This window comes from Lagenorhynchus albirostris, chromosome 12 (genome assembly GCF_949774975.1).
Source record: "Lagenorhynchus albirostris chromosome 12, mLagAlb1.1, whole genome shotgun sequence".
Taxonomy (NCBI): domain Eukaryota; kingdom Metazoa; phylum Chordata; class Mammalia; order Artiodactyla; family Delphinidae; genus Lagenorhynchus; species Lagenorhynchus albirostris.
Window position 1 is genome coordinate 60400909 of NC_083106.1, and position 72089 is coordinate 60472997.

General features: G+C 36.8%; 1 protein-coding gene across 2 annotated transcripts; it reads right to left on the minus strand.

The window, feature by feature from the left end:
* Positions 1-5767: 5767 nt before the first annotated feature.
* UFL1 (UFM1 specific ligase 1) lies at positions 5768-57944 on the minus strand. 2 transcript variants are annotated; one of them, XM_060167772.1, is made up of 19 exons: positions 57833-57944; positions 56535-56680; positions 55222-55250; positions 43038-43135; positions 42396-42510; positions 40173-40303; positions 26384-26442; positions 24157-24303; positions 22648-22823; positions 21835-22014; positions 19970-20090; positions 17784-17900; positions 14644-14761; positions 13340-13503; positions 13126-13256; positions 11025-11105; positions 10620-10705; positions 9923-10103; positions 5768-7907 (listed from the first exon to the last, which is right to left on the minus strand). In XM_060167772.1, the coding sequence occupies exons 1-19, from the start codon at positions 57907-57909 to the stop codon at positions 7689-7691; spliced, it is 2376 nt and encodes a 791-aa protein (XP_060023755.1). In that variant the 5' UTR covers positions 57910-57944; the 3' UTR covers positions 5768-7688. The 2 variants fall into 2 exon arrangements, with proteins under 2 accessions (XP_060023755.1, XP_060023756.1); XM_060167773.1 differs by lacking the exons at positions 42396-42510; positions 43038-43135; positions 55222-55250; positions 56535-56680; positions 57833-57944 and adding an exon at positions 41891-41992.
* Between the last annotated feature and the right edge of the window lie 14145 nt (positions 57945-72089).

The window sequence follows — 72089 nt, forward strand, 5'->3', positions numbered from 1 at the left end:
AGTGAATCAGCTATATGTATACATACATCCCCATATCCCCTCCCTCGTGTCTTCCTCCCACCCTCCCTAACCCACGCCTCTAGGTGGTCACAAAGCACTGAGCTGATCTCCCTGGGCTATGCAGCTGCTTCCCACTAGCTATCTGTTTTACATTTGGTAGTGTATATATGTCAGTGCCACTCTCTCACTTCGTCCCAGCTTACCTTTCCCCCTCCCCGTGTTCTCAAGTCCATTCTCTATCTACATCTGTGTCTTTATTCCTGTCCTGCCCCTAGGTTCTTCAGAACCTTTTTTTTTTTTAATTCCATATATATGTGTTAGCATATGGTATTTGGTTTTCTTTTTCTGACTTACTTCACTCTGTATGACAGACTCTAGGTCCATCCACCTCACTACAAATAACTCAATTTCATTTCTTTTTATGGCTGAGTAATATTCCATTGTATATATGTGCCACATCTTTATCCATTCATCTGTTGATGGACATTTAGGTTGGTTCTATGTCCTGACTATTGTAAATAGTGCTGCAGTGAACACTGTGGTACATGTCTCTTTTTGAATTATGTTTTTTTCAGGGTATATGCCCAGTAGTGGGATTGCTGGGTCATATGGTAGTTCTATTTTTAGTTTTGTAAGGAGCCTCCATACTGTTCTCCATAGTGGCTGTATCAATTTACATTCCCACCAACAGTGCAAGAGGGTTCCCTTTTCTCCACACCCTCTCCAGCATTTATTGTTTGTAGATTTTTTGATGATGCCATTCTGACTGGTGTGAGGTGATACCTCATTATAGTTTTGATTTGCAATTACTCTACTACCCAAAGCAATCTACAGATTCAATGCAATCTCTATCAAACTACCAATGGCATTTTTCACAGAACCAGAATAAAAAATTTCACAATTTGTATAGAAACACAAAAGACCCCGAATAGCCAGAGCAATCCTGAGAAAGAAAAATGGAGCTGGAGGAATCAGGCTCCCTGATTTCAGACTATACAACAAAGCTACAGTAATCAAGACAGTATGGTACTGGCACAAAAACAGAAATATAGATCAATGGAACAGGATAGAAAACCCAGAGATATACCCACACACATGTGGTCACCTTATCTTTGATAAAGGAGGCAAGAATATACAATGGGGAAAAGACAGCCTCTTCAATAAGTGGTGCTGGGAAAACTGGGCAGCTACATGTAAAAGAATGAAATTAGGACACTTCCTAACACCATACACAAAAATAAACTCAAAATGGATTAAAGACCTAAATGTAAGCCCAGACACTATAAAACTCTTAGAGGAAAACACAGGTAGAACACTCTATGACATACGTCACAGCAAGATGCTTTTTGACCGACCTCCTAGAGAAATGGAAATAAAAATAAACAAATGGGACCTAATGAAACTTAAAAGCTTTTGCATAGCAAAGGAAACCATAAACAAGACGAAAAGACAACCCTCAGAATGGGAGAAAATATTTGCAAACGAAGCAACTGACAAAGGATTAATCTCAAAAATATAAAAGCAGCTCATGCAGTTCAATATCAAAAAAACAAACAACCCAATCCAAAAATGGGCAGAAGACCTAAATAGACATTTCTCCGAAGAAGATATACAGATTGCCAACAAACGTGAAAGGATGCTCAACATCACTAATCATTAGAGAAATGCAAAACAAATAATGTATACATTTTAAAGGATTTTGGTAAATTGTCAAACTGCCTTTCAGAATGGATGATCTTTCTAGAAGACAAATCTAATCACCTCACGTCCCTGGTTAATCTTTAAAAGCAACCTCTTGTTTTTCGGAGGATGGCTAAACTTTTCCGTTTAGCATGTAAGGCATTTTGTGATCCCCCTCTGACCTCTCCAGCTTCATCTTACACTACTTCCCCAAACCATTTTTCTTATTTTCATACTTTAGGGATTCTCAAATGTCTCATTTCATATTATCTTAGTACTCCAGAATCTCCTTTTCTCTGCCCAGAAATGCCCATACCAGGCTAGCCCGACTCTTCTTTCAGGACTCAGTTCAGGGGGTCACCCCCAGCCTGTTCAGCTTCCCTCCCTGCAGTGCAAGACAGTTTGACTTTCTTCTCCCATAACATCCTCTGCTTGCTTCTCTCAAAACACTGTATGGAACTACAATTGTTGATTCTTGCCATCTCCTTGAAAGCAAGGCACATTTTTAAGATTTTCATTCATATTCTTTGTACTTAGCTGTCTTACAGGATACAGGAGATTACTGAGCCAAGGATTTAAATTCACCATGTCCTCCTTTTTTTCCATCACACCCCAATGCAATCCCTTCCTGCTCTTCAAACACACATCCAGGTTAGGTCTTACTACTAATCACTGAAGAGGCATAGAGGTGCAAATAGAGACAAGCCTGGTAAAACAGATAAAACACAACACTGGGAACTTATAAAAATTTAATAACCTGTTCAAAGTAGTTGTTCCTTCTTTTTTTGTGTGTGATGTAAATGGAATAAACACTGTTTCTGAAGGCCCAAAAGTCAGGCTTGCTTTCTTAGGTGGTTTGGAAGAGGTCTGTCCTGTGTTCTATTTTTCTAAATTAATTAGTTTTATAGTTGATTTACCAAGTCAAGGTAAATCAACTATAAAATTATATATATATATATAAATTACATATATATATATAATACTTTTTTTGGATTCTTTTCTATTATAGGTTATTACAAGATATTGAATATAGTTCCCTGTGCTATATGGTAGGTCCTTGTTGTTTATCTATTTTATGCATAGTAGTGTGTATATGTTTATCCCAAACTAACTTATCTCCCCGCTACCCCCTGCTATCCCCTCTGGTAGTAATCATAAGTTTGTTTTCTATGTGTGTGAGTCTATTTCTGTTTTGTAAATAAGTTCATTTATATCATTTTTTAGATTTTTTTAAGATTCCACATAAGTGATAATTATATGTCTCTCTGATTGTATGACAATCTCTAGGTCCATCCATGTTGCTGCAAATGGTATTTCATTCTTTTTAATGGCTGAGTAGTGTGTGCACATATATACCACATTTTTTTAATCCATTTATCTGTTGATGGACATTTAGGTTTCTTCTATGTTTCGGTTATTATAAGCAGTGCTGCTATGAACACTGGGATGCATGTATCCTTTTGAATTAGTTTTCATCTTTTCAGGATATGTGCCCAGGAGTTGGATTGCTGGATCATATGGCAACTCTATTTTCAGTTTTTTTTTTTTTTTTTTTTTTTTTTTTTTGCGGTAGGCGGGCCTCTCACTGTTGTGGCCTCTCCCGTTGCAGAGCACAGGCTCCAGACGCGCGGGCCCAGCGGCCATGGCTCACAGGCCCAGCCGCTCCGCGGCATGTGGGATCCTCCCAGACCGGGGCACGAACCCGCGTCCCCTGCATCGGCAGGCGGACTCTCAACCACTGCGCCACCAGGGAAGCCCTATTTTCAGTTTTTAAAGAAACCTCCATACTGTTCTCCATACTGGCTGCACCGATTTACATTCCCACCAACAGGGTAGGAGGGTTCCCTTTTCTCCACACCCTCTCCAGCATTTATTATTTGTAGACTTTGACGCTGGCCACTCTGACCAGTGTGAGGTGATAACTCATTGTAGTTTTGATTTGCATTTCTCTAATAGTGATGTTGAACGTCTTTTCATGTACCTGTTGGCTATCTGTATGTCTTCTTAGGAGAAATGCCTATTTAGATCTTCTGCTCATTTTTTTTATTGGGTTTTTTTTTTGATATTGAGCTGTATAAACTGTATATTTTGGAAATTAATCCCTTGTTGGTAGCATTGTTTGCAAATATTTTCTTCCATTCAGTAGGCTGTCTTTTCATTTTGTTTATGGTTTCCTTTGCTGTGCAAAAGCTTTTAATTAGGTCCCATTTTTAAATTTTTGCCTTTGTTTCCATTACTCTAGGAGACAGATCCAAAAAAATATTGTTGCAATTTATGTCAGAGTGTTCTGCCTATGTTTTCCTCTAGAAGTTTTACAGTATCCAGTCTTATGTTTAGGTCTTTAATCCATTTGGAGTCTTATTTTTGTGTTTGCTGTTAGAGAACATTCTAATTTCATTCTTTCCCATGTAGCTGTCCAGTTTTCCCAGCACCACTTATTGAAGAGACTGTCTTCTCTTTGTTGTATAATTTTGCCTCCTTTGTTGTAGATTAATTGACCATAAACATGTGGGTTTATTTCTGGGCTCTGTATCCTGTTCTGTTGATCTATGTGTCTGTTTTTGTGCCAATACCATACTTTTCTGATTACTGTAGCTTTATAGTATAGTCTGAAGTTGGGGAGCATGATTCCTCCAGCTCTGTTCTTCTTTCCCAAGATTATTTTGGCTATTTGAGGTCTTTTGTGTTTCGGTACAAATTAAAACTTTTTTTGTTCCAGTTCTGTGAAAAATGCCATTGGTAATTTGATGGGGATTACACTGAATCTGTAAAATGCCTTGGGTAGTAGTATGGTCATTTTAACAGTATTGATTCTTCTAATCCAAGAACATGGTATCTCTTTCCATCTGTTTGTGTTGGCTTCGGTTTCTTTCATCAGTGTCTTACAATTTTCAGAGCACAGGTCTTTTGCAGTTAAGTTTATTCCTAGGTATGTTATTCTTTTCAATGCAATGGTAAATGGGATTGTTTCCTTAATTTCTTTCTGATATTTCATTGTTAGAAATGTAATGGATCTCTGCATATTAGTTTTGTATCCTGCAACTTTACTGAATTCATTGATGAGTTCTAGTAGTTTTCTGGTAGCATCTTTAGGATTTTCTATGTATAATATCATGTCACCTGCAAACAGTGACAGTTTTACTTCTTCCTTTCCAATTTGGATTCTTTTTCTTCTCTGATTGCTGTAGAGTCCTGGGTTCTGTTTATTCTCCAGTTGGCTTGGTGTGGCCTTCAAAGTGGAGCAACTTGAGTGAGTCTGTAGATCATTTTAACAGCCACTTTAATATTGCTCCTAGGTTCTGTGGAAAATGTACATCTCAGAGCTTATAAATGTGTTTTTCTTTCATCTCCCATGTACACTGGGTCAAAGACTTCATTGGTATTAGTCAAAGAAAGCAAACCTTCCATCGTCCCCACCCCCTATCCAACTCACATAAATTAGCTCTTGATAGAAAAAAAATCCCATTTGGCCATGGGTCAAGTGGCATTTCTGAGGAAGGAATGAACCGTTTCTTCACACACTCTTCTTCAGCTCACTGTTGCACTTTGACCTCGTCCTTGGTGCTTCATGGTCTGACTAAAGTATCAATACATTCTCCAAAAAGTTCAAGATGGTTCTACATTCAGGTTAAGCAATTTCTACATTTATTGTTCTAAGTTAGCATTAAGGTCTTTTTGGAAAATATACTAATTTTGGTAAGATATACCACTCTTCACTGAATCTTTCTGATGGTCAGAAGTGAGTTTCCTTTGACTATTCAAAAACACATGGTCTGGAGATGGAACACATGAATATGAATACCTGAGCACATTATTCAAATATCTCTACCATTATCTGCAACAGTAGAAAGTAGCAGATGAGAGTTTAGCTATACATTTGCTGAAAACTAGCTAACTGAAAATGATTTACTGAGGTGAAATGGTTCATGAAATGGCAAACTTTCAAGGAATGAAAGGACTAGAATTATTTTTGTGTAAGAAAAGTATAACAAAATCCTTTAAAAATGTTCAGAATAGAATTTTAAAATGTAAATACATATATGTATCAATTAATCCTAGTAATTAAAATAACAAGCTTCAGAGTACATAAAATTTAACAGAAACAACAGACAACTTTATTTTAAATAACATTCTTAAATCTGCCCATTAAGATCATAGTAGATAAACATGGAACAACTTTTATTAATGAAATTAGATTTTTAATATGAAATCAGCTAAATAATTTTATTTACAAAAAAATAAAAACTGCTGTTATTTACTGTGGAAAAATAACCATTTTGATGAAACAAATTTCATGCAAACAAAATAATATTTTATTTGCTTCATTGTCTCTTCTATTTTTATTTGCACAAATTAACAGTCATAATGCTTTTATTTGCTTCATTGTCTATGATCTAGTTTGACTCAAATGTGGATTACTTTGATATCTCTTGAAGCATAAATGGTAAGGTCCTTAAAGACTGAATGAAAAATCAGGTTGGGTGTTCAGTATTTTGGAAGCTGAATCAACATACTAATTGGAATTTGTGTTCACAGAGGATTTGTCATTTTTCTTCCTTTGCCCTTATGAAAATATATTAATAGAAAATTAGCAATGGAAAATATTTTTTAGTTTGTTACATTCCTATCAACTTTGCTTAGCAAATTATATTTCTTTCAATATTAATACTTTGTCTAGAATTAGTGTAGAGGTAGACCAATCTTTGTATTCAAACATTTTCAAAAATAGTTTTAAATGCCATGTAAGGTATTATATAAAACAGTATTTAAAAAAAAATTTGAGATTTAATTTACTATTTTAAATAAGTTCCTCTTTTATATACAATAAATTGTTGCTTGAAACTCATCTGATTGAAATGATTACTCCAAGGAACTATTTTAGTCTTTTAACTACTACTAATCTTTACAGAACAAGAACACCTATTTTTTTTTTGCGGTACGCGGGCCTCTCACTGTTGTGGCCTCTCGCATTGCAGAACACAGGCTCTGGACGTGCAGGCTCAGCGGCCATGGCTCATGGGCCTAGCCGCTCTGCGGCATGTGGGATCTTCCCGGACCGGGGCACTAACCCATGTCCCCTGCATCAGCAGGTGGACTCTCAACCACTGCGCCACCAGGGAAGCCCAAAAACACCTATTTTTTAATAAGCGTTCTATTTTGAAAAAAAATTCTAATGATTTAAATGCACTTATAGATCCCCTACAACAAAGTATTAGGTGATGGTGACTATTAATATAAAAAATGAAATTCAGAAATGCAAACTGGGTTAAAAAAACTATATTAAATTTTTAGTTATTACAATGTTAAAATGTGACTTACACCTATCAGTAGTAAATTATATTTTTTCTCTCACTCTTGTTAGCATTGTACTTTAGAATAGAGCACAGCAGTGCATGGGCTCCTCGGGTGTTCTTCTGTACCTGTAAACACATCCCTGAACCTCCCAGCCACATAAAAGTTCACTCTTGTGGGGGAGATGAGATGCCATCTATCTGCCAGAAATAAGAGTGAGGGCTTAGTAATAAAAAAATATTTTGCAAGTTTCTGTATTTTAGGTTTGAACCATTCTCTATTAATTTTAAAGTAAAAACACTATTTTCAACACCAAAAAAAAACATGACCGCATTTTAAGTTTCTGCTTAATATGTGTAAATTTACACGTGTCACTTGAAATCCAATAACACAACAAATGAGTCCTTTCCTAGAGATAAAAGCAGAAGATTTATTCTTCATTCAGCATCTAGAAAGAAAATAAACCTGAAATGTATAATTTTTAGAATAATGTGAAAAAGAAATCTTCCATGGAGAACCCAATTTACAAAAATTCACATCTTTGTAAGATTTACAATGAATACAACACTACTGTTTTAACTGAACTGTGAGTGTGGGAAGTGCTATTGGGTGGGGGATTCTGGACTGTGAAATGCGTATTTCTTTTTGTAACCACTCACCTTTAACTTTGGGGAAAAAACGTTTACTGTATGACAACATTAAGTAAATTAAAATCATTACTCTTCTGTCACTGATGATTTCCTGGATTTGACAACAAGGTCTTTAATGGATGAGGAAAGTTCTTGAAGCTCTTTACGAGTCATACTGATGATATCTTCTTGTTCTTTGTCTAATTCATCACTCAAGGGATCTTCTCCCTGCCCAGTCTTCTTACTTTGACTGACTAAATGCTTTATAACCAAACCTTGATACTTTACTAAAAGAGTATGTTGAACCTGTGAAAAGAGGAGAAAAGTTAACAAACATGATTTAATTTTCTGTAGAACAAAGTATTGGGTTGGCCAAAAGGTTCCTTCAGTTTTTAAAGTAAATTCATTTTCACCAGGAACTTTATTGAACAACATATTGTTTTGTTCCACTGCTTTCTGCCATTTTTCAGGCAGCTTCATAATTCCACCTTCCCCCAAATTTTCTTTTTGAACACAAATGTTCCAGGTGCCTTTTACAGTCTTCCAGGGAACTGAAGTTTTTTCCATTAAGAGAATTTTGTGAAGACTGAAATAAATGGAAATCTGAAGGTGTGATATCTGGTGAATACAGCGGATGAATCAGAACTTCCCAGCCAAGCTGTAATAGCTTTTGCCTGGTCATCAAAGAAACATGCAGTCTTGCCTTATCCTGATGGAAGGTTATGTGATTTCCCTTAACTAATTCTGGGTGCTTTTCGTCTAGTGCTGCTTTCAGTTGGTCTCTTTGGGAGTACTTGTTGGAATTAGTCTTTTGGTTTTCTGGAAAAAGCTCATGATAGAGGACTCCCTTCCCACCATACACACATCACCTTTGGATGAAGACCTGCCTTTGGTGTGGTTGATGGTGGTTCATTTCGCTTGCTCCATGATCTCTTCTGTTCCACACCACTTTTCATGCTCATCATAATTTGTTTTAAAAATGGAACATTTTCGGTAGAGAATCACATGCGGAAATACTGTCAAGGTTTTTTTCGCTTAACTTACGTGGAACCCAAACATCAAAGCGATGAACATAACCAAGCTGGTGCAAATGATGAAAAACGCTTGATTTGGATATTGTATGTCGGCTATCTCCTGCATGGTGTAATGTTGATTGTTCTCAATTAATGTCTCAGTTTGACTGCTAACAACTTCGACTGGTCTACCGACTGTGGAGCACTGTCCAGCGAGAAATCCCCAGCACAAAACTTCACAAACCACTTTTGACACGTTCAATCAGTCACAGCACCTTCTCCATACACTGTACAAATCTTTTTGTGTGTTTTGGTTGTGTTTTTACTTTTTTTTTTTTTTTTTTGCGGTACACGGGCCTCTCACTGTTGTGGCCTCTCCCGCTGCGGAGCTCAGGCTCCGGACGTGCAGGCTCAGCAGCCATGGCTCACGGGCCTAGCCCTCCACGGCATGTGGGATCTTCCCGGACCGGAGCACGAACCCGCGTCCCCTGCATCGGCAGGCGGACTCTCAACCACTGCGCCACCAGGGAAGCCCGTTTTTACCTTTCTTGAAATAATAAAGCATAATATGCCGAAAATGTTGCTTTTTTTTTTCCATCTTCAATATTAAAATGGCTATACAAAAATTCACCAATTTTGATGTTTTCTTTTTAACAGCACACTGATATGACAGCTGTCTTAATACAATCTAACAATATTGTTTCAAATAAAGTTAAAGACAACTGACCGCTACTGGAGCCATCTTATGGAAAAAACCAAAGGAACTTTTTGGCCAACCCAATACATTGACAGTCTTCATCTTTACAAATTACTGGCCATAGAATTAGAAAGCTGAATCTAGCAAGGTCTTTGCTCTCAAGGAATTTACAGTTTGGGGGAAATAAAACATGAACAGATCATTTTAATGTAAGTTGACTGAGCTAGCTTCTGTCACCAAAGATACTGTCAAAATGATATGGAAGTTCAAAGAAGCCAATTTACCTTTAGCTGAAGAGTTTCTCAGATGAATTTGTGCAGGATAAGAATTTTTGAGCTGGTCCTTAAAGGACAGGTTAAACCTGCATAAACTGAAATGGAAGACTGAACATTATTATTTCTCTTCCAAAAGCTTAATTTCCAGATTCAGAATATTCCTTACCATGGATCTTACAGGATCCTGAAAGATTCCTGAGCTATGCTGAGTTTTAAAAATCAAGATGATGTTAATATGTTTTGTGTCTTAGTGTTCACAATGATTCACATCTATCCATTCAAAATAGTCAGAATCTAAAAGCTATAAAAGTTTCAAGTGTACTGAAAATGTAATACCTCTGGAATTTTACTATTCAGAAAAGCAATGATCTGTGGGACACATCTTCCAGGTGCATGGAGCATGCTGTGGGTTGAGAACTGAAACAACAGAACCGATGTGAGATGCAGAATAAGAGCAGGGTCTTCTGTGACTTTTAGCTGTTCAGCCAGTGCTTGTCGATGCTGGAACAGTATCTGCCTAAACAAAAATAAAATAATACATTATCATATTTTAACAAGTTCTCACCAACTTCAATTCTTCTATTCTGTTTTCATTTTTAGCATCTCTAGTTTAATTAATCTAGTTCCATGACAATTTTAAAGGACTTTTTAGGGGATACAGACACACATAATCCTAAATAGCATGGACAAACTAATATGCTAGAAAATGACAGAAAAAAATATATATAATATATATATATATGGAGCAGGGATACTCAAAGTATGCTTTTTATTTTGAATTGTTGGGGATCAAACAGATGTGCATTAGATTAAATAAGTGTTCCTATAAAGGTCTTAAAGCTAAATAAGTTCCCAGCCTTGATCAACGATGGCATTAGCAACTCTGCTACCGTATTCTATTGGGTCAGAGAGAGGATATGAAGACTAACTATGACTGAAGGTCTACAGCCATTTAGACACAACAGTTCTCTATGCAAGATTCAGACAGACTCCAATTTCAGATACGAAATTTCAGACATTAATTCAATGTTACCTTTCCCTTTTTTTGTCTCCCCTTTTCACCATAATATCACAAGCTTCTGCTGCAGAATCCAGACACGAAAGAAAGTCTTCTATGCTCTGAAAAGGTATTTAATACCATGATTTACTTTTATAAAACAGGTTGCCTAAAGAAAAGCAGTCATTTAATACCATTTTATAATTTTATAACCTGGATACAATTTTTAAAAAGGTCATTTTGTCATGAAGTTTGAAGCTGTGATTTAGGACTAGAGGGTAAAATGCCCCCAGCTTGGTCTCTTCCTTCACCTGCCAAAGAGGTGTCTGAGTGCAGGATAATAGGTTTAGATTTAGTTTTCAGTTATTCTGATAAAAATCTATCTATTCAAAGATCACAAATTCTAGCCCAAATATCTAAATAGAATAAAACTTCACTTACCTTTTCATTCAGAGAGCTATGGAGTTTTGTGAGAGCTACTTTAGTTTCTTCTGATAATTTACTTAGAATTTTTTTTCTTACCTATAGGGCAAAAGAAATTCCTTTGGAATTGTGCCTTTGACATGTACTGGATGTAAGTTTAAACAAAGCAAAACAAAAAATGAGTATTTACTATTGTAACAGAATGCTGAGTGAAATTTATCTTTGTTCTTATATTTTAGACCACAAACTAGGGATAAAAATATGCTAAAACACTCTAAAATCAGAATGCTAGTCAACAGTCAGTCAAAGACGCTAGATGCAGCCGCTACTCCTCCCATCTGCTCCAGCAGTATAAGAAGAAGATGATGAACAGAGAACGCATGAGTGAATGAGCATATACGCACCATTCATCGTGCAAGAAAAATAATTTGGGGTAAGAGGCTGCTCCTGCTTTTTTCTATTGTGGTGGGAAGAGTGTTTTTCTCTAAGACCAAGTGAGGGAGCCCCACTCATAAAGATCCAGAAGGCCATAAAGATCCAGGATGCCTATAAGCGAGGGGACCTGAACCACAGAAGGATGGCTGCTTGTTATACTGTCTGGTGTGTGGAACCTTTTCAGCACCCCTCTCCACAGAGCTGTGCTTTGTGAAGTTTGGTGGCATTCTTGACCAGAGTCTTAGGGCTCCTTCTAGTGCAAAATTTCTGGAGGAGGCCTTATTGGAATGGCTTGGCCAGCAGGCCCTGAAAATTACAGTATGTCTTAGAAGATTGGACCAACCTATTGACTCCTACCCCATGCTACAGCAATCCTCCTGTGGCCCTTAAAGGGCATGGGAAGGACCCCAGGTACTTCCCACAGCAGAGGCTGGCATGCAGGCAGGTACATGGAACTATCCAAGCAGTTGAGAATCACTGCTCAACGCAAAGAATGGGAGGGAAACAGTATCTTGCTGGGGTAGGAAAGATAAATGGACCTTTATCTGGAGGTTTAGGGGGAGTCCTCACTATGAGGAGTCACATGATACTAAAAACATCCCCACAAAACAACCTATCCCACCTATGCAACAAAGGCCACATCATGAGAAGCCACAAGCATTAGACTGATTTGGTTTGACCTAGATCAAGGCCAGTGATAGCAGTCAGTCTTATGAAGGCACTGCTGTCTATTTCATTCAACCTTAAGTAGATCTAGGGTGAGGAAGAAGAGGAGGAGGAGTCCTAGGGATAGGCCATACCTTTCCTCCTGTAGGCAACTGGGAGCCATAGCTCCACCTTACATTGCAAGAAGGGAAGAGATGAGCTTTGAATTTGAGATTAGAATTTAAGAAAATGAACTGGAATTAGTCTAAATAAATGAGATGGTGTCACGAAATGAAAATGACTGCAAAGTCAAAACACTGATAAGGGACTTGCAACTCAGCAGGAAAAAGGGATGTGATGTAACAATAATCAGGAAAAAATAAAATAGCTGATTCCAAAGTAACTAAGCATCATTACCCTTTTTTTTTCTTCCTTGTTCTGGGTGCTTCCTGGGATTCTAAACTGTGATGCTAGCCTAGACCTTTAAGAATCTGTTAAAATTTCAGCTGCTTTACTTCCAGCTTCTATGATGGACACCTCTTCTCCCTGAAGATCTGCCTAAATTAAGCCAGTTCATTTGTCCCGTCTCTCTTTCCTACCCCTCTTTGAATAGTGACCCTCACTCTTTGCAAGGCTACCTGGTGAAATTAAATCCAATCTGAGTCATCTGATGAGCTTAAAAAAAGATTTTGTAGGCTACTCAGCTTATTTACTTTTTTTCAGAGATAATACAACGTTTTCCTATTGCTTTCTGTACAATAATAGGAAGTAGAAGGCCAAGCACACATGCTATATTTATTACAGGCATTCCCAGACACAATGACTAGTATTTCCTTACTTTTATTATTACTGTTAATAGACTGGTTATATTACCAATCCTAGTAGCAACTGTATATATATTGTACTAAACTTGAACTAAAAATCTGACAGATTTCTTCCTAAAAACTCCTTTTATTTTCCTTTTAGATGTGAGAAAATAAAACATGCTTGGATTTCAAAGCAAAACACATCGAGAGTGGCAAGAAAATCACTAACTTACTTCACTTGTAATGGTTGCAGGGTTGTCTACTGCCATCATTAAGTCCGAAGCTAAGAAGTTGAAAATGAGATTAGTGACATCAGTACACACTGTCTTCAGCAAGTGCTTCGTAAGAGCAGCCTGGGTATCATCTGGAAAATAAAAGTGCTTCATTAAAATGAATGTCCAAGGACAATTATGAGAATCAACGAAAAAACAGTGTTAAGTATAATACCTGTAAAGAACTTCATCCCTTTTTCAAATAATCGAATATTATTATAAAGGTTTGAAACCTCTTCTTGCAAGTCCTTGATCGTGTGCTTCCTGCCAGTTCCAGAGGCAGAAGTTGAAGACATGAATACTGAACGTACCACTTCGAGATAAGTTTTATTTAGAGGTCTGTGCATGAGATAAATATATTTAGTTTATTAAAATGTACTGGGTTTATGTAGATAAGAAATTTTGCTTCTATGCAAATAAGGCTTTAAAAAAGATCCCTGTTAAACAAAAAGATTAATTTGGAGAATAGTTAATAAGAATTTTCCCTCAAATTCCAGAAATTCTAACTTCAATGAATTATTTTTCTCTGTTTTAAAGTACTAAAAGTTATTGCATGAAAGACAATAAGAAAAACAGTAACAAAAGCTTCAGTTCAAATTCAATTCAGAGCAGCTTTTTAAAGTTAACTTGGAGAACAGTAGCCTATACATTTGTTTCCCATCCTCAGGAATGATAACAAATTCTCAATTTCTAACGTACTATAAAAGATATGTATTTTTAAAAAATCTTTTCATGCCCACCTGAGAATAGATTATTTTAAAAAGTTATGGCAAATGATTAATAGTAACTATTTCATCTTTTTATATACGAAAAATGTAATTATGTAATGTATTCACGCACAAGAATGTTCACTTAAGTTTTTAAAAAATCTCACTTACAAAAGCTGTTCTTCTAATTCAAAAATTTAGATGCACTAGGCTCCTGGATTGCATTTAGAGAAGCTTACACATAGAGACTAACTTGGGGGAAAACCATGTTAGCTAGCAGTAGTCAAGTTATACAATTTCTTTTATTTCTGTATAAAGATAAATTTAGCCTGGTTCACTTATAAGGTAGTGCTATTTTATTCTCTTTGAGGGCAGTGTGTTACTTTATTTTCTCCCTAAAAGTGCACTGTTTAATCTCTGTCAAATAGAAAATACTCTTTTCTTCATTTTAGATGTATTTTCATGCAGTGTTAGAGACCAGCCAGTGATCAGTGCTGGTGTTTTTCTCCCAATTAGAACTTAAGATGAGTGAAGGAGACCACCTCCACACTCCTGCCCTGTATTTCCGACGAAACTGCCTTGCTCAAAGCACTTAAATGTTTGTTGAACTGTTTCTGTAAGCAAACAAATCTGGAATTTGGTGACTAGGTTAAATTTTAAGGTTTGAAAAGAAAACACCTAAATTATGTTTTCTATGACCTTGGTAAAAATTTTAAGTAATAACTCACTAAATTTCTATTATAAAACAGAAAACATATGTTCTTATACTTGCTTTATTAAGTACTCAGCAAGTTCAGAAATAAACTCCTCAGGGGCATCTTGTAAATGTTTTTGTAAAAAATCTTCAATCTCATCCTGGAACATAAAAGTGATCTCTGGCTTCTTCTTTCCTGTAATAAAAATGAGCCATAGGAAAAAACAAAAATAAGCAACCTACAAGCAAATAAGTTCCATTAATATATATAATAAGATGGTAATTCATTTATTGCCTACCATAAAGTCTCCATTGTTAGTTTGTCACCAAAATCGCCAATGTCCAATAGCAATAACCAATGAAAACACTGTTAAAATAGGATATATAGTGGCATTTCTTTTGAGTAATAATTTTCTAACTTGTTTTCTACAAGTCAATCAAAAAATAGACAATTTTTTCCTCCCAAACTTGGATGATGCAAATAGTTGGAAATCAAAACTAGTGGATAAAAAAAAAATCTTTTAGGAAAGGATAATTTTTCTGTTGAACAATGGATACTGCGCAGAATGTCCTTCTTTATAAAAATATTTAATAAAAATCCAATCATCCTTATAATTTACACAAGCTTTTCAGGAAAGGTCTTTATAATCAAGTGAACCACAACTCCAGTATAATTAAGCTAAAAATTGTCTATTTTGGAAAGGCATGGAAGAAAAAACAACTTAAAATTTTACACCCATAATTTATTTTTGCTCTCACAAAAATAATTCTATACCAAGGAAAATTTGTATGTAATGGAAATAATTGTTAACTGTGGAAATGTCATGCCTACTCACTTACTTGGGAAAGTATGAGTTGCAAAGAAAGCTAACAATATTTCCATTACTAATTGTAAAACTATAAAAAAGTGATTATTCCCAGCTAAATTAGGTTATTGACTCTATAAGTAAAACCTTAGAAATAAAAATAGAATAGCTCAAAAATCAATTTTCACTATGCATCAAGATCTAAGTACAACTACTTATTATAGCTTTAGAATAGATGGAAAAGTACTATCCTTTTTTTCTGAGATCTGCTATTCATTCCTGATCTCTCACAACAAATAGTATCTGATTTCTCCGTCTGCTTCCTGCATGCATTTTACTAGTTATTAAATTGTATTTCCTTCTAGTAATCTTTCACAGAGTTGATTGTATATTTTAGCTGAGAACCTAACTGCATCCTCCATTTCTGAGATGACAACAGAACCCTTTTTCAAAAGTACTGAAATTACCTTTTTTTCAATAGGGAGAATGGTTTTACTCTTTTATAGCTGCTCTCTTATACCATACACAAAAAGAATATCACATGCCTCATTTAACAATTACTTAGGGCTACACATTTTAGAGAAGTATTTTCTTAAATGCTACTTCACTCCCACTCCTTGTTACATCTGGGAAAATAGGAAAATCCATTTATTAATGAAAAAGTAAAACACAGAATAGTCTTAATGCTAATTAAAATAAAGGTAGAGCTCATAGTTTCTAAGATACTTTTCCTTTAATTAATACTGCTTTATGTATGTTAACAGTAGCCATTGTTACCTATCTTAGACTACTTTAGACAGATCTTAAGCAATTTTTCTGTTACAGGTAGCAGCACATTAATATCTGAAGCCTTGACACTTATATCTCCCAAGCCCATACATAATTCTGTGGAATAGGTAAAAGAAAATGTCAAATCATCATCATTTCAAGGTTTTTTTTTTTGGTGGGGAAAAGGAGGACGGGAGGTATCACAGTTTCATTAATTTTTTAAAAACAGAAACATATTAAAATCATAATTTTATTTAGAAAAGCAAAGATGTCTCTTGCTAACTTAACCATACCAAACAATAACAAGTCTAGACAAAGAAAGATGCATATACTTAATTCTCCTGCTTAGACAGAAGCAACCAACCAATTAGGTGTTACCATAAAAATTAAACAGGCATGAAATTAATGTTTTCTACTTAACTTTGTAGAAATTCACTATTCATAAAATATTATAATTTCTTTTGCATGGAAGTTGGGAGACCATAAAAATCTGTGCAAGCTAAAACTGCAAACTTTTCTTAATAAACAATGGGAAAATTTACGATTGTTCTGTAACCTTTTAAAAATGTTTGTGCAAACATTCAAAGCTCTTACTGTTGGTTATAAATGTATAGGGAAATGAAAAAAAGACTAACAGTTCTAGTTTAGTACACTGTAATTTAGCACATCAGAAACATCTACAAGTCAATCAAGAAGAGAAGAGAGGGAGAAAAGATGACATTGCGGTAATTTACTATGTAGTTTTCCTAGAGAATGAAAATGAGAATGAAAATGTTTTATTTCTTTGTAAAACACTCATCAAGAATTGCCTTCTCATCCAGTAACTTAAAATACAGAGGAAGCATCTTTTCTGTGCCTGGGCAAGTTGTCATATTCCTTTTTAAACTCTGAATCAGCTTCCAACATTTTATCCTTTGCCCTTTCAGCGTTGTGAAACATCTCTGAGAATTCCTTTAATATGAAGCTTTTTGCCAACTTCACCTCCTCTAAGACATGTTTATCCTTTTCATCACAACCATTTCCCTTATTTATTTCCGCCTTCACCAAGTTTCTCTGACTGCACAGCTAGTCTCTTGAACAGAGGTAATGCCAACATTCCCATGGTCAGGCATTTCTTTTATAACTCCATTCTTGATTCATATTTTATTTCCAGGGTTATGACTTTTCCTTTGCTGCACATTTATCTTTGTTGGCCCAATTCCCTCTTTTGATTATCCATTTTTGTAAAATGTCATATGGATTTATCACTGGGGGACAAGAAGTCAACACAACTACATGCTGTGTTTTCTATGCATAAAGTGAATAAGAGATGCACAGTGATCTGCCTCTGAAAAACTTGGAAATAAGTGATGTGATTGTGACAGATCATGATGCACATCTGTTATTTACGTGCTGATCTGTAGACTAAGGAGCCAGCAACAAAGTTTGTACTTTATGCAATTACAGTTAACATACCCTGGTAACTGAAATATGAACTGTGTTGTTGGGATTCTGGTGTTATTTAACTAACTGTGAAATCTGTGCTCACTGAAACTCTGCAAAGCAAGGACTTCCTTTAAGCATAGACACCTAAGTGTATGCATCTTAAGAAAATGTTAAAAAAAATCATGCACATACAAAGGAAGAGTGAAATAAGCTACACACCTGTGTGAGATGACTCATCATCACTGTTGTCATCTTTTCTCCCTCTCTTCTTGATTTTTTTAATTCTGTACTCTCTGGCATTGCCGCCACCTCCTCCTCTCACACTTCCACTGCCCTCTGGTGGAAAACGACATTAGTTAGTATTACCTAACTAAATACTGTTTTTAGAAATAATGACAATACATTGTTGTATTTAACTTTACAGTAGAAAAATAAAGCCAAGTTTTGTAAACTCAATCAGTAAAAATTAATAAGATATGAAATCTCTTGAATTTGAGCGACTCACTTAGATAACCTGCCTGCTCTAAATGCAGTCTCTTCCTGTTTCTCTAATGACATCTATTTTCTGCAACTTTGACTGACTTTTTCCTGGCCAAACCCATTCCTTTACCTCCTCTTCTACCTTTTTCAAAAGTGCCCTAATTTGCTTATCTCTGTTACCACAGCCTCATTAACATCCCCAACTACAGTACCTCACAAATTTGGTTTTGTCTTTTTGATTTAAAGATAATTCCCCAGGTTTACAGGAGACATCCTGACTCTCCCGCCGCCCAAAAAGATAACTTCTTGACAGTAGGGAGAACATCTCACTAACGTCTGCATACTTGAGGTTAAGGCAATGCTTGACACATAACAGGGGCTCAATAAATGTTGACCATAAATATTAAATTAAGTAGAAAAATACAGTTATCAATCACCTACTGGCTAAATGACTAAAAAAATACAAACTATGAAACTAAAACACTGTAAATAAAAGTAAAATTGTTACCGAGGTATTTCTCTATTATATATTTACATTTAAAATATCTATTCAACAAAATAGGATACTTTAGTAATGGAACTGTAACACTGAAAAATATTGAAAATACATTTCTCCATAAAAGATTCATTTCTTCAATAAAATGATTTATATAGACAAAGATCTTTTTCTAAACTCTAAGAATTCCATTAGACTTCATCATATTCTATAAGTTCTATTGCTTTCATGATAGAAAAACACAACTTTCAAAAGCACAAGTTTAAAGTGAATGTATCTTTTACATTTGGTAATAAGTTTCTTATGGGAAAGATGTTCTTGTTTGACATTATTCCATGAACTGTAATTAAACTATTATAAAACAACAGCACTATCAGAACAAAACACCAGATGAACCTGAATTTTTAGAAGGATATAAAACAGACTAGTTTTACTGACGTAAGTGCAATCAATTAAGGTGGATTTATAATTATATCTTAAAATAACAAAATATGCATGCTTATGAATATTATTGATTTATTGTGGTAATTTACTATGTAGTTTTCCTAGAACAGAAATTTCAAAATATTATTGAAAGACTTTGTAGAAAAAGGTTTTTGAAGAGGAAGGAATCTCAAAGATATAGTGAATTCCCACAGCAAATGAAGTTTTTATAACGTGTTTAATATAGCTGTATTTAGTAATGAAATATGTTGAATATCTAATTTCTTTAACCCTGATACAGCACTAATAAAATTATTCCTACTATAAAAAGTATGGAAAATACATGTTAATTTCCAAATGCAAGTTACTAGTATGCCAGTGCTACCTAGGATAATTTCCAGTGACTCTAAATTAAAAGAATTTTTAAAAGTCCTTGGGAAATTCATTCACTCAATAAATATTTATGGAGCACTTAAAATATGCCAAGGAGTGCTCTGAGTACTAGGGAAACAATAAATGAGATGGAGCAGACTCCCAAACGATAAAAGACATCACAGTGATAAAAGTGCTGTAAAAAAAACCTGGGAGGATAATCCGATGGAGAGGGACTGTATATACTATTCTGGGTGGTTAGGGAGGCCTCTGTGAGGAACTGACATTTAAAGGTGAGCTCTTAATGACAAGAAGGAAACAGTTACTTGAAGCTTGGGAGGGAACAGCTTGTGCAAAGGCCTTGAGGTGAACACAAACTTGCAAAATTTGAGAATCAAGAAAGAAAAGAAAAGCTACTGGAGCAGGAACATAAAGAATGAGGACAGGATAGCTTATGAAACTAAATAATCACCAATATTTTCATAATTAAAAGTTAATTCACTAGCAAAAGATTTGGTTAATATTAAGTTAAAGGTGAATCAACCAATAAAAGGCCTTTCAAAAGGTCTGATAAGTGCAAAGTTCACTGCAACAAATAAACTCATCTTGAATCTTGTTAATAATAATTTGTTACCTGTTGCTTTCCTCCTTCGTTCATCTTTTTTATCCTTTTTACTTGTATTAACGCTTTCTAAAATGGAGACTTGTTTCAGATCTTCTTCAGTGATTAAATGAACAGGATTATTTTTCATTTCCTGGAATAAAACATGCTTATTTTTTGTAGGCAACAATATATAACATTACAAAAAGCATAAAATAAAAGTTGTTTATACTCACATCCTAACTGTTCTTGTTTGGTTTCATTGCTAAGAACTATAGAGCTTTGTCTCAGCTGCCACTCTGAGATTGTTTCTCCAGGCCCCAAATAAGTCTCCTCCCTTGCTGTTCTTGACTTTTTGTATTTATTACCAGCTAATGAGAAATCTTATCCTATCACTGAACAGCTGATCACACAGCATCAGATGTAATCCTCTTCAACTGTTATTGGCTAATTTTAGCACTGCTTAACGGATGATCCTTGCTACCTCTCTTTTTAAGACTCCCAAGGTCCAGTGCCACTTGGATACCTGAGATTACTAGAAAGATAATGAAATCTCCATCCCCACCCCACCATAATGATCACATATGAGTTGCATACTTAGGCATGTGAACTTTTTTCCCCTCTGGACTCATTCTTCATCTTTGCTTTTTATAAATTTATGTTAGGAACAATGAACTATTTCCAATTTCAGAAACTGATTCTTTATCATGGGAAAGAGTTCTAAATCTGTAGTGACAAACATACATTTTCACATTAAAAATATTTCCTTTTCAGTTTTGCAAAGAAATGTTAAGAATGTTAACAGTTCAAACAAAAAATCAGTTTTTTTTTTCCTGAATTTATTTTTGTGGTTGGAGGGAGGAGCACAAGAAAAAAAAAAAATCAATGATTGTGTAAAATTTTTATTTTAGTAAAGGGTCTCAAATGAAAATAATAATGTAGTCATTTAGTAACTGGTAGCTAACATGTACTAAACATTTTATTTACATTGCTCCTTAATTTATATTTATCCTTGTGAGAGTGGGCATCACCATCCTTTTCTATGAAGATGAGGAAACTGGAAGTCTGTTTGTCAAAGGCAAACAGAGTAAACAAGTTGAAATTAGAACTCAGGTTTACTGATATCAATCCTGTGTACTTTTTACTCCTCTCTGATGCTTTGCAGGCCAAAGGTAGAAAAGTTATATCATTTTTAAGACTATTAAGGAGCTTAAAAGGAATATAGATAAATATAATTTATATATTTAATAAGCCCTCATGAATTTATTAACAGTCTGAGATATAAATGGGCTTTTTCTACCTATTTTGTGAGCAAGCTTTATAATGAGGGTGCTGCTAACCAGAAATATGAATTGAACAGTCATTAAAGCAGACCTGGCATGACCTCTGCTTCTAAACACTTCCATAGCAGTTGCTCTGAGGAACTAATCAATTTTAATAGTAACAATTTCTTTCCTCAATAAGTTATCCCGTTGGTATATCCCAAATAGGTCAAATTATGAGGCTTTGCTAGATTTAGTAAATATAATGTGTACTGATTGATAAATATACTATACATTTATGCATATAATCCACAGGTATCATTTTTATGGATTTTAATGTTGGACCAATACCCTCAGGTGACTTAAGTGTGAAATATATAATTTCATTTGTAAGATTTCAATTTATAAAAGCAGCTTCCTAAGTTCTAACTTCTATGTTCTGATGGGAATGAAGAAGGAGAAAAACAAATCCAGGAGAGGAAATAAAAAGGAATGATGCATTGAAGGAAAATAACGTATGAAACAACACAGTGTTCAGTTTTGGGTATACTGCTTACCTCATTTTTCAAAAGTCATCAGATGATTCTAATGTGAAAGTACTGTTAAAATTAGTAGGTGAAAGGAAATTTGGCATACCTTTTCAGCTTTTTGGTGCATCAGGTCACTGAACAGTTCTGTACAATCATTTATAAATTTTTCACTGACTACAATAGTATCGCTAAAGACTACAGCTAAAGCCTGTTTGCTGAGTGCCCTCATCACATGCTGAAGCAATATTGCAGCATCTTCCACTGATAAGGAACTGGGTAACAGAGGCTAGAATTACAAACAAAATGAAAACAAAGTATAAATGCAATATAATACAGATAAACCATTTGTTATATGTATTCTCTCCCTAAGTCATCTTGTTAATAAGTCCAATGGTTTCAAAACCCTCTATATGCTGACAACCTCCCAAATTGTATTTCTACTTTATCCTCACTCCGAACTCTGAAATCACATATGCTACTGCTTCCCTAACCTCCCCCAACTCATATACCTAACAGGTATCTCATATTTTAACATGTCCTGTTCAAAACAACGTGGTTTGCGCCTCCTGCCCCCAGACTCCCAGCTCCCATCTTCTCTTCCCCATTGCTCCCCCATCTCAATTAATGGAACCACTCTCCGTTCAGTTGATCAGGCCCCAAACCTATAAGTCACACTGAGTTCCTCTCAAAAACTCACAAACATTCCAACTTCAAGTCCTGATAACTTTGCCTCCAAAATACATTTCTTCTTAGCTCTTTCTACTATCTGAAATTAACATTTTCATTAATACCCCTCCTCCCCCCACCAACCATGAAAGTATCCTTCCTGAAAGCTACATCCTAATTCTTAAAATGGCCATATACTAGTGAAGTATCAGTTGTCACTAGTTTAAAGGAAAATTAAGAAGATAAAACATACTGCAATATCAACCCATGTTCCAGAGCTGATGGCTTCCTCTACTGATGCTTCCACCTGATCCACAAGTTCTTGACCAACACAAGCTGCTTTCAAAAATAAGAGTTGTGTAGTCTTATATCTTTTCTTTATGTAGCTCACAGCATCTGGGATTCCAAGTCTGGACAAAGCATCAAATTCTAGAAATACATCACGAGGTTGGAATAGAATCATTATTCACACCTTTTAGAAACCTCAGAAAAAGTTAAGTTCTACCAAAATCTATTCTTTGTGAATGCGCTGTATACTAATAGAGTTTTTTAAGAATAAAACATGGAAGTGTACCATAGCCTATTCCCTGGTTATGTTACCTTCCCAAATTTTTATTACTAAACATATTTGTAGAAAAATTGGTTCAAGTACTTCATTAATTCAGCTTTATCTCTCTCCAATTGAGGGGTCAAAGGGAAACATGAGGACTAAAGAGCAATAAAAGTAGAAATGAGGATAACGGAATGTAATGATTTAAGTAGAGAAACAAAAACTGGAATTTTGATTATAGTTAACTAAAGGAATGGAACTTATTTTTCAAATGTTTCATTAGACAACTGAGGACAAAGCAATCTCTAGTCTAATTTACACTAGTAAAAGATTTAGCATATAAAACAAAAGTAAAAAATTTAAGACTTAAATTTGCAGCCATTAAAGTTATTAAGAGATATCTACCATGCACCCTCTGTCCTCAAATAATAATATTTAAGGAAATTAATTACAACAAAATTCTAATCCAAGTCCTTGGCTGAAGAAACTGAGAAGGCACATTGTAGAAAGTCAAGAAAACATAAGCCAAGCCAGTATTCATTCTAGCACACATTTAAACTGAACACTAATGACTTATTTATAGGTAACTGATCCCTTACATAGTTTGACTTCGGTTATGAAATTGATCAAACTGAGTTTTATATATATATGCTATATATGTTTTTTATATATATATATATATATAAAACATATATATATATATGTTTTAATGATTAAATTCAATTAGTCTACTTTATCCAAATGATGGAACCTCAGAAACAAAATTTAGAATAACTTCTATGTTTCTGAAGTACTGGATAACTAATAAAAATGAACACTGTAAAACTGACAGCAATAAAATATTTCTAAGATTATGTAACTAAAAAACCAAGCAACTTCATAAGTTACAAGATATAATAAATATAATTACTTTTTATGAATTAAAAAGAACCTGAAGTATCACATATAGTATCACATTACTAGAAGGCTGGTAACAATCAATACCGGCTTCTGGCCTTTCTACATTACAACTGTTCAATAACTATGGAATTAAACTCAGTTAACATGACCCACACAAACCTACAGTGTGATGACTACTTTTATACTCAAAAAGAACCATTATAGTCTGCTGGCCAACAGTAAAGTACATGTGTACTCCCAGGGCTAGTACAATCTTTCTAAGAATGTGTTTAATATTAGAAATGATTTTTAGTTAAAAAGAAAAAAAGTTACCCAGATAGCCATTCTGCCTGAGAAAAGAATCCACCCAAGTATTTTGTGTTCTGGAGTAAATGTCAGGGACAAACACTGCTTTATCCTGTCTCCCACCAACCACAGTGCCTCGTAAGCGTCCACTATTAACAAGTTCCTCAAGAACAGCTTAAAAGAAAAGCAAACAAACAGAAAAAAATCAGAGCAGGTAAAAATCTCAAAAAGTAAAACACTAAAATTTCACAATTTAGTTATTCTTACCCTTTAAAAAAGCAATTTAAAATTTAAATTTCATACTAAATAAAGACATTATATTTTAGACAAAACTTTCCTGCCATTTATGAGAATACTCAGGTCATAAATTCAGGAAATTTTGGTAACTAGCTAAAGATGCTGAACTGTAATACAAACTAATTAATATTAATGTTGAATTTTTTAGTCTAATTTTGGGAAAAAAAGCCAATATTTATCTCATGATTAAAAGTAGGCAATTACACACTCTGAGAATAGATAATACACAATCACTAGTGTTACCAAGTTCAATTTCCTCATATTTAGAAAAATCAAGACACCTGGATCCTATTAGAATCAACAGTGTGAAATAAAGCCATGAAAATCTGTATAAATTAATTACTTTTCCACTGTTTAAATTGAAGGAACACATTTTAATCCTACCCATAACAGAAATATAATGCTATGGTTAAGAGGATGGATACGGACCCAGATAGCCTAAGTCCAAACCTCAACTCTGCCACCTACTAGTGCCTGCCATTAACACCAAATTTATGATTTTTATTTAAACCATAACATTCGACTACACACTTTGTTGTTTTAAATATCAAAATCCCCTAAAAAGAGACAAAGCAGATAGAAAGGAGTTATTCCTAAGTGAACCAACAAGAACAGTCAAAAGATGTCTGGCACAAAGAATGATTCAGGAAAGTTAGCTTTTAACAGAAATAAAAATTAGTTTACATATGAATTTCAGAATTCCAATGCTGAGTAAATTAGAGTACATCAGAAAGGTCTAGATTTCACAATTGACTGCAGCACATAATTTTAAATTTTGTGTGATTGTACAACACAAACCCAAGCTAAATTCAGACAAAGTTATCAATTTATCAGTTATTACTTGAAGGACTTTACATTATAATGAAATTTCACCAACTCCGATTATGGAAATTCAGAAATACGTCACATTTTAATTTTAAATTTGTCTTTAAAAATTTAAATTGAACTCCATATTCTGAAAAATATAGTGAACAAAAATTAATTTTTGGTTCTGTATTTAAATTTCTTTTCCATTATTCATTTTAATTTTATATTTGCAGATACCTGAGTTGAAAGATTGTCGCTGCTTTTAAAAATTACTCCAGCCAAGCTTTAAAAAAAACCTTCGAAATCTCATAAGAGTTTCACAAAAACACAAAATAGTCAATGGACCAAAATTATTTTGAAGATATTACTGTACTGTTTGAATGCTAAGAATTTATTTTTAATGTCTATAAGCCTTTTGTAAAAATTTTTTTAGCCAAACACTACTTTCATAAGAAAATGTAGTAAAAATCTGTAAGAAACAAAGTAAAAATTATTCTTAATCCCAAAATTTTAAATCTCTATATGCGTATGCATAACAGAGTATTTTATACATACACAATTTTTTTTTATTCCACGCCCCTTGAGGTACCCAACACTAAATGTTTGGTGGGTATAACAAGACACGTATATGAAAATTGGTATAGAGAAACTTCCCAACCAGAAATATATATTTTTTAATAAATTTATTTAATTATTTTTGGCTGTGTCGGGTCTTTGTTGCTGCACGCGGGGATTCTCTAGTTGCCACGAGTGGGGGCTGTTCTTCATTGTGGTGTGCCGGCTTCTTTCTCATTGCAGTGGCTTCTCTTGTTGCAGAGCCCAGGCCCTAGGCACGCGGGCTTCAGTAGTTGCAACACACGGGCTCAGTAGTTGTGGCTTGCGGGCTCTAGAGCACAAGCTCAGTAGTTTTAGCACACGGGGCTCAGTTACTCTGTGGCACGTGGGATCTTCCCAGACCAGGGATCGAACCCGTGTCCCCTGCATTGGCAGGCAGATTCTCAACCACTGTACCACCAGGGAAGCCCCCTAGAAATATTTTAGTTACATAAGTTTTAAGATTAAAAGAGGCAAAAACATTAAAATTAGTTAAGTTTTACATTTAGTCTATTCAACAGCTAATTAAGTGATATATACTTTAAAGCAAACTCACAGTAAAGAAGCTGCTCCTGAAATCCATATTTTGAAATCAAAGAATTCACTGCTGTAGGCCTTTATGGAAAGGAAAAAAAATTAAAAAAACATTTTACTCATCATAGAGTTACACATACTTATGAATTTAAAAAAAACTAGGATGATTAGTTTATGAAAAACAAATTAATTTAGAAGAAAAAAATGAAGGCAAAAATTGCACCACAGATCAAGATGGCGGGATAGAAGGACGTGGAGCTCACCTCCTCCCATAAATGTATCAAAAATACATCTACATGTGGAATAATTCTCACAGAATACCTACTGAATGTTGGCAGATCTCATACAACCAAAGTTGCAAGAAAGATCACCATTTAACTGGGTAGGAAAAAAAAAAAAGGAATTGGGACAGGATCTACGTCCCTGGGAGGTACCTGTGAAAGAGGGAAGGTTCCCTCACACTGGGAACTGCCTTCACTGACTGGAACATCAGCCAGGCCAGCAAGACAGCTTCAGAGGCTCAGAGGAGAATGCAGCAACCAGCCTGCCACAGGCAGAACAGAGGCTGGCACAGACGGTCCTGACCACCTTGCTGTACTCCCCAGCCAAACGCATGTCTGCTAGTGGGCATGGGGGCTAGGTGCTGAAACTTGGGCTTCAGGGGACAGACCTGGGGAGAGGACTGGGATTCGCTGTGCAGAGACAGCCTGAAGGGGGTGGAGTATGCTTTGGGCTGCAACAGGAGGTGTACACAGGACTGAGCCTGGGTCTGCCATAGAAGCCCCACTGTTAATGGGGTGACCCTCAAGCAAAGGGAGGGGCAAGGCCCCGCCAGAGCAGCCTCAATCTCTGCGTGCTCACAGCAGGTGTGGCTCTGCCTCTATGATCTCTGGGAGCATGCAAGCCCGGGAGTGCTGCCCACACTTGGAGGTGGGGCTGAAATCTGAGCTGTGTCCCAGCAGCTGATCAATCTGCGGATTTATGCCGCTGCTGGTGGCTTTGTAAGCTCAGCACCTGTGGGACATCCAAGCAGATTACTGGCGATCCTGTGGCTGGGGCAAGTCTGGCATTAGCAGCTGCAAGCTTTGTGGGCATGCATACGTGGAGGTGGAGCTGGGGTCTGGGCTGATTCTGTAGCTCCCAGGGCAGGTCCAGGTGTGCGACCATGACAGTTTAGGTGCCTGACTTCAGTGGATCTGCGCTGCTGGTTTTGTGAGCACAGCACCCGAGGGTCACACAGGTCGACTGCCTGCATTCCCATGATTGAGGAGGGGCCAGGGCAGTGCCAACAAGAGCATACTTTGTGAGACTGCACGAGTGACAGGCAACACCACAGATGCCCTCCCGGCAAACAGCTCCTGTGGAGGAACAGGCAGTGGCTTTTCTCCCAGCGGGAGCACTCCAGTCTTGCCTATCTCACACTGCAGTAGCTTAGAAATGTATCTGGGGGCTTCTGCTCCAACAACTGGTGAGCAGACCCTGTCCCCAACAGGGCTGTGACAACCACAGAGCAAAAAGGATGCCCTGCTCAATATCCATTGCAGGCTCTGGTCACCACAACACCAGTCACACCCCCATCAATGGGATAATGGCCAGCACATACTGAGAAAAGACGTGGCAGGGCCCCACACTAAAAACAGCTCTCACACCAAAAATATTAGATTCATGCAGGGTACACGGGGATGCTGCGACATAAAAACAGCCCTCCAAGACCACAGTAGATAACTGTTTCTCCTAAACTCTTACAGTAAGAGAAATATAAGTAAAATGAAGCAGAGGAGCCAAATGCAATGAAAGATCAAGAGAACTCCCCTGAAAGAACAAAAAATGAAACACCTCTCCAGTCTACTAGACCCTGAGTTCAAAAAGGAGGTAATAAAACTACTGAAGGAATTAAGAAAGGCTATCAACAGAAATGCAGATCACTGTAACAAGGAACTAGTTACTAACTATAAAGAGAAACCAAGAAAAATTAGAAAACTCATTTGCTGAGATGAAAGCTGAGCTAAAGGCAATAAATAGCAAACTGAATGATGCAGATGAATAAATGATTAGGAAGAAAGAATAATGGAAATTACCCAATAAGAACAGCAGACAGAAAGAAAAATGAAAAAAAATGAAAGCAATATATAAGACCTATAGGATAATATAAAGTGTGCCAATCTACACATCATAGGGATCCCAGAAGGAGAAGAAAGAGAAAAGGGGATCGAAAATGTACTGGAAGAAATTATGGCTGAAAACTTCCCAAACCTAAGGAAGGAAACAGATATCCAGGTATGGGAAGCAGAGAAGGTCCCAAAAGGATGAACCCAAACAAACCCACAACAGGACATATTATAATTAAAATGACAAAAGTTAAAAGATAAAGAGAGGTTTCTAGGCAGCAAGAGAAAACAAAAGAATTAGTTACAAAGGGAACCTACTTAAGCCTATCAGCTGATTTCTCTACAAAAACGTTTCAGGCCAGAAGGGAGTGACAAGATATATTCGATGTCCTGAAAGGGAAAAACCTACAACTTAGGAAACTCTACCTAGCAAGATTATCATTTAGGAGACAGAAAGAATGTCTCCGACAAGCAAAAACTGAAAGAATACAGCAATACTAAATCTATCCTAAAAGAAATATTGAAAGGTCTTCTCTCAATAGAAAAGAAGCAAGAATCTGTAGGAAAGAAAAAGAATATCACAACTGGAAAGTAAATCACTTAAATAAGCCAGTACACAGATTTTTAAAAAATTATTGTGAAAGCAATATTAACTACAATGAACAGCAAAAGGATAAACATGAAGGTGCAAAAGAGGACATCGAAATCAAAAAATATGGGGGAGAAAAGTAAGAAAATACAGATTTTTTTTTTTTAGAATGTGTTTGAGCCTATATGACTACCAGTTTGTAGCAAGTAGATACAGGAATGGGTTAACATACTTGAAAAACAGCGTAATCACAAATCAAAAACATACAATAGATTCACAAAAAACAAAAAGAAGAGAACAAAAGCATAATACAAAAGAAAACCATCAAACCACAATAGGAAAGACAAAAAGAAAAAGAAGGGAACAAATAAATACAAAATCAACTGGAAAACAAGGTTTAAAATGGCAACAAATACATATCTATCAATAATTACCTTAAATGTCAATAGACTAAATGCTCCAATCAAAAGTCAAAGAGTGGGGCTTCCCTGGTGGCGCAGTGGTTGAGAGTCCGCCTGCCGATGCAGGGGACGCGGGTTCGTGCCCCGGTCCGGGAAGATCCCACATGCCGCGGAGCGGCTGGGCCCGTGAGCCATGGCCGCTGAGCCTGCGCGTCCGGAGCCTGTGCTCCGCAACGGGAGAGGCCACAACAGTGAGAGGCCCGCGTACCGCAAAAAAAAAAAAAAAAAAAAAAAAGTCAAAGAGTGGCAGATTGGATTAAAAAACAAGAGCCTACAACATGCTGTCTACAAAAGACCCACTTTAGGGCAAATGACACACATAGATTGAAAGTGAAGGGATAGAAAAAGATGTATCATGCAAATGGAAGTGACAAGAAGGCGGGGGTAGCAATACTCATATCAGAGAAAACAGACTTTGAAACAAAGACCATAAAAAAAGATAAACAAGGGCACTGAATAATGATAAAAGGATCAATACAAGGAGAAGATATTATACTCTTTAACATATATGCACCCAATATAGGAGCATCTGAATACATAAAACAAATACTAATAGTAGGAGACTTTAACACCAGACTCACATCAATGGATAGATCTTCCAGACAGAAAATCAATAATGCAACAGAGATCCTAAATGACACATTAGAATAGTTAGACTTAATTGATATTTTCAGGGCATTACATCCAATAAAACCAGAATACACACTGTTTTCAAGTGCACATGGAACATTCTCTAGGACTGACCACATACAAGGACACAAAACACACCTCAACAAATTGAAGAGGATAGACATTATTTCAAGTATCTTTTCTGACCACAACAGCATGAAACTAGAAATCAACCACAGAAAGAAAAACAAGAAAAAAAACGATTACATGGAGACTAAACAACTGCTACTAAAAAAACAATGGGTCAAGATGAAATCAAAGAGGAAATTTAAAAATACCTTGAGACAACTGACAATGAAAACACAACCATACAAAATCTATGGCATGCAGCAAAAGCAGTCCTTAGAGGGAAGTTCACAGCAATACAGGCCTTCCTCAAAAAATAAGAAAAATCTCAAATAAACAACCTAACCTACCACCTAAAAGAATTAAAAGAAAAAAACAAAACCTAAAGTCAGAAAAAGAAAGGAAATAATGAAGATCAGAGAGGGAATAAATAAAAGAGATTTAAAAAAATAGACACAAACAACCCAATCAAAAAGCAGGTAGAAGATCTAAACAGATACTTCTCCAAAGACATACAGATGGCCAATACAGATAAAAAAACGCTCAACAATGCCAATTATTAGAAAAATGCAAATCAAAATTACCATGAGGTATCACCTGACACCAGTCAGAATGACCATCATCAAAAACGTCTACCAACAATGCTGAAGAGGGTATGGAGAAAAAGGAACCCTCCTACACTGTTGGTGAGAATGTAAATCTGTACAGGCACTATGGAGAACAATATGGAGGTTCCTTAAAAAAACTAAAACTAGAGCTACCATATGATCCTGTAATCCCACTCCTGGGCATATAACTGGACAAAACTATAATTCAAAAAGATACATGCATCCCAATGTTCACTAGAGCACTATTTACAATACACAAGACATGGAAGCCACCTAAATGTCCATTGATAGATGAATGGATAAAGAAGATGTGACAGATATACATACACACCCACACACGCAATTGGATATTACTCAGCCATAAGAAAAATGAAATAATGCCATTTGCAGCAACATGGATGGAACTAGAGATTATCATACTAAGTGAAATAAGCCAAAAAAGACAAATATCATACGATATTGCTTATATGTAGAATCTAAAAAAAAAAAATGATACAAATAAACTTATTTACAAAACAGAAATAGACCCACAGGCATAGAAAACAAACTTATAGTCACCAAAGGGGAAAGGTAGGAGGGAGGGATAAATGAGGAACTTGGAATTAACATATACATACTACTATACATAAAATATCAATAGATAAACAACAAGGACATACTGTATACCACAGGGAACTATACTCAATATTTTGTAATAATCTATAAGGGAAAAGAATCTGAAAAATATATATACACACACATATACTATACATACATGTAACTGAATCACTTTGCTGTACACCTGAAACACACCACTGTAAATCTATACTGCAATTAAAAAAAAAAGAAATCAATAAAATCAAGAGCTGGTTCTTTCAAAGGGTAAACAAAACCTACAGACCTCTGGCCAGGCTCACCAAGAAGAAAAGAGAGAACTAAATGAAATAAGAAATGAAAGAGAAGAAATAACAACTGATACCACAGAAATACAAAAACTATAAGAGAATACTATGAACAATTATATGCCATCAAATTGGACAACCCAGAAGAAATGGACAAGTTTCTAGAAACATACAGTCCTCCAAAACGGAATTAAGAAACAAATTAATTTGAACAGAATGATCACTAGAAGTGAAACAGAATCTGTAATTAAAAAAACTCCCTGCAAACAGAAGTCCAGGACGGAATGGCTACACGGGGGAATTAATTCTACCAACCATACAAAGAACTTATACCGATCCTTTTCAAACTCTTCCAAAAGACTGAAGAGGAGGGAACACTCCCAAAGACATTCTATGAAGTCACCATCATCCCGATACCAAAACCAAACAAAAATACCACCAAAAAAGAAAATTACCAGTATCTCTGACAAATGTAGATGCAGAAAATCTCAACAAAACATTAGCAAACCAAATCCGGTAACACATAAAAAAGATCATACACCACGACCAATTGGGATTCATCCCAAGTTCACAAGGATAGTTCAACATAGCAAATCAATGGGATACACCACATAAACAAAAGAACAGACAAAAACCACATGATCATCTCGATAGCTGCAGAAAAAGCATTTGACAAAATTCAACATCCACTCAGGATAACAACTCTTACCAAAGTGGGTACAGAGGGAACATATCTCAACATAATAAAAGCTATTTATGACAAACCCACAGCCAACATAATACTCAACGGTGAAAAGCTGAACGCATTCCCGCTGAAATTTACTACAAGGATGCCCACTGTCACCACTTCTGTTCAACACAGTATCAGAAGTCCTAGCCACAGCAATCAGACAATAAAAAGCAATAAAAGGTACACAAATTGGAAGGGAAGAGGTAAAATTATCATTATAAGCAGATGACATAATACCATATATGGAAAATCCTAAAGACGCCACACAAAAACTAGAACTGATAAATGAATTCAGCAAGGTAGCAGGATACAAGATTATCATACAGAAATCTGTTGCATTTCTTTATACTAACAATGAAATATCAGAAAGGCAAAGCAAAAAAAAAATTCCCTTTAAAAACTGCATCAAAAAAAGATATACTTAGGAATAAACCTCATCAAGGAGGTGAGAGACTTATATGCTAAGAACTACAAAACATTAACAAAGGAAACTGAAGATGATTCAAAGAAATGGAAAGATATCTCATGCTTTTGGATTGGAAGAATTAATATTGTTAAAATATTAATACTACCCAAAGCAATCTACAGATTTAATGGAATCCCTATCAAATTACCCATGACATTTTCCACAGAACTAGAACAAATAATCCTAAAATTTATATGGAACTATAAAAGACCCAGAATCGCCAAAGCGATCCTGAGGAAAAAGAACAAAGCAGGAGGCATAACCCTCCTTGACTTCAGACAATACTACAAAGCTACAGTAATCAAAACAGCATGGTACTGGCACAAAAACAGACACATGGATCAATGCAACAGAAAAGACAGCCCAGGGAATTCCCTGGTGGTCCAGTGGTTAGGACTCTGTGCTTTCACTGACAAGGGCACAGGTTCAATCCTCGGTCAGGGAACTAAGATCCCGCAAGCCACACGGCCAAAAACAACAATAACAGAAGACAAACAGAGCCCAGAAATAAACCCACACACCCCTATGGTCAATTAATCTTCGACAAAGGAGGCAAGAATATACAATGGGGAAAAGACAGTCTCTTCAGCAAGTGGGCTGGGAAAGCTGGGCAGCCACATGTAAATCAATGAAGGTAGAACACTCCCTCATACCATACACAAAAATAAACTCAAAAATGGCTTAAAGACTTAAATATAAGACATGACACCATAAAACACCTAGAAGAGAACATTGGCAAAACATTATCTGACATAAATTGTAGCAATGTTTTCTTAGATCAGCCTCCCAAGGTAACAGAAATAAAAGCAAAAATAACCAAATGGGACCAAATCAAACTGATAAGCTTTGGCACAGCAAAGGAAACCATAAACAAAATGAAAAGACAACCTACGTACTGGGAGAAAATGTCTGCAAGCAATGTGACCAACAAGGAGTTATTTCCAAAATATACAGTTTATATAGCTCAATTTAAAAAAAAAACAAAAAACACCAAACAACCCAATCAAAAATGGACAGAAGACCTAAATAGACATTTCTCCAAAGACGACATAAAGATGGCCAATAGGCACACGAAAAGATGGTCAACATCACTAATTATTAGAGAAATGCAAATCAAAACTACAATGAGGTATCACCTCACATGGGTCAGAATAGCCATCATCAAAAAGTCTACAAATAATAAATGCTGGAAAGGGTGTGGAGAAAAGGGAACCCTCCTACACTGTTGGTGGGAATGTAAACTGGTGCAGCCACTGCGGAAAACAGTATGGAGTTTCCTTAAAAAACTAAAAATAGAGCTACCTTTTGATCCAGCAATCTCACTCCTGGGCATATATCCAGAAAAGACAAAAACTCTAATTTTAAAAGATACACACACCCCAATGTTCATAGGAGCACTATTAATAATAGCCAAGATGTGAAAGCAATCTAAGTGTCCATCAACAGATGAATGGATAAAGATGTGATATATATATATATATACACACACACAATAGAATATTACTCAGCCATAAAAAAGAGTCAAATGTTGCAATTTGCAGCAACATGGATGGACCTAGAGATTATCATACAAAGTGAAGTCAGAGAAAGACAAATGCCATATGACATCACTTACATATGGAATCTAAACTATGATACAAATGATCTTATTTACAAAACAGAAAGACTCAGACATAGAAAACTTATGGTTATCAAAGGGGAAAAGGGGTGGGGGAGGGATAAATCAGAAGTTTGGGATTAGCAGATACAAACTACTATATATAAAATAGATAAACAAGAAGGTCCTACTGTATAGTACAGGGAACTATATTCAGTATCCTATAATAAAGTATAATGGAAAAGAACATGAAGAAAAATATATATACACATATATAACTGAATTGCTTGCTGAACACCAGAAACCAACACAACACTGTAAATCAACTAAAAAAAAAAAAACTGCACCAAATTTTACATCCTTAAGCAGAATTATGCTATTGAAATACCAGGTAATTGATCTGTCTTCCCATTCTGTGATCAATTTGCTTTCCCACCAAAATTTCACCTCAAATTTGGTGACTCTTGACTATCTGTCTTGCCCTTTATTGTATGTTAATTTCTTGTTCATTCTATTTTTTCTGTCTGTGAGGCTCCCCTCACCTGGGAAGTCAGTGAATGTTATATGATTCCATTTCTGAAGAAAAATGAGATCACGAACATATTGAAAGGAAACTGAATGCTGTATTCCAGTTAGGGTGTATGACTGGGAGAAATCCACTTTAATTTCTCTTTTGCTTATCAGTCTTTTCTATAATGATTATACATTTCTTTGTTTGTTTGTTTTGTTTTTGCGGTACGCAGGCCTCTCACTGTTGTGGCCTCTCCTGTTGCGGAGCACAGGCTCTGGACACGCAGGCTCAGTGGCCATGGCTTACGGGCCCAGCCGCTCCACGGCATGTGGGATCTTCCTGGACCAGGGCACGAACCCGTGTCCCCTGCATTGGCAGGCGGACTCTCAACCACTGTGCCACCAGGGAAGCCCCATTTCTTTTTTTTTTTTGAACAGCTTTAATGAGATATACAAAATTTACATATAAATCTAACCAATTCTAAGTATACAATTCAACAATCTCAATAAATTAATAGAACTGAGCAACCAACACCACAATCCAGTTTTAGAAGGTTTCCATCACCCAAAAAGTTCCTTCCCAGATATTTGCAGTTAATTCCTGTTGCCACCCGTAGACCTAGGGAACCACCGATCTGCTTTCTGCCTCTACAAATGTGCTTTTCTAGAGATTTCTTATAAATGGAATCAGTATGTGGTCTCTTGTGTCCAGCTTCTTTTACTTAGCATGTCTTTGAGGTTCATGCATAATAAAGCACAGATCAGTATTCACTCCTTTTTGTTGCTGAATAGCATACTGGTGTATGGATATACCATATTTTGTTGTTTGTATCCATTTGTCAGTTGATGGACACCTGGATTATTTCCAGTTTGGGGCTATTATGAATAATGCTGCTATGAAGATTTGTTTCATGCCTTTGTGCAGAGATATGTTTTCATTTCTTTTGGATAGATCCCTGTGAATGCTTTTCTTTTATAATAATTACAATTTATTTTAAGTAAAGGAAACTATTGAAAAAAAAGGTCTAGACTTTTTTCTGACTCCAATTTTTTCATCCCTATTCATTTTAAGCCAATTATACCAGTTCTCTGGTTTAGGTTTAGTCTGTGTTTTTATTCTTACACATATAACTAAAAGACTTTTACGTTATTCTAACTACTTGATTCTCTCTTGTTATTTGAAATGTTATAAATTTTCCCTATGACAAACCTGGGAGAGCAGAAACAGTTGTCTAAATATGAATTAATACTTAAAACCGCTGTGTTTGGGGATTTTTGACTAAACTATTATTTTTAGCAAATTCCTATATAGATCAATTTGGTTTGTATTAAATTATTTTACCTAAAATTTTCAGTTGAGTTATCTAGAGCCCCCCACCCCCCACCCCGGACCAATTAGGTCCAATTACGTGAAGTTTGCTCTCCTGTTTATCTTATTACAACCTTCTCATGTTTTTTGTTTTCTGTTCCTTTCTACCTGAGCACATTCCTACAAAAATGCAGAGGGCATCTTGAAGAACTTTATCTTAAAACTGCTGGGTGCATAACTTACTGTGGGTGTTCAATAAAAGTTTAATTGGATTGCACAAACTTTCTAGCTTTTTTTGTACAATGAAACTTAGCTGCTGAATTATTTCAATCTGGAATACAATGTAGCTTAGTATTCTTCTAACTACTTCCTGCTCTTCTTTCTGGCTACCCATAGTAACAATAAACATAAACCCTTTTCAATCAGAGATGCAGGTCTTCTCTCTGAAGTTAGACCAGAAAACTGAGTTGGTTCCTTGTATTTAAGAGGCAAATATGAAGATACATTACCTTAATTGGAACTATCTAGAAGCCACACAACCTAGCAACATCTTTTGTGGCTCAAAATTTGTTTTTGCTCTCATGGTTTGATAATACCTCCATATAGAGAAACTCAGGGCTACTATGAGTCAGGAAAATATTATTTGCTGAACCAGATGATAACTACACTCACCACAAAAACTAGTCAAAGAAAAAGGATAAATATTTGTTAATAGGAAAAATACACTTTTAGTTTTTTTTTTGTTTTTTTGACTAAGTGATAAACGTTCAGGGTACAAAAAAGTTACAAAACGGAGTCCCCCTCCATTCCTATCACTCAGCTACTCAGTTCCTCTCCTGGAAAAAACTACTGTTCTTGTGTTAGAAGGGTGATCTGGTGGAATCTGTCAGAGCCTATGTAAAGCAGACATCCACATAGGGAAGAGAGCTGTAGCAGCAAATGGGAGATCAGTCACATAAAGGGGAATTAATCAAATAAGTAAATACATTAAGGATAATGGGAGCTAGGTTTCTCATGGACAGAGAAGGGAGTTACAATTATGGAAAAGGAGGCAACTAGAACAAGACTTAGAGTGTTGGAGGTATCAGTGTGAACTCATGGTTCCTGATACACAAAAATACAAAAATATAGATATATAGGGGGGTGTATACAATTGTGTAACGTGTATACCTTAGCTTGTCTGCTGAGAGGGCTTGGGAGTAGGAACAACCAAACAGCAATAAACAATCTAGTGTCCAGATCTTGGTTTCTAAATACTATACTCTACTAAAAGGAACCAGGGCTCATTGGAGAAATGGCTGATTCCAAGGTTGGAACAGGTAAAGTATGAACTGAGCCTGGAACTTCTTGTTGCGCCAGAAAGAAGTGTTGGAAGAATGATGGGGACACGTCAAAAGGATACAGAAGCCAGCTTGAAAGGCCTTCCACTAGCTAAATCAGAGCCAATTTGAAAATCTAAATAATGGTAACAATAGATTATAATCCAATGAATAATATAGAAAACCATAAGTCCACAGTGATTTAATAAATGAATAAACTGAAAATTTGATGAAAAACAGGGTAACTCACATGATCTCAAACTGCCCTCCCCATAAATACTTAATTATAAAGGGAAACAAGAATCTTTATGAGAAGCCTAGCAGATATCTCCTTATTAAGAAGTCACAGTGCACCTCATCAGTAACTGGAAAAATCTAAATTGTATGCCACCTGGTAGGGTTCAATGACAAGAACATATAATCACTTTTGTGATATTCCTGCCAAAGATGCATAACCTGAATATAAATATGACAAAGTAGCAGAAAGAAAAGATTTAATATTCTATGAAATAACTGGCCTGTGATCTTCAAGTGTCAAGGTCATGAAAGTAAGGTAAGTGTTCCAGTGACTAAGGAGACATGACATGACAATTAAATGCACTATGTGATTCTGAACTGGATCCTTTTTGTATAAAGAATATTATTGGAACAACTGGTAAAACATGAATGGGATCCAAGGACTGGATGGTAGTAATGGATCACAGTCAATTTTCTGATTTTGATGTTTTTATTGTAGTTCTATAGGACGTTGCCCTTGTTTGTAGGAAATACAGACTAAAGTGTGATTATGGGACATCATGTCAGCCACTTTCTCTCAAATGTGACAATTAAAAAACAAAAAGGTTCTCTAGCAACTTTTCTGTAAGTGTGAGATAAAAAAAGGAAGAAAGAGAGAAAGAAAACTGTTGCATTAGATTGCAAGCTCTCTCTTCTATCCTTTTAGTCTTTTGTTCCACCAGGGCCCTGAATGTATTAGGTGTTCAATGAGTGCTTTTGATTTGTTGAATGACAAAAAGAAATCACTGTGGCTTCCACGAAAAAATGTCCTGAAAAGTAGTAAGAGTAGAAGAAGGGGGACTTGTTAGAAAGCTCCTGAAACAGTCTAGGTAAAAAATGGACTGAAGTGGTAAGAATGGTGATGTCAGAGAAGTAAAGATTACATAAATATTTAAAATATGAATTCAAAAGATGTTGTGTTATGGAAAGGGAGGTAAGAGAAAGGATGGCATAAAGAAGGACTCCCAGTTTTCTGGCAAAACCAACCTGATGATGATATTTACTGGTAATGGAAACACCAGTGGAAGAATAAATTCAGAAGAGGTGGAAAGTGGGGCAGTAGTGAGTTATTTTAAATATGCTGAATTTGAGGCACTTATAATAAAACACTTCAACAGAGATGCTGTACAGATAGTGTGAGTCTGAAACTTAGAAGAAAAGTAAAAGCACCTAGGCAGACAGTACAGGACTGAGAAGAAAAGATGGCCTGAAACAAAACTTTCAAGGCTCATGAAAGGAGGAAGAGCCAGAAAAGGTACAGCCTAATAAGGTACAGCCAAAAGGGGTAAAAAGAAACCAGGAAAGTATAGTGTTAAGAAAAAAAAAAAAAAAAGAGAGATGAGAACATTTCAAGAAGGAAGCCGTAATTGGGGTTAAATGGTGCTATAAAGTAAAACAAGGACAGGAAATACCCATTAAATTTAATGATACTGACATCATTGCTACGTAAGTTGTAGAAGCCAGGTGGGTGAGTTGAGAAGTGAATAAAGGTAAGAAAACTGAGATAGTAACTGTAGACATCAATTCGAGAAGGTTCACTTTAAGGAAAGGAATAAACAAGATAGTAAAGGGAGTGGATGGGGTTGAGAGAGGTTTGATTGTTTTAAAATGGAGAAATCTGGACATTTAAATGTTGGTGGGACCCAAAAACCACTGAGATAAACTAAATGACACAGGAGAAAAGAGAGAATTGAGAATGTAGTTTTTCTTAATTCCACACTGGAGTTTATTACACAGGGCCCAAACATTAAGTTCAAGTGATTTTGAAAGTAAAATTGTTATTCATTAGAATTCTAGAATGTTATTTAGTAAAAAAAAAAAGTTCTAAAGTCATCCAGCCCCGTCTGCGGCCCAAAGAAGTTAGGTGACTGACTGACTTATCTACTCAAGGTCACAAGGTTACTATGTGATAGGGATATGACCCAAGGACTTCTGACTGCATACTCTTTCCATGATCCCAGGGTGACTTTATATATGATCTGGGTGTTCTGCAGAAGTACATCTGGGGTCATAAGGATGGTGAAGGTAGGCAAGTAAAGGAGATGTGCGTTGGAGAGAGTGTGGCCACATTCTAGGGCTCTGGAATCCCCATTCCTATTTCACAGAAGCTGCCCTCTGTCTATTTAATAAACTAGGGGCCTGAATGAGATTCTGCTTTAAAAAAAAAAAGCAAACAATAATCAAACAAATGTAAAAATATACATAATTTAAAATATGCTTACCGGGTAATAGCACTGAACAACCCACGGATGCGTGCTTTATGTCTAGCTACAAAAGCTTCAGTAAATATTACTCCTCTGTTATCAAGATCAATGTGTCCGTTAATAATTCTACCTAGTCGCTGAGTTAGCGCCTGAGGGTAAAGATGGATGAAAATTCTTGTTAATTTGAAAGAAAATTACACATTTACATTTGTACAGTCTTACTAGCGTCATGTTGCATGCTGATGCTGTATTAATCATATGACTGAATAATTTCAGCAAGCATGAATTAACAAGATATATAAGGTAAAATGAAGACTTAGGATCTAGGAAACTTCATAATCTTATGGCAGAGACAAGAATCGAATAAATCAAATAGTTGAATGTTAAAAGGCTCAGCTACATGCTAAAATAAGGCCTATTTCTATGGTAAAATAAAAGAGATTGATTAACCAATTTTCTAGATACAGGCAGTCTGACACATAGACAGCCAAGACATATACATGGGTCTTGGAGAGGATCCTATATGGAGCTTCTAACACTAACAGAGAGAAATAAATGTTATTCCAAGATTCTGTGACCTAGGGAAACATAAGACCTGAAAAGTTATCTTCTGTGATGCAAATATTAACAAACTGTGTCCAGAAATCTATACTGACAGACAACCTGATTTCTTGGTAATCTCAAGAGAGTATTTTTCCACAGCTACACTATGACTGGTATCAGGTACATATAAAATAAGCCTGGACATATTTGCCTTCCCAGGACAAGTTAAATCTACTCAGGTCAGCTGGCTGACACTTTTATGGTACAGAAAAATGCTTTCCAAACAACTTCTTAATGAGCTTTTAGAATACTGCCTGTGATTCTGAGAAAAATTAAAACTGGAAACTATTAAGAAACTATATATATTTCTAAAATTTATCAGTAGCACAATTTTATAAGAAATCATTTGAATCTGTTCTGATACTTTTATTTAAGTGTCTAAATTTTTTTTTTTTTTACCTTCTGTGATTTACATATATTTGCCGATTTTATCTTCTGTGATTTACATACATTTGCTCAGGAGCTTAGGCTCCTGAAATGCTTTGTATTTCAGATCTATGCCCTCAATGGTATTTTAGATGCAATTAGAAGAAATCACTCGGCTAAAATGAGTGAGTAAATCTGTTGTATTATAAATTAATCTCATGCAATTATGGTTTGTTAAGTTAAAGTATACCTAAAAAGAGATTTGGCTTTTCCCTTATTTGTTGCAGTAAATACAAAACAAAACCATCATTTATTGAGTACTTCCACTGTGCCAGCCATTTCAGTAGATATATCATGAATATAGCCTCACTGAGATCTATGAAAGAGACAATTATTCCCATTTTCAGATATGTAACTGGAAGCACAAAAGACATGAAATAATTTTCCTGACACTGAATAACTAAGCAGTGGCATAGCCAGAATTCAAATCAAGGTCTGTTTAACTCCAAAGCCCATGCACTTTCCACTGTACCAAATGGACTTCTATAATTCTAAAATGTCAAACCATTTTAAGAAAAAACAAACAGGGAACTAGCCTCTATTTTCAGGTAGCATTGTTATTACACTATAAATCAAGATATCTGATTTGAGTATTGACACAAGTACCAAAAATGAAGAGAATATAAGTGACTCCTTGGTTCTTCTTCCTGTCACACTGACAGTTTAGAGGAAAAAAGGTGACATCAAAATATGTTGGTACTACTTACATTTTGGGCAAGAAAATTCTTTGTTGGGAAGGGATGTTCTGTGCACTGCAGGATGTTTAGCATCAGCCTTGACCTTTACCACACAAGATGCCAGTAGCACCCCTTCTAAATTATAGTCTTCATCAGTTATTTCTTAAAATATTTCTTAAAATATAACTAGGCAATCAGAACTGATGATACCCTGGTTAAAGTTTTGTACAGTTGTTATCAGAACATTAAATAAACCTATATGCTTATGGTATACCTGCTACTGCATCAAAGCAGGCCTAGAACTTAAGTCTACTTAAGTTTAGGGTGTCTCTGGGTTCAGGAAGATTACAATCACGTCTAAACAATCTCATCAGAGCCATCAATGTTTAAGTATTCCCCAAATATATTGTTAGAACATCAGTAGTCAAACACTTGCAAAAAATCAATTAATGGTAAGAAGGTATAGTTTCTTCCCTCCCATTAAAATTCTTTTATTTATCTGAAAAGACATATTATAGTATTAAGAAAAAAATACCTGTGTCAGAAAGTTTCCGGGAAGATCATAGGTTTTACACAGTTCGGATATGGTTACCTGACCACTTTCCTGTAATTTATCATTTACCTCTTCTGCTAACCGATCCAAATAGTTCCTAATAGTTTAAAAAAAAAAAAGGAAAAACCCAATTAGGAATAATAATTTTCCTCTATCTATTATGTCTAATTCCTGTTGCAATAAGGTATGCCTCAAAAGTAATGAATATGTTTAGGTAAACACCATTCATTACTCATATTCTGAAAATTTTCTTATCAATTTAACTAAATGTAAGGTTAATCAAATAATAAATGCTGAAATTGTTTTCAACAATTAAAATTCTGCAATCATTTTCATTAATATTTTTGGAACAATTCTGCTTTCAGAGTTAAACTCATACAGGAAAGATGATAAAAATTACGTTTTGTGTCGCTTTAAAACAACAGAAAAAAATAAAAGTTATATTATTTCCAAGTACTCCACACAAGTAAGCACTTACTTTTTAAGTACAATGATCCTTACAATGAAAATCAGCACTAAGAGTTCTAAACAAAATGCTGAAGTGGCCACAACTGTTCTAAATTTAAGTATACATTTACTTACAAAAAAAGAAAACAAGAAAGTGTCCTTAAATATCGTACATACTCATCTATCAGTTGTCCCAACACTAGCTGAACATGTCTTTCTGATTTAACAATGTCACCAATTCTATTTTCAATATGAGTCAGATCCACATTAATCGCCTGGAAAATAAGTACAAATTCTATTAGTGATAAGTTCATACTGTTTAAGTTTGAAATTACATATTTAGAACTTTAAAAAAAAACTTACTTATCCTTAGGTGAATTTCAAATTGATATGAAATATTATAACAAGTTTCAAATAAAAAATTAGAGGCTTGTTGCTTATTTACTTTGATTTCTGAACAAGTACATTTTCACTTGCTAAGAAAGTTCGTATTAAGAAGTTACACCATTTCAGGGGTCTTTTCTCCTCCAGAGTCCCTCCTGGAGCCTGGGGAGTCTGGTGGGGCGCAACAGGCAAGTCCCAACCTGCCAGAGATCACACAGTGAGTTGGTGAGTCTGCGACCCAAACCACCCATTGCCTCGGAGCAGTCGCCAGACTGCCGCCCCACAGGCAGCCACTTGGCCCAAGGATCAACCCAGCCCTGGCTCTCTCGCTCAGGAGAGGCTCTGCAGGCCAGAATTCAGGGGATCAAGTTGGCCCATGCATCTCAGCCCCTGCTGTGGTTCTCAGGCTTGCTAAGACGTCAGCCAAACCTGCTGTCGGCTTCGTGAACAAGGCTTCTCGGCAGATCCTGGCTGGTGGTTCTGAGCTGGGAGGTAGATGTAGATGGGCCCCTGGGCTGAACAGTTAAAGTTTGTCAGGCAGAGTAAATTGGAGCTTTGTGTTCCCTAGACACTTCAAGGACAAAGCTAATGGCAGGAGCTGAGCTCTGCCAGAATAGAGATAAGATGACCACATCTATCACTCCTGAGGTCAAGGAGACCTCCCTGACTGCACATGTGCAGAAAGACTCCTCGGGGGTCAAAAAGGGAGGCGCGCTACCCCATAATAGGTGCTGTCAATGTCCCATAGGCTGCTGCACTGGAATCCATCTTGGCAAAAAGATGCACCTGCATATGGAGAAGCACCCTGGGTCAGGTCAGAGGTTGGAAACGAAGCAAGATGACTGGCCAGAGAAAAACAAACACCTGGAAAAACTCCCTCCATATAAGTGATTTAAATCACCTCTCTGGTGTGCTCCTCATTAGGGAGGATGCCTGCACTCTTCTCTGGGTGCATATTTTTGCTTTGCTCTAAATAAACTGGTTCTTTGTTCTCTTTGCACATACTGTGCTTCCAATAAATCTTGTGCCTGCTTTACAATGTCTTTTTGTGAATTTTTTCTCTTAAGAAGACAAGGACCAAGGTCCTCTCACCTGCCGACGTCATCTGGTGCCATGACTTGGATTGCTTCCAAGGTAACTTGCACGTCTTGCTCAACTATGGCTAGAGACCTCTGCTTGCACTATCTTCCTTAGCTTCTCCTTTGGCCTGCACCTTTCTTTCCTACTTTTCTTGCACATAAGCGTCTGTTTTTCACTACATATTTTCACACCCTCCTGGGAGAAGATCTTTTGCTTTTTATTTCTAAACTGCCAATGCTGTCTTTGTCAGGCTGAGTGCACAGGCTCCCTGAGGTCTTATCTTTGTTACAAAAAACACCAGGGCATATGACTTTGGAAATAATTATGTTTCCCAACTCTAATTCTTCCAAGAGTTCCTCCTTTTACCTCTCGGACCCCCCAACCCCTCAAGCTTTGGCAGCCCTTACACTGCTATGGACAGCCTATTGGGCTGGCCAATTCCCAGCAGATAATGTCATAAATTTTACAAATGCTCAACCCCGAGGAGTACATCCCAGTAGGAAATCTTGTTATAGGACATAGGGGAGATCTGATGTCTATAAAGCTTAAGGGAAAACCGGCAACCACTCTGCACTGGTTCAAATGTCCACCCCAGGTAAGAAGGGAGGGCACCCTGTGCAAGAAACCAAAGCTGACCAGAGATGTCTGGTTAGAAATCAGTGGGGGAGTACAGGATGCTCCAAAGCCCATCAGCATTAAGATTGAAAGACATTCAGAGGACACTCTGTATCTCCTCCAGGTGCCTCCTAGTTATGTTTCCAGGATGCTGGACTTCATTTCTAGGAGCACTGTTCTCAGTTGCAGGTTATTCAACATGGGAGGATCTCCTTCTAAACCAAAAAAAAAACACCCCTCAGAAACGCTCCCAGGGCACTAAGTTCTTTTTGTTCTTTCTGTCCACTTTTAGTCATAAACACCATGGAAGGTATCCCTGGGACAACAATGTATCAGCCAGTCTGCCTCTGTCATTAGGGCCAATTTGAGCACTCTTTGGTCTAAATTCTAGCTATGAAACTATGAATACAGAAAAAGATGATTTTTTTTTGACACTGTGTGGCCACAATACTCTTTAGACTCCAGAAAAAACTGGTTAAGATAAAACCCTTTTGAAATTGCAAAACTGGTTCTTTCTGCATATGCAATTAGAGAAAGCTAGCTTGTTAAAATACTTTTTTTCAGAATTCTGATCCTGAGAGAATAAAAATACGCCTAGGAGAAAGCCTAAAGTTAACTCTTATCATGTCCTTGAGAGACAAACACAGCCCACTTTGCCTGAGGAACTTCAGCCTTGGGTTAATTAGTAGAACTTCAAGCCAAGGAGAAAAAAAAGCAAAGAGGCATTTTAAACCTCAAGCAGAAACTGTGAGATCTCTGTCTGTCTGGATTTATGTATATCTCAGTATGTGTCTCTGTCTGTGGATAATATTGCTGAGGCTAATTCGTAAATGAACTCTATTTAATTGGCTGAAAGAAAAGTAAGTGCTTATAAATCAAACAATTCTATATATAAGAGAAACTAAGCTAAACAAATTTCAGGTTCACATGATTTGGGAAATATTCAGTATTGAATTGCTATCTGATATTAAAGTTAGTTTAAGTTTATTAATACAGACATGTCTTTAGAGTCATCAATATTAAGTATAATACTTTTGTTTTACCTAGGTTTACTGAAAGTCATTAAGTTCACACTGTATCTGTTACATTTGTTAACAAGAGAATTAACTTGGTATGGGATAAAAGCTTTTGAGTAAACAGTGTGGGAATAATTATGTTTTAGTTTTTCCAGATTTTTGGTACCTTGAAACTTTAGTTTTGCTAAATCAAGTCAAATGATAAAAAGTCATTAAACATCTAAATCATTTTTAAGATAAAATACTGAAATATTGATTGCTGAACAAATCTAAATTCACCTACTTTTGTCTTCTCGCAAGAGGGAAACTAAAGATGTTTGGGTTTATCAGACACATGCCTTGTACTACATTGAGAAAAGAAACTGTGCTTTGGGAAAATGCATGTTTTTAGAGGTTATGGAATATATTAAGTTTGCTAATCAGGAAATACCAATACGACAAACAGTTCACAATTGCTTTCTTCTTGGTTTTCACTAGAGTTTAAGGTTTTTAAGGATTAACAAGTATAATACGTAATTAAAGCTACTAAAATGATAAGGGAAGCATTTCACTGTGTGAAGCAAGTAGAATATATGTTGTCGGTGATAGAAGATATGAAAACTGGAATTTAGTTTTCTCTCTCTGTTAAGAGAACAAAGTTTTCTTGGAATGCTGCTTTTGATAAGAGACTGTGTGAATTTCTTTGTCTTTAGGTGATTTGTATTTGCTTTTGAAATCTTTTGTTACTTTGGCTGAGTAAATAAGTATTATTTCACAATGATCTATGATTCTATTTGACTGTTTTAAAACTTTTTGATATTTGTTTGATATTTTTTAACAAACTTCCCAAGTGTCAAATTCTAATTAAAGTTCTTCTGACCTCCAGCTAACTTCAAGGCACTTCACAGGGCCCCTGAGGCATCTCAGAAAAATATTACACTAACTGGGATTATTTGACAGATTAAATTACAGGAGGAACATTGTCAAATAAAAGGTAACAATGACAGAATCTGTAAAGATCATGACACATGTAGATAAAGTTCACTCTGCTTCTACAAAGATTAACCCCTGACTGTCAGACTCTGCCATCCTGATGTCCTTGTAACATGGCAATGGTCTACTCCTAAATCAGGGAACTTAAAATGGGTAAACAATAGCTGTAAATTAAACAGGGTTATGGGAAATCCAAGATGGCCACCTGGCTTTTCCCAGCTCCCTGGCAAACTCCATTTTTACTTGATGGGTTAAAGCCTTCCCTGGCTACAGGGCTGATGCCCTCACAATGAAAAGGAAATGGTTAAAAAATGTGTTTTCCACTTGGGGTATACTTTCTTCAACCTCCAGTGATTGAGACACCCACTTCACTAGACAAATCATATAAGCCTTAACACAAACTTCTTGAAATTATCACTGTAACTATCATCCTCAATCATCAGGCAAGGTCAACAAAACTAATGGAAAAAGTGGACTCAAACAGAACAAAAATTAATTACATGGGATTAAATGAACTGGTAAATATGATTAATTTTTATGACTTTGACATATTACCAACTTCTAATCATTGTTTTTCAGATACAGAAAAGCCCTTCTCCTCAAGCTACTTATGGCTTACAACAATTTGGTAATTTACACCTGAGGATAAAATTAAAACATTTTTCTCTTTGCCTGGTCCCTCCAGAAATTGGAGATCCTTGGGTTATGAACAGCCTTATCAGGTAAATAAAAAAGACTGCCTCCTGACATGTAAAGGAGTCTCAAAATACTTTAGGGACCTCTAGAAGACAGAAATCCACCTAAGCAAAATCTGATGGCAGGCCTTTGGCATGGCTTTCTTGGCCTTGAGAGGCCTTCCGGGAATTTAGTCTGAGACTCCTTCTGAGGAGTTACACCAGAGTCAGTATGGAGGAGCCTATGCGGTCAATGGACCAAACTTATTTTGAAAACAAATTGATCTTGGCTGTGTTTGGTGGAAATGAGGGCAATTTTAGAAAAAGGATTATGTTTCACTAAATATTAAATTCTAGTTTTGTTAATTAAGGCCTGTGTCTACTAAGACTCACTTCCCAGATAGTTCCTTGCTGTTAACATTATATTGTTACAAAATTTAATTAAATTATTAAAGGGACATTCTAAGTTTCTTTCTGAAGCCTAACTTCATAATCAACCTTTGGATAAAGGTCACATACTCCATGATCTACAACCTGGAGATTAACACCAGGCTATGATCATTTAAGTTTAAAGGAACAATTAGACTATACTAAGGATAACCAGCCTAGTAACATTAGGAAATTAGGCTGAACGTCTTATGGACAATGCCAATGTATATAATTTCCCTTAAAGATACGAAGTGGTACAAAACAGACTAAGACAGACAACTTGGGGATGTACTAAGCTGCACCTAATGTAAGTTCTTGACTTAAACCCTTACTTCTGACCTTACTAATACTGCTAGCTATATTATTTTTTATTGCCTGTTTTACAAAATTGTTATTTCTTACATTACCAAATGTATGACTGATCTCTGATAAAATGATGATATATATAGTCTCATACGAAATCAATGACTGTTAGTGTAACTCTAGATATGGGAGGAAGCAACAAAAGGGAATATTTTCCTGGATCATAAGAGACTAGTAAGACAGGTGGTCCAGAGACTTTTGGCTACTGATAACAAGGCCTCGTCCAGTAATAAATAGCACAGTGAGTGGCCTGTCAGCAAAATCTTCACCAGACCTGGGAATGAACATTCCTAGCACCATGGTACAAAATGGTCATAAAATGCCGCCCAAACCAGGTTCAAATTTATGATTATAAAGGGGCCTGCCAACTGGAAACTGGCACTCGCCATCTACCTCTACAAGGATTAAATCATGAGCTGCTTCAGCTGCTGACCTTCAACATCCCATGAAAAGAGTTCGGAATGGAAATCAGAAATGAGGCACTCTGTGCTCTGGGAAAAAGTGACAGAACAGGCCTTCAGATAGTTAGATATTTTCAGGTAAGGATTTTTTTGATCCCTAATTCTTGCCTCTTCTCATACCTAGAAAAACACTAAAATCATTAACGGTGACATCTGCTTTGGCTATTAAGGGAAAAATTACAATTAAAAGTCAAAATGAAGGAGCTGTAGTTCAGCCATCCAAGGTAATACTAGGTGACACTATGGGCGTGATTTCAGAAAAGACTTTGTATTGCTGAGAACTTAAGTTTTATGAGCTGTGTCAAACTTGACGCCACCGGCCGTTCTCAGGACAATACCAGCTGACAGCTGGTAGCTACAACCTTACGTTTTCAAGGTCTCCTTTTGTAACTACTACATTTTTTTTTTTTTTTGTGGTACACGGGCCTCTCACAGTTGTGGCCTCTCCCGTTGAGGAGCACAGGCTCCGGACGCGCAGGCTCAGCAGCCATGGCTCACGGGCCCAGCCGCTCTGCGGCATGTGGGATCTTCCCGGACCGGGGCACAAACCTGTGTCCCCTGCATTGGCAGGCGGACTCTCAACCACTGTGCCACCAGGGAAGCCCAACTACTACATTTTTAAATAATAAAATTGCTTTAGATCATACATTAACAGAAAGAAGGGACATGTGTAGTGACCAACAGCTCCTGTTATTTATGTTTTAATAACACATCAAAGGTTAAAACCTACTTAGATAAAACTAGACAACTGGCTACGTGGCTACAAGTCTCCCCGAAGCACCAGGTCCATACTGGGTCTCAGGCTTATTCTCCCGGAAAAAAAAATGAGATCTGTTTTGTCTATTAATGTTCAGGTTGTCAATCCTCCAACTCCTTCTAACTGGGACTGTAACACCTGCAACAATCACACTGGGTTAAAAGAAAAGGACGTCAAAAATATATGACCAGGCCAAATGGTTCCATTCTTTGGACCGGATAAGCCAAGTACTGACTCTATCTGGACCCGTACCAAAACTGTTACCAAATGTAACCTGGTTCTTACTCCTGCTTGGGCCTCTGGTTACAATAATTCTTTTACTGATCTTTGGCCCTTGCCTTCTTTTAATCTACTTCTTCAGTTCGTTCTCTGCAACAGTTTCCCAGACAAGATGATGGTGATCCAGAGATTCCAGCCATTCCTTGAAACGGATCTTGCCAGAATAATAACAGAAGTCCCCCTGGGGCCCCTTAATGAAACCTGGTGAGGGCTCCATGACCCCAAGTAGGTAGGGTCTATGAGCCCCTTGCCAGCCTAAAGAATCTATAGAGGAAAGACTGTTGCTGTTCATCCTCCCAATAAAGATTTCTTGGGGTTCACATCTCTCGGGGGGATTTGAGGTAGAAGGTAGACAGGCCCCTGGGCTGAAGAGCTAGAGTTTGTCAGGCAGAGTAATTGGAGGTTTGTATGCCCTAGACACTTCAAGGACAAAGTTAATGGCAGGAGCTAAGCTCTGCTGAAGTAATTAGATAAGATGACTGCATCTATCACTCCTGAGGTCAAGGAAACCTCCCTGACTGCACATGTGCAGAAAGACTCCTTGTGGATCAAAAAGGAAGGGGCGCTGTCCCATAAAAGGTGCTGTCAATCTTCCATAGGCCTCTGTGCTGGAATCCACCTTGGCAAAAAGATGCACACGCATATCAGGAAGGGCCCTGGGTCTGGTCAGAGGTGGGAAACGAAGCAAGATGACTGGCCAAAGGAAAACAAAGGCCCGGAAAAACTGCCTCCATATAAGTGATTTAAATCACCTCTCTGGTGTGCTCCTCATCAGGGAGAACGTCCACACTCTTCTCTGGGTGTGTATTTCTGCTTTGCTCTAAATAAATTGCTTCTTTGTTCTCTTTGCACATACTGTGCTTTCGATAAACTCTGTGCCTGCTTTACAGTGGAATTCTCTCTCCAAAAAAGACAAGGACCAAGGTCCTCTAACCTAACGACATCAGTTCTGCTCATTTTTGGAAGGTAGGGAAACAAGGTGGTGGAGTTGAAGGACGTGAGCTCACCTCTTCTCAAGAAAACACCAAAATCACAACTGCTGAACAACTATCAACAAAAAACACTGGAATCTATCAAAAAGGGTATTCCACATCCAAAGACAAAGAAGGAGCCAGGAGGAGATGCCAGGAGGGGCGCTTTCTCAATATAATCAAACCCCGTACCCGCCAGGTGAATAATCCACAAACTGGATCCTCTGTTAGAGTTTCTCCCACAGAAGTGAGAGTTCTGATCCCCATGTCAGGCTCCCCAGCCTAGGGGTCTGGCATCAGGAGGAAGAGCCCCCAGAGCATTTGGCTTTGAAGGCTGGTGGGCTTGAGTGCAGGAGCTCCACAGGACTAGGGGAAATAGAGACTCCACACTTGGAGGGCACACACAAGGTTTCATATTCACTGGGACCCAGAGCAAAGCAGTGACTCCACAGTAGCCTGGGCCAGACCTACCTGAGGGTCCTGGAGGGTCTCCTAGGAAGGTGGGGGTCTGCTGTGGCCCACTGCGGGGACAAGGACACTGGTGGCAGAGGCCCCAGGGAATACTCCTCAGCATGAGCTCTTTTGGAGGTCGCCATTTTGGCACCAAGATCTGGCCCCACCCAACAGCCTGCAGGCTCCAGTGTTGGGACACCTCAGGCCAAACAACCAACAGGGTGGGACCACGCCCCATTCATCAACAGAAAGGCTACCTAACGTCCTGAGCCCACAACCACCTCTAGACACACCCCTTGACATGGCCCTGTCCACCAGAAGGGCAGGACCCAGCTCCACCCACCAGGAAGACTGCACAAGCCCCTGAACCAACCTCACCCACCAGGAGGCAAACACCAGAAGCAAGGAGAACTACAATCCTGAAGCCTGTGGAATGGAAACCTCAAACACAGAAAGTTAAATAAAATGACATGGTAGAGAAATATGTTCCAGATAAAGGAATAAGATGAAGCCCCAGAAGGACAACTAAGTGAAGTGGAAATGGGCAATCTGCCTGAAAAAGAATTCAGAATAATGATAGCAAAGATGATCCAAGATCTCGGAAAAAGAATGAAGGCACAGACTGGGAAGATACAAGAAATGTTAAACAAGAGCTAGAAGATTTAAAGAACAGAGATGAACAATACAATAACTGTGATGAAAAATACACTAGAAGCAATCAACAGCAGAATAAATGAGGCAGAAGAACACATAAGTGAGCTGGAAGATAGATTGGTGGAAATCACTGCTGTGGAAAAGAATAAAGAAAAAAGAATGAAAAGAAATGAGGACAACATCTCTGGGACAACATTAAATGTGCCAACATTCACATTATAGGGGTCCCAGAAGGAGGAGAGAGAGAAAGGGCATAAGAAAATATTTGAAGCGGTAACAGCCGAAAACTCCCCTAACACGAGAAAGGAAACACTCACTCAAGACCAGGAAGCGCAGAGTCCCTTACAGGATAAACCCAAGGAGGAACAAGCCAAGACACATACTGATCAAACTGAAGAATAAAAACCGTATGATAATCTCAATAGATGCAGAAAAAGCTTTTGACAAAATTCAACACCCATCTATGATAAAAACTCGCCAGAAAGTTGGGCATAGAGGGAACACACCTCAACATAATAAAGGCCATATACAACAAACCTACAGCTAGCATCATACTCAATGGGGAAAAGCTGAAAGCATTTCCTCTGAGATCAGAAACAAGATAAGGATGTCCACTCTCGCCACTTTTATTCAACATCGTTTTGGAAGTCCTAGCCATGGCAATCAGAGAAAAAAGAGAAATAAAAGGAATCCAAATTGGAAAGGAAGTAAAACTGTCACTGTTTGCGGATGAAATGACACTATACACAGAAAATCCTAAAGATGCTACCAGATAAGTAAAGCTCATCAAGGAAATTGGTAAAGTCACAGGATACAAAATTAACATACAGAAATCTCTTGCTTTTCTATACACTGACAACGAAAGATCAGAACGAGAAATTAAGGGTACAATCCCATTTACCACTGCATCAACAAGAATAAAATACCTAGGAATAAACCTACCTAAGGAGGCAAAAGACCCGTACTCTGAAAACTGTAAGATACTGATGAAAGAAATCAAAGATGACACAAATAGATGGAAAGATATATCATGCTCTTGGACTGGAAGAATCAGTATCGTCAAAATGACTATACTACCCAAGGCAATCTACAAATTCAATGCAATTCCTATCAAATTACCAATGGCAGTTTTCACAAAACTAGAACAAAAAGTTTTACAATTTGTATGGAAATACAAAAGACTCCAAATAGCCAAAGCAATCCAGAGAAAGAAAAAGAGAGCTGGAGGAATCAGGCTCCTTGACTTCAGACTATACTACAGGTTACAGTCATCAAGACAGTATGGCACTGGCACAAAAAACAGAAATATAGATCAACAGAATAGTACAGAAAGCCCAGAAATAAACCCACACACTTATGGTCAATTCACCTATGACAAAGGAGGCAAGAATATACAATGGAGAAAAGACTATCTCTTCAGTAAGTGATGCTGGGAAAACTGGACAGCTACATGTAAAAAAATGAAATTAGAACACTCTCTAACATCATACACAAAAATAAACACAAAATGGATTAAAGACCTCAATGTAAGACTGGATACTATAAAACTCTTAGAGGAAAACACAGGCAGAACACTCTTTGACGTAAATCGCAGCAATATTTTCTTTTAACATCTTTATTGGAGTATAATTGCTTTACAATGTTGTGTTAGTTTCTGCTGTATAACAAAGTGAGTCAGCTATACATATACATATATCCCCTCCCTCTTGCGTCTCCCTCCCAGCAATATCTTTATGGATCTACCTCCTAGAGTAATGAAAATAAAAACAAAAATAGACATATGGCACCTAACTAAACTTAAAAGTTTTGCACAGCAAAGGAAACCATAAACAAATGAAAAGGCAATCGACAGAATGGGAGAAAATATTTGCAAACGAAGTGGGTGACAAGGGATTAATCTCCAAAATATACAAACAGCTCATGTAGCTCAATATCAAAAAAACAACCCAATCAAAAAATGGGCAGAAGATCTAAACAGACATTTCTCCATCAACATACAGGTGGCCAAAACAACATGAAAATATGCTCAACATCACTAATTATTAGAGAATGCAAATCAAAACTACAATCAGGTATCACCTAACACTGGTCAGAATGGCCATCATCAAAAAGTCTACAAACAATATATGCTGGAGAGGCTATGGAGAAAAGGGAACCCTCCTGCACTGTTGGTGGGAATGTATATTGGTACAACCACTATGCAGAATCGTATGGAGGTTCCTTAAAAAACTAAAAATAGAGTTGCCATATGATCCAGCAACCCCACTCCTAGGCATACATCCGGAGAATACTATACTTCAAAAAGATACATGCACGGCAATGTTCATTGCAGCACTATGTACAATAGGTAAATTGCTTCCAATTAGGTTGGAAACCACCTAAATGTCCATCAACAGAGGAATGGATAAAGATGTGCTACATATATATAATGGAATAGTACTCAGCCATAAAAAAGAATGAAATAATGCCATCTGCAGCAACATGGACAGACCTAGAGATTATCACATTAAGTGGAGTATGTCAGACAGAGAAAGTCAATTATCATATGATATCACATATATGAGGAATCTAAAAAAAAATGATACAAATGAAGTTATTTACAAAACAGAAACAGACTCAGAGCCTTTGAAAACAAACTTATGGTTACCAAAGGGGAAAAGTCAGGAGGAGGAATAAATTAGGAGTTTGGGATTAACATATACACATTACTATACATAAAATAGATAATCAACAAGGATCTACTGTATAGCACAGGGAATGGTACTCAATATTCTGTAATAACCTATACAGGAAAATAATCTGAAAAAAAAACTATAAATCAACTATACTCCAGTATAAAATAAAAATTAAAAGATATACCAGTTCACACAAAATTTGCCAGTTTCTTGTATATACTGTAGTGTACCTTACTGATGACATGTATACCTGTATTTTCTAAAAATATCTACATTTCTTTTACTTCCACATATTAAAAACAAATAAACAGGAAACCAGTGATTTTTCTCCCAAAATTACATAAATTCTGTAATTACATAAAATGACAACTATGAGTTTATTTCATAAAGAATAAAGAATAAGCAAGTCAACTGAGAAAGAAGAACTTATTAAACTGATTCAATATATGTCAGTGAGGGTTATGTAATTATTTCTTCACAAACACAAAACATGATACCAGTACCAAGGAATACTTAGGGCACTGAAAAAATTAATATTGAGGAATCAAAGTAAAAACTATTATAAAGTTGAAATTTACCTGTTGCAGATCAACAATGTTTACTCGACCTTTAAAGAAAAGACATTCATTTATTTTACATTATGTGTTAAGTACATACCAGCCAAAAACTGTAAATTCCAACAGATTTATGTTTTGGACCGTCAACGTCCTCCTTCTACAAAGGACACAGGGCTGCGGTAATTAATGTCTTCAAACGCAAACCATTAGCTGAATAAATTTTCATGACTTAAGGTACAGACAATAGTTTATTTTCAAAGTTCCATCTGTCATATCAGGCCAATTAGAGAATCAGCTGATACACGGTTTAGCCAGATATACAGGGGTTATTTACCTCCCTTTGCAATTTTATCTACTGTGACCAAAGAGATACAGACAACTAAATTCAGGTAAACTTTTTTCAATTATTTGAAACTGGTAGGTTACCACTTATTAGCTAAAGAATATCTGTTAAGTATTCCAAATTATAGCTAATATTTTATTAGGACTACGCAGGAAGATAAAAAACAAACACCAAGGGTATATCTAACGACATCTAATGAGTTGTTTTCACAGATGCATCTAATCTAATCAAAGTGTTCAAACTTGCTCAGTAATTTGTTCAAATTTCAAAAAGACAAAGGAAACAAAAACTTTTTTGTATGCTTGTAATAGCATTTCCTACAAACAGATGTAGCACGCTATTACATTGATTCCTAATTTGCAAATACTTAAAGTTTAAAAAAGAGCATGGTAGTACAACCTTGATTTTCAACAATCTATACTTTAAAATCTCTATTTCCTCTTCATAATTATCACCTGGTAAGAGGCAGCTAAGTATCCACCCCTGAGTCACCCAATAAATTCATGAACTGTGAAAAGAAACAGCTGATTAATTCACATACAGAACACATAACTCAAAATAATAAAAAATGCTTTTTTTTTTTTTTTTTTGCGGTACGCGGGCCTCTCACTGTTGTGGCCTCTCCCACTGCGGAGCACAGGCTCCGGACGCGTAGGCTCAGCGGCCATGGCTCACGGGCCCAGCCGCTCCGCGGCATGCGGGATCTTCCCGGACCGGGGCACAAACCCGTGTCCCCTGCATCGGCAGGCGGACTCTCAACCACTGCGCCACCAGGGAAGCCCAAAAATGCTATTTTTAAAGTGACAATATTTGACTTCATTTAAATTATACGATCAGGTTTACCTAAACCTATTAAAAATATTAAGGCTGATTACCATATTAACAATTGAAAGGGTGTCCTATAACCTCCAAATCACTTATGATATATAGTTTTAAGGGTTTTTCCCCCCCTTCCAAAGAACCAGAAGAAAAAAACTAAGGAATTACTTACCACCTCGAACATGTAACTCATCTCTCATTTCTTTACTAATTTGGGCTGGAGTAATATATTCCTTCCCATCAAGTGTGTGAACTACTTCTAGCTGTTTCTGAGCAATCAATTTATTCACGATCTCAATGCAATTCCGCTCTGACAACCTGAGGGAAACAAAAGTTAACTTTAAAAAATGCATTTGATACATTCAGTGCATAATATGATTAAGAAAACGTATGAAAATGGGCTTTTAAAAAGGTTTGGGTAGTCATCAGGTTCTATATTACAAAATCTGTATCTTTTATTAGTATAATACTAATTCAATAAATTAAAAAAAGTTCTAGGGAGTAAACAGGTTTACACGAACTTAAATCATGTAGTTCATTGTTACAAATCTTTCTATTACAGATTTCAAGTTTGCTCTCTCTTCTAGGCCTGCTTCTAATCTTCAAATCTGAAAAATTAGGACATGTAATTTACATAAGGGAAAAAACTGCCCTACTTTTATTTCAATTTTCACTTTAGCTTCAGTTAAAAAAAACCCAAAATTTTCTTTTATTGAATGCATTATTGTCTCATTCATACAACTCATCTGTAGGTAGGAGATAGGAAAACACGTTAAGTGTCCTAGTTTGCTCGCACTGATACAAAACACAGCATCAAGGGATTAAAGTCTTCAGCCCCAGAAGAAACAAGACAAGGAATAGTCAACGGATAAAAAAGGGTTCTACTAGCTTTTTACGTGCTCGGTAATGGTTAAAAGCAGAGTTAGGGTGCTTTTCAGGACACCCCCCTGCAAAGGTTAGTGGGTTTGTAGGAAATATCAGTGTCCGGAGTCCCTAAAAATGACAGATAAGACCCTGGCTCTGGCCTAGGACATCTGTTCTGGTGAATAAAAAGGCAAAATGTTTAAGGGGTCAACAGAGTATTTGCAAAGTACTGTACTTTGGGGTTAGCCTCTCCTTTCAAGCTCTAAGTCAGGAAGTGTATAACAGGCAATGACTTGCTGACGGTTAAGTAAGGGTTAGAGAGACGTTCTTAAGACAGCTCCAAGTCACCAGCCCCAGCTGTCGTGGGGGGAGGCCGCGCCTGCACCTGGCTGGGGCTTAAAGGGTGGGGGGATGTTCTCGGTCTCCCCGCGCCGGGAATTATACTGGCAGCCGCAATCTAGGCTTTGGGAGCGGGGGAGGGGGCGGGAACGCTGACAGCGGCTGGGAAGGTCCGGGGTCCAAGGCCTGGGGTTTGCGGCCTCAGATCTTGGCGTGGCCGCCCTGGGGCTATTTTGGACTCCACAATGGAGAGGGAGGGTCAGGCACCTCTGCGTGGCCTCTGTGAACTGCGCCCGCTGGAAGTCTGCCGCCAACCGCCTAATCTCTTCCCAAGGGTCCGCCATCTCGGCCCTACTCGCCAAGCAGCCGGCCAACAGTAGACACGTCAGCCGAAAAACCACGGGAGCCGGGGCGGAACGGGCCGCGCAGAGGGACAAGAGACTCCTCCCCGACGCAGCTACGAAACGCGTGCGGCCGGCGTAGGCATGGGCGGGGCCCGAAAGGCCTCAGCCCCGCCCACCCCGCGCGGGAGGTTTGTCCTCGGCTATGGAAGCCTAGCGGGGACTGCTGAGAGCTAGGCCGCGAGGTCTCTGCTTGGCCGCGGATGGGTTGCAGGAAAGCCAAGTTAATAAAGTGTTACTTTAGGTCTTTGTTTGCATTATCCCTAATGTTTTTGGCGCAGTGGTAATCAAATTAACCACTCTTCTTTTTTTTTCTGCCCCCTCTTTGTTTTATTTTTGGGAGGGGGGGTGAGGAAGAGATGTGCCGGGGCCTGCAGTTAGCATCCCCTCTTCTCTAGCTATTAAGGAAGGGCAATCCCATTTGTATAGGGAATCATGCTTATTTTTACTTGGGCTCAAAGCTTTGAACCTGTTGGATACTTTTTTTTTTTGCACAAATATGAATAATTTGGGTACCATAAGTGTTGGGAACTGCTTTGATGTAGTCTAGAGCCTTTCCGATTTCTCTTACGCAGAGGATTAGCTCCATCAAATAATGAAGAAATATAAACATAAGGTAGTAAATGTATATGGCTATGGATGGAATGGAAGAAACAAGGAGCACGTTTGTTTTGCTTTCCCCTACATTGAAATCGGTAAAAAGTAGTTACTCTGGAGTACCTTTGTTGATCCGTTTTACTTTTATACCTCACTCTTCATTTTTTAAAAAATGTATATACTATACATATCCTTTTAACTATATGCCCTATAGAGTTGGTGGAGGGGAGTTATTTCAGTTACTTTCCCATCTCAGTATCTCATTCTGGGTCACTCAAAGCCAATGCCACAAATGTTCTTGTCTAGTAAAGTACCCAGCTTTATTTAAAATGCAGAAAACAGTAATAAAACCTGTCACTAAGTACTGCCACCAAACAGGCAAACTGTTGGGCAATGTGGTTGCAAACTGAGAGGTGGAACACCGGACATTAAAGAGGTAACTTGGAATAGAGTAGGTGATGTGGTCCCAAAGGGCATCAAGTTTCAGAACAAGCAGAAACATTCATTCATGTAACAAATACTTATTGATTACCAGATGCCATGGAGTACAGTGGTGGATAAGGCAGACGTGATCTTGCCATAAACAACTTGAAAATCTAAGGAAGCAGATTTTTAAAAAGGCATTTAATATAAAGTATGAAATTTATAACAATAGGGGAAGTATAATGAACTATGTGACTACTTGATATCCAGACTTCTTACTGATCATGTAAGACTCACAATCAGCATGGAGTCTACTTTCCAGCAGCATCCTCTGCGGCTGCATACCACATGTGGAGTAGCACACTGTGTCCTCCATACACCAAGCCTTTTCAGGACTTCATGTCTCTTCTGGAATGCCTGTCCTCTTCTTCACTCTCCTCTACCCACATTTATTTTTTAACTTATTCTTCCATGACGTCCCAGCTCAAATAAAACTCTTCAATGAAACTTTTTAAATTCCTGCAATTGTTTCATATGCTGTGTCCCCACAATTCTCTATTCAGATGTCTCTAGCAGCAAGCAAAATTATATTGTAATTTTTACTCACTACATCTCTCAGTAGTCTGAGCTCTTCAGTGAGCTCCTAGATGCTCTTTAGCATTTAGGATGACAACTGGTACATAGTGCCTGGTATATTCCATAAATGTTAAATGAGTAAGTCAGTGTAAATGTTTTGGTGCAGCACTACATTTTGGTACAGTAGTAACATTTACATTTATTCCTAAAAAGGGAAGAATTCATGATTGTACTTTGTAGAGATGGCTTGTGCTGACTAAAAGGATAGCCACCAGACAGATGAAGCTATTTAAATTTAAGTTAATTAAAATTAAGATTATACCAGCAATGAACAAGTGGAACTTGAAATTGAAAACACAATATCATTTTCATTAGCAAGCCCCCAAATGAAATACTTAGGTATAAATCTAACAAAATATGTATAAGATCTACGTGAGGAAAACTACAAACTCTAATGAATGAAATCAAAGAAGAACTAAATAAAGGGAGAGATAGTCCATATTCGTGGATAGGAACACTCAGTATCATCAAGATGTCAATTCTTCCCAACTAGATCTGTAGATGCAATGCAATCCCAATCAAAATCCCAGCAAGTAACCTTGTGGGTATCAACAAGCTGTTTCTGAAGTTTATATGGAGAGTCAAAAGACCCAGAATAGTCAACATGGTATTGAAGGAGAAAAACAAATTTGAAGGACTGACACTACCTGAATTTAAGACTTATTACAAAGCTACAGTAATCAAGACAGTGTGGCATTGGTGAAAGAATAGACAAACAGATCAATGAAACAGAATAGAGATCCCAGAAATAAACCGACGTAAGTATAGTCAGCTAATCTTCCACAAAGGAACAAAATGTAATATGATGGAGCAAATACAGTCTTTTCAAAAAATAGTACTGGAACAACTAGACATTCACATGCAAAAAAAAATTAATCTAGACATAGACCTTATACTCTTCATAAAAATTAACTGAAAATGGATCACAGACCTAAATGTAGAATGCAACTATAAAACTCCTAGGAAATAACAGGAGAAAATTTAGATGACTTCTGGTATGTCAATAACTTTTTAGATACAACACCAAAGGCACAATGCATAAAAGAAATAATTGATAAGCTGGACTTCATTAAAATTTAAAACTGCTCTGCAAAAGTCCATATCAAGAGAACAGAAGGCAAGCCGCAGGATGGGAGTAAATATTTACAAAAGACATATATGATAAAAGACTATTTTCCAAAAGATAGAAAGAGGTCTTAACATTCAACAATAAGAAAATAAACAACCAGGTGGAAAAATGGGCCAAAGGCTTTAACAGACACCTCACCAAAGTAGATATACAGATGACAAAGCAGCATATGAAAAGTTGCTTCATATCATATGTCATCAAAGAAATGTAAATTTAAACAGCAAGATACCGCTACACACCTATCAGAATGGCCAAAATCTGGAACGCTGACAACACCAAATGCTGACTAGGATGTGGAGCAACAGGAATCCTCATTCGTTGATGGGAATGCAAATTGGTACAGCTGCCTTGGAGACAGTTTGGCACTTTCTCACAAAACTAAACATACTCTTAACATGATTTAGCAATCACACACCTTGGTATTTACCTAAAGAAGCTGAAAAATTATGTCCACATAAAACCTGCACACAGATGTTTATAGCATCTTTATTCATAATTGCCCAAACTTGGAAGCAACTAAGATTTCTTTCAAAGGGTGAATGGATAAATGAACTGTGGTAAATCCAGACAATGGAATACTATTCAGCACCAAAATGAAATGAGTTATCAAGTCATGAAAAGACATGGAGAAAACAAACACATATTACTAAGTGAAAGAAGTCAATCTGAAAAGTCTACATACTGTATGATTCCAACTACATGACATTATGGAAAAAGCAAAACTATGAAGGCAGTAAAAAGATCAGTGGTTGCCAGTGTTTGGGAAGGGAAGAGGGATGAACAGGTAAAACACAGAGGCTTTTTAGGGTGGTGAGAATGCTCTGTATGATACTATAATGATGGATACTTGTCATTACACATTTGTTCACATCAGTAGAATGTACAACACCAAGAGTGAGCCTTTATGTAACTACAGACTTTGGATGCTTCTGACGTGTTAATGTAAGTGTATCAGTTGTAACAAATGTACCCCTCTGGTGGGGGATGTTGATAATGGAGAGGCTGTACGTATGTGGGGGAATGGGGTATATGGGAACTTTCTGCACTTTCCTCACAGTTTTGCTGTGAAGCTAACACTGCTCTAAAAAATAAAGTCTTTAAAAATATATGTATCATTTAATGTCAGTTCTTTAGTCACAAAAGCCACTCAATAGCCACGTGTGGCTCATGGCTATCTTATGGGACAGTACAGAAAACCAATTTTATCTTCACCAAAAGTTCTGTTGGACAGCTCTGGTTTAGACCTTTGATAAGGACACAGATTTGTTCAGACTCTAAGCTCATGAGACTCAAAGCAACCACCTCCACCTAGCAACCATATATCCCAACTACAGTTTCTGTTATTTTGAATGGGGTATAAAAATTTGAATGGGAATTATTTCAGTGTTAGCCAACATCTGATACATTACCTGATAGAATAATGGTAGGCACTAGTGACTACTGAATAAGAGATGAGAGATTCCTTTTAAGAACAATCTTTGTGTAGACTTGAAACATAGAGCTTCAATTTTCTAGAATATTTTCTAACAATTTGTGTCTACAAACTTAAGTCAGATTTTGACGTGTACATTATGTGGGAAGGATTCAAGGTCTTCTCGGCTACACTAGGTACATGATTGTGACACCATCCTTAGAGTCATCTTAATTTCAAAGGCTAATGAAATATTCTAATATCTGTAATGTGGATTGATGGTTTCACCGATTTGATATGAGCTGTGATCCTGTAAAATTCCTCCAAGATAAACTTTCTCTAACTTAACCAGCAAAATAAAACTAAAAAACTGCAAAACGGGTACTTTCAAGCAAGTCAGTATTCATTTGTTGTTGTAGAGAAATTACAAGGACATAGACAGTGTTAATTACATAGCTGACATCTTATTGTAGTTAGGGATATAACATTTACCTTAACCTCATCATCAAAAATGGCAGTATAATCTTGTACATAGAAAGCATCAATGCCTTGGGAAACTACTGTGATTCATGGGTGGATGAAGAGAGAAAAGGTCAGTAAGCAAGAGGATGAAATTGAAGAGATAGAAATAAGGGAAGTGAGAAGGTATAGGGGATAGAACAGTTAACAATACCTCTGCATGATCAAACGGAATGTAAATAAACGCAACCCCATTGGCTTTTAAGGTAAAGAGGTTGTGACTTTTCAGAGGCCACTTTTTTTCCCTTCAGTGGTTGCAACTGAAGTCAGATTGTAGGACTACTTCATGAGCAAATGAGAATGATGGGAGAAAGAACAAAGAGAACTTATCAGATATTAAATGAAAAGAAGATAAGTCAATGAAAAGAGAGATTGTGATGACGTTGAAGAGGTAGGCAGCAAATCACTCAGGGGTCACAGAATCAGAGGATATCAGGGCAGGAAAGGCTCTTCAGATCATCCACGCTAATATCCATCCACAGTAATAATTTGTGAGTCTCTGATAGATTATGTACTTTTTGCTTGAACATTTGAAGTGATGAAGTGTTCCCTTCTTTGCAGGGTAGAGTAATTCAGTTTGGGACAGATCTGTGAGAAATTCCTTCCTTATACTAAAGCAAGATCTATTTCTCTGTAGCTTCCATATTCTTTCCTTGGGTGATTCACAGGATGGCTCTAATATATCTTTCCCATGACAACTCTCCAGATATTCTAAGCATGTCCCTCCTGTTTTCTTTTTCCAAGTTAAACATCTCAGATAATTCAATTATACCTCATGACAAGATTTCCAGACTTCTGAATATCCTGGCTACCCTCTCTTGTTAAATTCTAGTTTGCCAATGTCAACTTTAGAAAGTGATGCCCAGAAGGAATTTAATATTTTACACATAGTCTGACTAGAGTGATGACAGTGAGATTAATTTCCCTAGATATTATACTTCTGTTAATTGGACTCTTGGCTTAAATTGAGCTGGTAATGAACTGTATCTGACTGGTATTCATCTAAATTGCTATCAAACCAGGTTTAGTCTATTCTGTACCTGAACAAATTAATTTTATTTGATAACTTTCACCTTGTTATTTTTGACCCATTCATTCATTAATTCTTTCAACAAATAGTGTTTGAGGTCTACTATATGCCAGGCTTTGTGGTATGCCCTGGGGATACCAAGAAGAGCAAACTGTTCTAAATGGTTAAGGCTATTCCAAAAATTATCTGTGTCATTCAACATTGTTATTTCTGCCATCACTTGTCATCTATAAATTTGATAAATATGATTAAGTCTTTATTCAACTTAATAACAAAATTGATTAAGACAGAATCAAGGACATATACCTGTGATGACTGGTGACACTCATACAATAGGACCCTAGATTCTAAAAATTTTAGAGCCAGAGGGGACTTTAGGAACATCAAACAGTGTGGTTCATTTATTTTATAAAAGAGATTAACATGTGCCTTTGGGTATGATTGTCCTAAATGCCATACTTCTTTTGTTTAAGGGGAAGATCATGGAATGCCACCTTGTTTATGGAATTCCATAATTCAAATTTATTAATCTTAGGAGGAGTAAATTTTTCCAGATTTACTCTTAAGGAACTCATACTGTTTTCTACTGATCATCATTTTTTAAAATTTAAATCCTGCAAAGCCATTTATTTAATGATTTATCTTAGAATATGTCATGCTTTCATATATTTTTCTTTTCCTTTTTATTCCAAAATAAGGTTTAAAACTCCCTTTTGTTATTTGTAGGTTTTGTTGGGAGGTGAGGGAGCAAGTTTCTGCTCATTCTGACCGTTTACCTTCATCAGTAAAGCAATAACCAGCATCGATTCTGGTTCCCATCACTTTATCTTTGGTACATAATCTTTGTAGTCTGACCTATGGAGTCAAATGCATGTCAATATTTTGTAAACTATAAAATTCTCTGTATATTTATGCCCCCTATTTATTCCTCACTAGTGTTGTTTGTGATTATATTGGCAGAATTTCATTTTAGAGCCACACTTTTGTGAAAATTGTGCTGCAAATATATATATTTATTCCAAAAGCACTAAGTATTCTTTTGTTTCCAAGGGAACAACTACTATATTAGTCTTTTCTGGTTTTGCTTTTCTCCCCCAATTCCTTCACAATGCTGTATTTAGAGTCAGATTTATTAGCTCCAGGCATCACTTTCTTTCCAGCGTACACTTCTCCACAGTGTAAGTCCCAGGCAAAATGACAAAAAGGCAAATTCGCAAAGGAACAAATTAGTGCTCTTGTCAGTGCTTGGGCTTTGCTCTCAAAGGAGCTGCAAATTCTTCTGTTTCACCAACAAAATATGATTTAAAGGGATATATTGCCAGCTTGTATCAGTGCTAAGGCAGTGGTAGGCAGAGTTAATAGTCATAGGAACACATTTTAAAGAAATACATAGTATCTGTGCTTCCTGCCAAGCAAGGGAAAAGTTAGACTGGCTCAAACTCCAGGAACAACTGTGTCTTTCTTCTTCTCCTCCTTTCCTTCTTCTCCTTCTCCTTTTTTTTTTTCTTCTTTTGTACCTTTTGACCACTTTCACCCATTTCACCCAGTCCCAACACTTCACCTCTGGCAACTACTGATCTGTTTGGAATCTGTATCTATGAGTTAAAAAAATTTTTTTTGTTCTTTTTTAGGTTCCACATATAAGTGATACCATACAGTATTTGTCTTTCTCTGTCTGTTTCCTTTCTTCTTTCTCTCTTGCTTCTTCTTCTCTCTCAATTTCTTCCTTCTCTTCTTCTTTCTCTAGGCGTTAATTATTAATTACACCAACAAGATGACATGTTGTAAAGAAATCGGACTTGCAGCAGATGCCACACTATAGCGGCAACAGTGACAACATCTGGAAGTTGTCAAGAGCCACACCTGGCACCCCTAAAATTCACCTTCCTAAATTCCACTCCGAGGAGATTGTTTCTGAAAGTAAGTTCTGGCCAAGCTCCTAAAGTGCCAAAATCAAGGGTAATTGCCATCTATCCTAGCTCATGTGAAAGGTAAAAATGTCTTCAGATATATAGATATACAGGCTATGTGAATGCAAACCTTTAAGGCAATTCTTATGCTCTTTTAATTGAATTTGTTTCTCTGAATCGTAAAACATATGCTTATATTTTAAGCAGATCGAGTTTGTTTATGAGGGAGATATTGCTGATATCTGTTATTACTTACCATAGTAACTATATTTCTGCGTAATTTTTACGTGGACTAAACATTTATTGTCTTGCTCTACATTTGTTTGACAACAGTGATTCTAATCAATTTTATAGGGTCAGCAAATACACAGCACACAAGCTAACACTTCCTTCTAGCACCCAGGGCAGACCACTAATCAATGATGGCATTTGTCTTGCTAAGCCTGGAAATGCCTCAGATTTCTTCTCAAACAATGTTCCAGCCAACCGCTGACAATATATCAGAGTTGGCACTTGCTATGAAATATATATGTCATTCCAGAGCAAGGCCATACCTCTGAGAAATAGCCTCATGTAAAAAGATCTGTGGGCAGTGCCATCAGAAATATAAGGGTCACCGATTGAGTATTACAGAAATCTCTCTGATTGGGGAATTGTGCTAAGAAAATCAGATAGAGATCCTAATTTCTCAGGAGCTGGGAACTGAGGGAAGGTAATTCTGGCTTGGACTTGGAGTAAATGTCAGATGGAAGTGAAAAGAGAAAACAAACTTTGGGGCTACATCTCTAGATCTGTATATGTCTATCTGTGTAACCATCACTCAGATTCTTCTCATTCTATTGAGCGTGTGTGTGTTTGTGTGTTCTAAGATGGTGACATCATAGGTGTTCCTTGGGACTAGCTGTCCAAAGGAGGATGAAAGAGAAAACATTTGTTTTTGGTTTTGTTCTCCTACTACATAGAGGAAGGAGCTCCTTCTAGTAACCTAGAGTTTCTCAGTTTTTAGTCTCAGGAAAATTTTGTGGTCTTAAACACTTTGAGGATCTCCCAAAGAGCTTTTGTATGTGGGTCCTATATAACAATATTTACCATGTTAAAAATTAAAACAGAAATAAAGTAATTATTGAAAATGACTGCAGTATATGCCTGTTAACAGACATATTTGTAGTAAAATTATCTGGTCTTCTAGAACAAAAAAAATAGTGAGAAGAGTGGCATTGTTTCATGTTTTTGTAAATCTCTTTAACATTTGGCTTGCCAAAAGAAAATTCAGAGAACTTTACTTGATATAAATATTTTATTGATCGAGAAACAAATTATTCATGAACAGGGAGACTTCAGAACTAAGAGTAGTAAAAGGTTGGCTTTCAGCAGTTATAGGTCAGTTCATAAAGTTTAAATAAACTTAATAAAATTTGTAAATAAAAGTTTATAAATAAAATTTATAAAGCATGAATGAGGAAGTACATTGTTTCTTATAGTGATCAGTAACTAGAAAGTTACATTCTTTTTAGGGTAATAGCATTTTATTATCTGACTTGTTTGTGTATATGTTCACTTGATTGGCTAGGAAACTGAGGTGATGCTGATATGAGGAAAGCTTAAGTTTTGTTTAAGGTCAGAGTCAGCATTATAGGGAAATTGAGACGTCTTTAAATTTTGGTTACATGACTATCTGTGTTTGGCCTATAGGTATATTCAAACTGTGCCCTCCGTTTTGGTTTCTTTTTAACAGGCTTAATAGAAGGTAGCTAGCTTCTTAATTCAATTTGTTATGCTATCACACATTATGTAGTCTCTGGAAAACTTCACCATACACTCATGATAAAATAAGTGCAAAAAAGACAAATAATGTCTCAGTATTTTTTCAAAAATAGTTTTGACCTCACAGACCGCCCCCCCCCGAAAGATTCTGGGGACACCAGAGGCTCTTGACTTATATTTTCAGATCTGCTGCCTTAACCCATTCTGTGATGACTGCTGACTTGATGTAAAATGAGTGCAGAAAGTCTCTTGGTAGGGCTGTCCTTGTCATTTTACCATTCAAAAAGTATCAAGCCTGTGGAAACAATATAGGTCAACTGAAATAATTCATTCAATTAAATGTTTACTGAAGATATTTTCATAACTTTTGCAGTATGTTCATTCATAATTTAGAGGAAGTATACTCCAAAATTATTGATACAGAAATAATTATTTCAATAAGGATAAATAAAATATAATCAGATGTAGGGAAATACAAGTAAACATAGAAAGTCAAGATCTGGAGAAAAAAATGACAATGCAGATAGTCAGGCCATACAACCCTTTAAAGCTGCTCGTTGATTTATTTAAAAAATGCTTATTGTGCACCAGTATTAGGCATAGGGGATGAGTGAATGACTAAGACAGCCCAAGTTGTTACCCTTATTGAGCTTACATTCTAATTATATAACTTGTATCTCAAATATGACTTTAAGCAAAACCAAAAACCAAAACCAAACAAACAAATATGTCAATTACAAGATTATCATTGACAAAGGTAAAAAGGGCTTCTGTGGGGAAGCAAAGGTTTTTGGAGATGTACTAAATAGTTTTCCTACAGAAATGTCATGATGGACTTCATAAATCTATTTCTTATAGCCTCCATTGATGAATGCTGACAGCATGAGAACAAAATGCAACTGAGAATATCACAGAAAATGCTTTTTGTGAAACAAACATTATAATCCATTTGTTGCCAGTCTTATGAGACCGTGACTCTAAAAGGAAATTACTTTTCCTTTTTATATTCACATTTTCATAGTACAAGCCCCTACTGGTCCATTAGAACTGCATACTGCCTACTGAAAATTAGTCCCAAGGCTCTGACTTACAGCAAGAGGGCCAGTAAATGTGAAGGAGCACTGGATATTTGATGGGAAGTAAATGTCTGATACAGATGGAACTTTAAGGGAATAGTTCTTTAGAAGGGAAGTTTTTGTTGTTGCCACCGTTGCTGTTTTCCAGAATGGGAAAGAATTGTTTGTGTTATGGGCTGAATCTTGCTCTCCCCAAATTTATAGGTTGAAGTCCTAACCCCCAGCACCTCGGAATACGACTGTATTTGGAAATAGGGTCTTTAGGTTATTACATTAAAATGAAGTCATTAGGGTGGTCCTTAATCCATTATGACTGGTGTCCTTATAAGGAGAGGAAATTAGGAGACAAATATACAGAGTGAAGACCATGTGAGGAGAGAGAGAAGATGGGCTTCTATAAGCCAAGGAGAGAGGTCTCAAAAAAATCGATCCTAACAACACCTTGATCTTAGACTTTTAGCTTCCAGAATTGTGAGAAAATAAATTTCTGTTATTTAAGTCACCCAATCTGTGGTACTTTGTTATGGCATCCCTAAAAGACTAATACGTTGAGATTATATGATGAAGGGAAGAAACCATTGAAGGCAAGGAATCAAAGATACGAGGGGGAGGGAAGAGGAGGCAAGGGGAAGGGTGGGAATCAGAGGGAGAAAATCTCAGCAGAAGCAGGAAAGTATGGGATAAAACTACAGATAGATGGTGTGGTCGGTTGAAAAAGATATCCGTGTCAGTTCGCTGGAATCTGTGAACATTATATGATGAAAGGTGTGATAAAGTTAAGGCTCTTGAGAGGAGACGTTTATCTTGGATTCCCTGGGTAGGCCCTAAACATAATCACATGTATCCTTGTGAGAGACGGGCAGAGAGAATTTCAAGACAGACACACAGAAGAGCAGCAGGTAAAGTGATGCAGCCTGCAGCCTGGGGACACCTGGAGCTCCCAGAAGCTGGAAGAGTCAAGGAGAGAATAGACTTCTGTTGTTCAAGTTTGTGGCAATTTGTTACAGCAGCCACAGGAAACCAAAGAGGGGCTAAGCTGGAGATCAGAGGGGCCATTTCTTCCCTTTAGACCTGAGATACAAATGTAAGGATGGTTACACACTGATTATCTTGGAGGTGGTGGTGATGCGGTAGTTGAAGTAATTAGAGACTGTCCATTTGGTAAATAATGAGCCTCAAGAACTTTTCTGATTTGTTTATTAGGTAGAAAACCCAGAGTTTAGACTGAACCCCAAATATTATGGAAAGCATTGAGGTTTCCTTTCGAAAAAAACCTTTTAATACCAACAGTAAAGCTTCTTAATTCACTTCTTCAAGTCTTCAGTTATAAATAAAACACCAGAGAGTAAACAAAGGGTCAGTAATGAAATACCCAACTCCTCAAGGTGTGTATGTTTTATAAGTTACGCTAGAAATTTCGAACTGCTTTTCCTGAGGTTGAAAGAACTTTCGTTAACAAGATTGCTTCTTTGAAATACTGTTAACAGTACAATGTTCTAGACTGTGATATACTGCAATATGTTAAAATATAATGATTTTTCCCCATAAAAACCCATAATATTACGATTGAACACTGCTTTAGAACTTGGTAGATACATTGTTTTTCTAAAATCTTGTATTTGTTAGCATATTTATTGTGGCAGGTGGGGGAACATTTGGGTGAATGTTTGTTGTTAACAGAAGGATGAATTAGTTCTGCAGCATGAGTTGGCATTCTGTGAAACCCATTCATGAAATAATTGCTTATTGGAGTTTTTCATCATTATAGCTGAGAAAGAGAGGCACATCTGTGCTCCTTGCAATATGAGACATTCATCTTTCAAGCAAACGATACACACTAGAATAGATAGGGATACGGGAGAGAAAAAGATTCAGTAGTTCTACTTGAAACTGATTCTAACACTAGAGGCAGAACTGAGATTCAACACTATAGCTATACCATGAAAAGCCACAACACCATATGGAGGCTTCACACATTTTAATTCTGTCTATGATAGCTTTCTTTTGGGTAATTTGGCAGAGAAAAGCAATATGAAAAAGAAACATGTTTACACGTCTGTAAAGTATTATTAATTATTTGTGGGCTTTCAGAAATTCAATATGCTGCCATCTTGAACAAATAAGAAATGCTCTAATTTAAACATACAGAATGAAATAATATTCTAAACCCAAAAGTGTTTTCTCTTCCTGGTGACATTTATTCAACAACACACAAGCCAAACAATGGAAAGGGACACTGTATGTGCGTGGGTATTGGGGAGGGGGAATGGAGGTGCAGAAAAACCAACCACTAGAAGCATTTTCTGGTACTTCATGAACCCGGAAAGTTCTTTGCCTCTGATCTCTGATATCCTTCACTTCCTTTCAATTCTCTGTACAACCACCAGCAACCTGTCTTGTAAATTACCTGAGTCTAGGGACATAGTCATTTATTTTTGTACTAAACAGATATACATAGCACGGTGCCTTAAGGTGAAATATTAAATTGTCACCTTATGCTTGATTTTTACAATAGTTGCTGAACTGTTTTGTTGATTTCAGTTTACATTTCCACAACATATTTATATTTAAAACATAGTTGTATTAAAAGCATAGTTTGTCATGCCACTTGTGCTTTTTTAAAACATTTAATAGCTCTTCATTGGTCAAAGAAATGAAGTATAGACTCGTAAAAATCTCCTGAAATAACCCTAGACAATCTATGCCCAAGTGCTTGCCCCAGCTGCAGCCTAATCTTCCTCAGCACCCTTCGGGAAGGCTGGGATCCAGGCAAGTGCCACATTGTTAGCTTTCTCAAAACCTGCAGGATTCCTGCAGGGCTCTGCATATTTGCACATGACAGTTTGCCTTTCTGAAATACACCTTCCCTTCTTTTTCATCCCTGGCAAAGTAAGATTCTCCCTTATTATTGCTCTAACAACCTTTATCTGCTCTCCTCTTGAATAATATAAGGACTTTAGAAAACTCTAATTTTTCCACCTATATGATTTTTAAACTCTATTCCACTATTTTTATTTCTCCAAATTAGTCCAAGGTTTAACATTTTCTTTCCTGCTTCTACGCTTCCCCTCTCAGTAAATATTGCTAATTATTTCCCAAAGATCCGTTCTCTCCTCTTTTGTTAAAGATTATATCCTAACTATATTAGAGTGACAAAGTAACTAGATTAAAAAATTTCTATTCCTCACATTTATTGCAAATGAAGGGGGTGAGGACATGCCAGAGCTGTCCTGGGGGAAGCTTTGGAAGAAGCTCTTTGAAGCTGATAAATCTGGGAAAAACACGTTTCTCTTGCCTCTTCCTGCATTTTAATGCCTGTAATGTGGACGTGGTAGCGAGAATTTCAGCAGCCACTGAGTCCACAAAGTAAATTTGGGAGAAATTACTGAGACTTTGGCACCGATATCTTTGAGTAATGGAGTTTATACTAGCAATCTCCTAATCGTTACATTTATCTAAGACTACATAGCAGCCAGAGAAATCCTTTAAACATGTTGGTTTGTAAGAGAAAACATCAAATAATGGTTACACGTCTTTGAAATAGGCAAATTCTTTATACATTTACCCCCCAAGATCTTAACCACAAAGGAAAAAAAATGACAAATCAAAATACATTAAAATTAAGAAC

Excerpts from the sequence above, each read along its gene's own strand:
- UFL1 (XM_060167772.1), bottom strand. The coding sequence starts at position 57,909 with ATGGCGGACCCTTGGGAAGAGATTAGGCGGTTGGCGGCAGACTTCCAG. Across the intron at positions 43,136-55,221 it reads ACATTGTTGATCTGCAACAG|GCGATTAATGTGGATCTGAC; the intron begins GTAAATTTCAAC and ends CTTATTTTCCAG. Across the intron at positions 13,504-14,643 it reads CTTGCTGAGTACTTAATAAA|ACCTCTAAATAAAACTTATC; the intron begins GCAAGTATAAGA and ends TCTCATGCACAG.